Below are 72,089 nucleotides of genomic sequence, written 5' to 3'. Positions count from 1 at the left end.
AGAGAGAGAGAGAGAGAGAGAGAGAGAGAGAGTGAGCTTTCATTACTCTCTCGATCGTATGAATCAACCCAACATGATTGCTTGATTTTACCAATACACCATACCTATGTAAGGGCCCTATGTCTCTGGAAGTTATATTAGTTGTGTCAGACACTTCAAATGACCAATGCTCTACTATAGAGCTCCTCATAGTAGAGCTCCTCAGAAACCTATTACCACATTCTTAAACCTATGAATAGCATATAACATATATCTCCCCCCCCCCCCCTTTCCCCCAAAAGCAAACAAACAAAGTAGAGGCCAACATGACCTATGCGATGTGAGAGAGAGAGAGAGAGAGAGAGAGAGAGAGAGAGATGTGGGGGTGGGGTTGGGGAGGGATGACAACAACAAGGGAGGGGGAAGAGAAAGAGAGAAAATGTGGTGTGTGTCGTGAGGAGATGTATAAACATAAACACATACATACATATACATATACACTCACGCACACATATATACATATAACTACATATACACTTAGGTACATCTTACATGCGTGCATAGAGACATTCAAAAGGAAGAACAGAGAAATGTGCTCATGAGTGAGCTTGAGAATCTGTTTAGAATTGGCCATTCACAAGGGGGGTAATGGGGAAGCGCGTTGAGCACTGCAAGCGATGGCGAAGGGCTAGCTAGCACAGGGCAGACGGATATCTGTGGCGAGTGCAGTAGGGGTGGTTCTAGTCACTAGAAATTGAAGCCTTCTATTGGCCCTTGGTCTCGAAGCTGAGCCAGCTCTCCACCCTTCCTGCTTCCTTCGTTGAAGCCTACTGGGCTGCTGGTTGGGTGCTTGCCTTGCTGCGCATAAGGTCTTGCTCTCGAAAGACACGCATCAACGACTCCTCCTCTGTGTGAGCTTGGGCCTCCATCCTGCAGTAAGTGTGGGATGGGGTGGGGCGGGTGTAGACGATTATTGTCTCCTAGACAATAATCCCGATTATTAGCCTAGCCTTCGTGTGCCTTTCCTTTGTTAGTAATTTCAAACTATTGTGTATTACTTAGCCTCTCAAAGCCTTTGCCACAAAGCGATTATTATCTCCCTGCCAGCAAACGTTTTATTTTTGTGCTTTTTGTCTAAAAGGGCCTATTTGCCTTTAAGGTCTCGAGCTTAACCAGGTGTTGCAGTTTGCGACACTTGATTATGGAACTCGACGCTCTGGTCGCCAATGAGGATATTGTCAGATTTTCACAGATGTTAGCGACGGGAATTTTTTTTGGAATGGAGTTAGACGTGCCGATGGATGTAGGCGGTGGCTCGGTATTGAAACCGATGCATGATACGGAAATGTCGAGCCCCAACTCGCCAAAGGCTTCAACCATGAAAGAGGTCAAAACTGTCTCGGCTGAAAAAGGTCCCTCTGCGGAAACAAGAGAGGAAATGGGCTCAGCAGAAGGGTTCAAATTTGAGGTAAAAACCCTCAAAGACGGGTTTCCTCAGGGTCCCATTTGTATGAACGTAAATAAAGCGTCAAGTGCATCTGCTACTCGCAGGCCAAGTATTTCATTTGCAAGCATACTCAAGGGGCCCAACTCTAAGGATTATGGAAAAGGCCCAACACAAGGGATGTCAAGTGAAGGAGAGATCAAAAAACTGCAGAATACAAGAGCTAGACTTCAGCAAGAGCTCATGGAAGTCAACAAACTGATTGAGTCCAGCCCTAACAACAACAAAAGAACTTTCTCCTAAAGAGAATACAGTGGGCTGGTAGAAGAAGGGTTGGCAGATCGAGCCTTTTCTGCTTTAAAAAAGTCTTTGCCACAGCAGGTGGAGGTTGTCGAGTCTATTACTGTAGCGATTCCACCAACACTTATCAAAAAACAGTTAGCCGGGCAAGCTAAGATAACGCTTGTATTTAGGTTCAGTGGAAGAATCAAGAACAGGTTTGAGATGATTCAATGGCTTCATGGCCCTCAAATTCTTGGTCATGGAGGAGCAGTCGAAAGTACTCTCTACCTAGCTAAAGGTTTTTGTTCAGTGAGATTTAAAGAGGCCTCCGATGTGGAAAAGATCCTTGACAAAGGGCCCCTAGTATTTAATAGGACTACGGTTTGTGTGGTGCCTTGGGAGCCAGTGTTCGACTCGGCCAAATCTCTACAAGGGTTTCATCCGGTCTGGGTTGAGTTTATGGGACTGCCTAGCTGGCTGTGGGAAAATCTAAGGATGCTTGCTAGCCAACTGGGCACTCCCTTATTTATATTTAGCAAGAGAGGGTTTGGCAGAACCTCAAACAGGGTTTGTATAGGCTGGGATGTGTCTAAAATGCCACCTAAAAGCATGGTTATCAATGTCGGAGCTGGGCTAGTTACTATTTCGCTAAACTTTGGAACATACTTTGGGGCATGTTTTGAATGCAACAACTTTGGACACTTCGCCAAGGACTGCCCCTTGAGGTCTAATGATATTGCAGCTCCGGCAGCACATGCCCCCGGTAAAATGGAATCCCCGATGGAAGGACTGGACGAAGGGGCAAATGCAGAGAAGGATAAATGAGGTATGGTATGTGACAAAATGGATATTAAGATGCAGGATAAGATTGCGGAGGAATCGATCCCCATACAACGAACTTCCGAAGGTGCAGGCAATAATAATAGGATCGTTACTCCCGCTGCTACCCCCAAATTTATGACAGTGACATCCAAGTTCCTGGTCTAAAAAGAGCCAGAAGAGTGAAGGCAGTAGCAAGAGACTCCAAAGTGCTGCAAGTCGTGAGAACACTTGAGGTGAAAGGATCTAATACATCTTCCATCCCTTCAAAAGGAGGAGGGTTCACTGTCCCACTGCACAATCCATTTGCAGCGTTGCAAGAAAAGAAATCCCCTGACTTGGAACCCCCGGATTCTCTTGAGACCAAGGAGAAGGGGGGGGGGGGGGGGGAATGATTCAGATGCTGAAGAATTCGTTCCTCTATCCCAATGAACCCTTCATTTATGATGGAGTCTCTCACTATCCAATCTTGGAGCGTAAAGGGGTTGAAAACCTATAAAAAAAGTACCCTATTTTGGGAGGAAATAAAAAAGGAGAAGATAGTCAACTGTTCGGCCATCTAGGAACACCACTTAGATGCCCATAGCAAGAGAAAGCAGGTTCTAGGAAAGAAATTGGTATTCTATGAAGAAGGAAGTAACGGTTTTAGTGGTGTCCTCAGCATTGTGGATAGAGAATATGAGCCGAAGTTGGTTCTTAACCACCCATCCGACAGAATCTTGGGGATTAGAATTAGATGGGGAGGGCATCCCTTCACCATTGTGAATGTGTACGGCCCATGCAATGCAAAAGAAAGAGCTAAACTGTGGATGCATCTTAGAGATACTCCTATTGAAGGGGAGTGGCTGTTGGTTGGCGACTTCAATATGGTAGAAAAGACCAGGGATAGAACAGGATCCTCCAGTATGTTGGTTGGCTCGGAAAGGTCTAAATGGCAAAGTTTGTGCAAAAAGTGGGCGATGATCAACTTATGGGAAGTCGGCCCATGGAACAACACGCCTAGTTTCACCTACACAAGCCTCCAGTATGCCCGCACTGCCTCTAGGCTGGACAGATGCTATTGCTCACACCAAGCTGATTGGATACCGTCGTTGATGGAGATGAAGGTAGTCCCAACAAAAAGCCTTTCGGATCATATCCCTCTGCACATACATTTTAAGAAGAATAAAGGGGAGGAGCAGACCCCAAGAGGTGAGAAAAAACTATTAGTTAACACGGGCACACCTATTCAAAGACCCTTTTTCAGGAATTTGACCAAGAAAGCACTGGGTAACCTCAAAAAAGATGTCGACCTCAACAAAAACAATGCGTGGGACCTCTTTCCTCGGAGCATCCAGAAAGCAATCAAAACCTCGGGCCCCCGAATTAAGAAAGCTAGGGAGGTACACCTTCTGCATCTGACAGCGGAGGTGCACTTGCTTACCTCCATAAAAGCCAATGGGCATGCTACTGAGGAGGAACACAAACGATGGCTCAACGTGAAGCCTCCAATCAAGCTCAGTTTTTTAGGGCTTTAAAAGTCAAGAAGAGCCAGGGCCATGTCTGCTTGCTCTATGATGAGAAAGGGACATCAGTCCATAACCAGGATGAGATGGCTGGTTTGATGTTGAGCTATCTTAGTCAAATCATTGGACGGCCAGAGTTCCAGTCCCAAGAAGTGGAAGAAGCCAGAGGGACCTTACTGCAGAGTGTCAAGAAGGAAATTCCCCACTCAGAAGCTAACGGCTTGGAATGGGCATTCTCCAAAGACGAATGTTCACTAGCATTGCAAGCCCTTGGCAAGGGAAAGTCCCCCGGTTGGGATGGGATGACGGTGGAATTCTATAGAGAATTTTGGGATGATCTCAAGGCCCCAATCACAAGATTGGCCAATAAAGCCATGGTCGAAGGGTCGTTGGAGGTAAATGTAAAGAGAGGACTTATCAAACCCATCCCAAAACACATCTGCTGTTCTCAACTGAAACATTGGCTCCCTATAACGATGATGTCGGTGGCCTACAAAATTATAGCTAAAGCAGTAGCCCTCAAACTAGCCCCTTACTAACCAAGATCATCTCTCCCCATCAACATGGGTTCATCAAAGGAAGGTCCATATACGATAACATCTTGGCAGCAATGGTGGGCATTGAATACGCAACTGTCACAAAGCAGGAGTGCATTCTGCTGCAATTGGACCTGGACAAGGCTTATGACAGAATAACATGGACATATATAGAAGCCGTCATGGAAGCTCTGGGCTTTGGGCTTCGCCTATGCCGGTTGGTACGTGTACTGGGGGCTGGAAGCCAGTCAGAGCTCCTATTCAATGAAAGAATTGTTGGCTCTTTTGAGGTCAAAAGGTCTATTAAGCTGGGATGCCCTCTAGCCCACCTACTTTTCGCCATAGGGTCACATCCTTTAATCACTACGTGCTCGAAGCTAGTGCGGAACGAGGGGAGTTGAAAGGCCTTGCTTTGCCAGGAAATAGCCAACTCCTAGCTAAACTTTTTGCATACGATTCTCTCCTCTTCTTGAAGGCGTGCCCCCAGGTCATCAGAAAAGCTCTAGAGATTGTACAAATATTCTCAGTAGCTTCGGGGTCCTAGTGTAATATAGAGAAGTCAAGGCTGATCTCCCTATCAGAAAATGACTCATTTGACCCCTCTGTCTGGTCGGCGGAGATCGTCACAAAAGGGAATATCTTCAGACATCTGGGAGCCCCCTTGGGGGTGGACGTATCTCACAAGCAAAGATTTGGGTGGGTGCTTGATAAAATCAAAACAAAAATGAGTAGGTGGGAGTATGATCTTCTTCCATTCCCAAGTCATATAAAAGTGATGAATGCCTTTATGATTCCTTACATTGCCTTCACTAGCCCGCTTCTCAAGATGGCTAAGTGTCACTGGAAAGAGTTCTTAAAACCAGTAAAAAGGTTCTTATGGAAAAACAACACGAAATCCTCCAGGCCATGACAATGGGCCCATTGGGAATCAGTTGCTCGGTCGGTGAATCAAGGAGGCCTCAGAATTATCAACCCTAAGGCCCATGCAGAAGCTTGTTGCGCCAAGTTTGTTGTTTCCTTAGTTAGACAGGAGCAAGTTTGGGATGTCATGGTCAGAGATATGATAGAAGCAGCTAAACTTGGCTCGAATGGTGGAAAGTGGAGAGGGGTGGAGGTTTATGACAAACTGTTAGCCCCGGAGGGGTTTACCTTAAGACTGGGGGCCAGCTCAGGAGAATCGATAAGAAAATGCAATAGAGCAGTAGGAGTCTTAAAGTGGGGGGAAGAAGCCAGGTACTTCAAGAACTCCATTTTGCATTGGTCCCCTTGGCTTTCCAAAGTTGTAGATCCGCCACAAACTGCCTATTGGATTGAGGTAGCCAGGAAACTGACTAATAAGGGTCTGAAGCGACTTGGGCACTTTTGGGACAATGGCAACAAGAGTTGGAAAAACATTGACCTTCTGGTTACCCAGTACCAACTTAATAGCTTGGAGGTTTTGCTTGTCCACAAAGTGATGAAAGAGCTTGACAATTTAGTGATGCCAATCTGTGATTCAGAGTTTGACTGGAATGCCTGGAAATGGCCCGCAAGCAGTCTCTTTTGGAAATCGCATCCTAAAAGCATTTATCAGACAATGATGCATAAGAAGAATTGGTCTAGCCCCCTTAACAATCTATGGAAAAAACAATGGCCAGAGGAAAGGTGGGAGCAAGCAATGGAGAACATATGGAAGCCAAAGGTTCCTCAACACATGAAGGTTTTTTTATGGAAGGTTATTTGGGGTGCTCTTCCGACGGGGGTGAAGATTCAGGAGAGAGGGATTGGGTCAGATCGATGCTTGGGGTGCAGGATGGCTAGTGAAGATCTGGGCCACCTATTCATGGACTGCCCAACTACAAAGGCTTCGCAGGGAAAATATGCAAGTGGGTCCAAAGAACATGGAAAATTAGTTTTTTCAAGACTGACCTATTCCTTGGAGGTAAGAATTCAGGTAGTCCTGCCCTCCTCGTCAGCTCTCAAATCGTCAGATACTTCTTCTTACATAATGTATGGCAAACAAGGAACCACCGTGTGTTTGAAGGAGGTTTTGAGGTGGCAAGCTTCGTAGAAATTATTCAAGAAAGCAAAGTGCTAATTTGGACGCTCGGATGCAAGAAACACTCGGAGGATTGGTCTAGGACTACTTGTGCCTTGTTTTCAGCAGATGGAATGCCTAGGTCGGGGGAAAATCTTAGCCATCGATAAATAAAAGATTTCAGAAGGACAAGATTATGGACCTTGTGTGTCAAGGAGGAGGGGGTGGGTTGGTAGGGGTGGCTACCCTGATAGCCGATGTAATTATAGTCCCTGGATGATGTCATGACTCAACAAGAGCACTACAAGACCTTGTAATTTTTTGGGCCGTTCAATATAATTTACTCACAATTGTGAGTTTTGCTACTATAAAAGAAAAAGAAAAAAAAGAAAAGAATTGGCCATTCGAAGAGCGAGGGAGCTCTACCTATGGCGGATCGCGCGAGCTCGTAGATTAAAGAGGGAGAAAAACATAAAGAGGGAGAAAAACATACTTTGTGCTCAAAGGGAGTGCCGGTGAAAGATTTCTTTCACGCTGCTTCTCTCTCTCTCTCCCCCCCCCCACCTAAACAGCTAGCCTGTCGGCAAACAAAGCTGACGGCTTCGCATGTGTATCGAGTAAAGCAAGTTTCCTGTACTTTCCTTCTTGTCTTACCAGATGCTTAATGGCTATTCAACTGGAGTTCTGCATTAGTGCCCATGGGAAACGCACATTTTTCTTCTTTTTCGAGTTGTGCAGGCGTGCCTCTAGCCATTATGAGGGACAAACATTGAATTTGGGTATTTTAGTTTCGTTGATAGAACGTGCAGGACGTTTGAACCTGCTTTTCCAACATCCCTCTGTTGATTGAGCACCTTAAAGTTTTGTGAAATGGAAACAGAATACATGTGTGGCTCTTCCTTTCCTTATGGCTGAGAACAAGGCTAAACTTTTGAGCAGCAGAAGGTAGTAAGCACTACAAAGTGAACAAACTGTATGAGAGTCGATAGTGCTAAGTGGAAGAAATCATATGGAGCTCTAATTCTTGACATAGTGTCCCTCCTTCGAGTGCTCACCACAACTGGGGAGCTGTTCACCGTGATTTCCATGGTGCTCACCTCCAAACAAAGCTCTATAAAAGTTAGCTGGACAAAAACAAGAAGAGATCATGAGCCAAGTGAATGACCTATTGGCCAAGGGTTTGATCCAACCAAGTTTATCTACCTCTCCCTTTTTGTTCATCCGTGCTACTTGTACAAAAGAAATGTGGGACTTGGTGAAGACTACTAAGCTCTTATTAAAATCACCATCAAGAATAGGTTTTTGACACCCAAGATTTATGATACACTCGATAGATTTTGCTTTATTAGGATCAATGTAAAGGGTGGGTACCATAAGATCAAGATCTCTCCTCAAGATGCCGCATTTAGGATGTTTCTTGGATGAAGTAAGTTTTTGGTGACGGTGTTTGGGCTTACCAATGGGGCTACAACGTTCAATAGGATGATGGACCAGATTTTTATAGAGCACAGGAAGTATGTGGCACATTCTTTGATCATATCATTGTTTTCTTTAAATTCAAAGTGGAGCATTGAGAGCATGTTGCATAGGTGTGTAGAGAATTGCAGGATCTGCGGAGCAAAGTTCGGCATGTCAGGGAAAGGAAGGTGTCACAGTCCACGGATAATGCAGTTGCAGCAGGTTATCAGCCTTGGTCCACCAAGGAGGGCGCGGAGGAAGATGAAGGCCAAGAGATGTTGTGCAATGGTCAAGAAAGCAGTCTTAAAGAAGAGGTTCTTGAATCGCTTCATTTGATTCATAGGAAGAGGTGGAGGTGGCGGTGGTAATAGAGGCATTGGCGGCTCGAAAAATGGGCACAAGGCTGCCTTCCACGCTGCCTCGCCGCCAAATGCTGCTCTAAGGTCATGGAATTAACCATCTCTTCAAGATCATCCAAATTTAAATTTGCACCGCCCTTTGCAACAACAATAGTGCATTCAAGGTGTAGGGCCGGATTAGCTCTGTGCCGCAACAAGATGTAACACACTTGGACACCCCAAGTCTAGAATCTGTCGGGACACGAGAGAGAATCACTTAAAATACTTCACAACTTTAAAATCATAGTTCAATTTGGTTGACACGGCGCGGCGTAGTTTCGTGCCCAGAGGTATTGGCCCCAAAGACTGGTGCCCCTTTTGGTATTTCTTTTATATTAATCTTTGAGCAAAGTACAATTCCTGAAGGGTCCTCTGCTCTAAGACTCTGCGTCCAAATGCTTTGCAGAGTGAGGCCCTTGGGTTTCTTTTATTCTTACGAAGGGTTGCCAAAAGCAGAGCCCCAAAAGCAATTAAACTCAAAAGCAAACTGTCCCAAAAGCAAGTAATTCCAAAAAATTGGCAAAAAAGTAGCCAACGTAAATTGCGGAAATGCGTATAATCTGCCACGTCAGCATGTCAACGCAAAACTCGAAAATCCGTACTGTCTGCCACGTCATCAATCCGTCGTAAGTGTGTCCGGGCAGTACTGCCACGTCATCATTTTGTGACATACTCCCCTCTTGAAAGAATTGTAATCGCCCTCGATTACGCCTGCAAAATCAGACATAAGCCATAAACTAGTTTAGTAGACATTGACTCTAAGTACCGACGCACTAGTCATGACACATCTAGCACTTGTACAAAGACGACAATCACATCACATAGAAATTCATTCCAAATATCAGACCATGGTTGTCAGCAACGTATTTAGTAACTGCATCTAGATCCATCCCGGATCTTACTGATGGCGGATTAACTAATCCCATATTGCGATTATGACTATAGAATCTAGAGATTTTCAACTCAAGCACTGTTGTGTGCAAGTAGTCATTCGTCTCAAGCACTATCGTGTGGAAGAATCTGTCGCCTCAAGCACTGTCGTGCGAGAGAATTATTCGCCTCAAGCACTGTCGTGTGCGAGAATCATTTCCGAGGATCCCAATCCATCACTAAGTTCATACTGAACAGAGTGGTGCAATCATTCAGTTCCAGCTGTGCGGCCAACTCATCTCGCAGGAACTCTTGATGCGCGCACTACAGTTCCATTGAATCGGTCGTGATTCAATTATCATGTTCATTCGAGAGTTGTCACTGCTCCAAAATCATCATCATCTCATTCTTGTTCCTGTTATCTGTTCACGAATAGTAGGACCTTCCATAAAACATTAGTTTCATTCAAAATTCATGATACTTATCGGGTTCATTTCTAGAGCGGTCACCCAATTTTGTCATCCATTATCATCGATTTCACCTGTTATCTGCACACAACTAGCAAGTTCTTCAAGACAACATTAATCTCATTAAAACAAAATCATCTTTGGAAATTTCTATTTCAAAGTTCTTCATTCATAGACTCAGTTCATACTGAACAGAGTGTTTCAATCATCTAGTCATCTCATCCGTCAAGAAGTCTTGATGCACCTAGATCCCTGTGTAGCCATCTCACCCTGCAGGAACTCTTGATGCGCTCACCACAGTATCCAGTCATTTCATTCATATGGGAATCTTGATGCACTAGAATCATTCAACATGTGTCATCATTCATTCATTCAAATTCATCATTCTTATCTTGAATTGAAAGGATATGTGATTTATTCCTGAGATACAGTCGCTCTTGATCTCACTATCTCATCCTTGATTTTATCCGCAAAACAGGCAAGGAGATGGCTCACCTCGTTGCAAAAGAGTGGGTATTCAGCTCTATGATTCCCAATCCATACAAAAGTGAGTTCCTCCTCCTATTTCCGGTTATCTGCCTCAAACAACCATATTGTCAGTACATCAATACCTCTTTCAGTGTCCTTTTCAGTATCTTGTTCATCTTCTAAGTCAACAATTCCGTTCCAGCTCTTCCTGCGAGTAAAGCTTCCGCTTTTCTGTACTCATCTGTCCTTTCAGCTTTCCACCCCATCGTGAGAGGAGACTCAATGGTCTCATGCCATCTCGAGTGTATCTCATCAAACGGGTAATTCTTCAGGTGCTTCGCAAATCTCGGGTCTCTGGAGTACTTCATCAATCTTTTCATACCCATGTCAACCTGCAATGGACGCTCAGATTCTGCTCTGGCAAACTTCTCCACCAATTTTTTTTTGGCCCAAATCTTCATTCTTTTCTTTAGTTCCCGCGCTTGATTTCAACTGGGAGGTGTTATCTCTGTCAAATTCTTCACGAGAACCTATGTGTAATCTGGGATTCTTAATGGCTTTATGGCCTGTAAGATGGAGCGATGAAGACGGGAGCGCGCTCAATGCGCGATGTAATGTCCAGGGTCGGGGGTCGGAGATTCTTCAATATCGATTTCCAAAGTTGTGCCCAAGTGCCTTGTCTGCTCTTTGATAGGACCGGTATGCTTTGAGAAAAGCACACGCATGATGTGTTACCATATACATGTGGTAGTGATGTGTGTGAACACACTAGGACCGCCGGGGCATTTTTTCCCTCTTTAGGAGGTTTTTTCCCCCGTGCATTGTATATACGCCCATCACTCTAGGGCTATCTATCTTTCCATTGCACACTAAGTAATACACTCTCTATTGTGTGCCTTGAGCTTCCTTCGTCTTCTCCAAGCTGTGTGTGTTTCTCTGCAACCCTAATTCCAACAATTGGTATCAGAGCAGGTCACGTCCTCCCGGGGTTAGTCGCCAGCTGCTCCAGCACACGCTTGCTCACTTTCTCCGATTTCAGTGAGCTTTGGTGAGCGTTCGCAGGTCGACAAATATTTGGGCTCAAAATTTTGATTTGGGCTCATTTCGGTCTCCGTTTCCACTACAAGCAGTACTGCACAGGCTATTTCGTCATTTTGTGCAGAATTTCTGTTAGTGCTGTTTTCTGCATAAGAGGTGCCTTATAGTCTTCTACGGTTTGTGCTATATAGCACAGGTTGTTCCCGCTCCATGTTTCCTATTTTCGGGTAGTTTTCACATCATGTGCAGCATTTACCATGGCTGACAACAACAACACAGATGTGTTCAAGATGTTTGCTGCTGAGGACAGGTTGGATGGGGACAACTACCCTATGTGGGCTTATATGATGCAACATGTTCTTGTGTCAAAAGGTGTCTGGAACATTGTGCAGGGCATTGATGTACGTCCTGGTTCTGAGGATGTAGGCGATGTTGAGGATGTTGCAGGTCTTGTTGCAAGGATTGCAGCTGTTAGAGTTGTTTTGCCTACGGCAGAACAAGCTCGTTGGGATGTTAAGGATGCGCAGGCTCATGCATTGATTGCGTTGTCTGTGAAGCGCACCATTGTTCCTCACATCCGTTCAGCAAAATCTGCAAAACAGGCTTGGGATATTCTAGCAGGTCTTTATGCAAGCCTCAATGATGCTAAAATTGCTTTGCTGCGTAAAGAGCTGGAGTCGAAGATTATGCATGAGGAGGATGATATGGACACTTTCCTTGCTAGTGTCAAGGATATCAATGAGCAGCTTATTTCTGCAGGTGAAGTCATTTCAAACAGTTCCCTTGTGCAGATTGTTCTTGATGCCTTACCAGATTCCTACCAGACTTTTGCTAGTACTTGGAGACTGATGACCCAAGGAAATCCAGAAGTTGTCAAGTTTGATGCATTATGCACATTGCTGTTGCAAGAGTCATTGTCCAGAAAAAACAGGACTAGACAGCGTGCAGTTGAACATGCATTTATTGCTTCTCAAAGAAAGGGTGGTAACAGCAATGCAGCCACTTCTTATGGTTCTGTTGCGAGTGGCAAAAATTATGTTCCTAATGCTTCTGCTGGCAGCAATTCGTCTGGAAATTCTGGTGATAAGGGCAAAAAGAAGATGCGTTGCCATTATTGTAAAGCCAATGATCACTTGATCAAGTCATGTCCTAAGTTGAAGGCCAAAGAGGCTAAGAAGAAAGAGGGTGGTTCCACTGCAAATGCTGGTTCCACTATAAATGCAGCCATTGTTGAGTCTTGTGTGAAAGGAGACTGTGTTGCTGATGTTGATGCAGAATGGGCTTTTAGCGCAGAGTGCACTTACAATCCTGCTGTCCATGATGCATGCTTGTCAGTTGCTGCAGATTCACATGTGTGGTATTTCGACAGTGGTGCTACAAAGCACATTACCTCACATCGTGAATTGTTTACCTCTCTCGAGTCTGTCCGTCATGGGAATTCAGTCACTTGTGCCAACAACGCCTCTTATCCAGTTGAGGGAGTTGGAAAGATTGTGCTCACTGCTGCTAATGGCAGTTCCTTCACACTTGTTGATGCACTCTATGTACTTGGGATCAAGAAGAATCTCTTGTCTGTATCCGCACTTGCTAGACTTGGACTTGTAGTCAAATTTGTGGATGACAGATGTACAATTCATGATCTCAGTTTTGGTGATGAAATTGTTGCATCTGGGCTTTTGTGCCGTGGGCTGTATAAGCTCACTTTGTATGACAAGTGTGGACAAAATTTTGCAAATGCTGTTGCAGATTCAAGGGCTATTTCAGATGCAAAACTTTGGCATGCACGTTTTGGTCATCTGAATTTTGCCAGTTTGCTGCGTTTGCAGAAATCTGATATGGTTGCTTCTTTGCCACCTCTTGAAGCACCTGTCAAACATGTTTGTGAAGGCTGTATTTTGGGTAAGATGCAGCGTTCTAAATTTCCAAAGGATGGTTCAGTTCGGGCCACATGCAGGTTGTAGCTTGTGCATAGTGATGTTTGTGGGCCCATGCAAACTCCGTCCTTGGGCAATTACCTGTACTTCGTGACTTTCATTGATGATTACTCCAGGCATGCATGGGTATTTCCGCTTAAAGCGAAGTCCGAAGTTTTTATGTGCTTCAAACAATTTCTGGCTATGGTTGAAAATGTCTCGAAATGTACTATGGGCACCCTCCGTTCCGATCGAGGGGGGGAGTATATGTCTCATGAATTTAATGCATTTCTGGCTAGTCGTGGGATAAAACACCAATGTACAGTGCCTTATACTCCTCAGCAAAATGGTGTTGCTGAGAGGGAAAACAGGTCACTGACAGAAGCACGATGTATGGTCAAAAGTCAAGCTTTACCGCATTCTTTTTGGCTTGAGGCCATCATGTGTGCCACTTATGTACTTAACAGGTGTCCTACGAAAGCTTTGCAGTCTATTACTCCATATGAAGCATGGCATGATAGAAAGCCTTCTATTGAGCACATGCGTGTTTTTGGCTGTTTGGCATATGCTTTGGTGCCACAAGTGTAGCGCAGAAAATTGGATGATAAGGCTGTCAAATGTATTTTTGTTGGTTATAGTGCTGAAAACAAAGGTTATAGGTTGTATCATCCGCAAACAAAACGTATTCTGGTTTCTCGGGATGTAGTGTTTGTGGAAGATTCTGTTCAGCCCTTGCTGTCATGTACTAGAGACAGTAATGTAAGCTCACAGGACATTTATGACACTTTGTTGCCTCTTTTCAGTGGTGGAAATACGAATGTAAGTTCCAATGAGGCAAATGTATAGCCTATGGGGGTTTCTGAAAACGTTTTAGATCAGCCTATTACTGATGCAGATGTGCATGATGTACTTGATGAGGAAAGGGCTGAAAATGAGCAGGCTAGAGGTATGCCAAAATGGCTGGTGCACACTTTGCGTGACAGTAAATTGGATGCACCTTTGTCTAGTCGTACTCGTTCAGACTCTCGCCATGCATCTTATGCATCAGATTGTTATGCTTTGGCTGTGTCTAGTTTACATGATGTTGAGGAGCCTCTGTCTTTTGATGAAGCACAGAATTCAGAAAATTGGATGGCTGCCATGCAATCAGAATATGATGCACTTATAGAAAATGACACATGGACTTTATGTGATTTGCCTCCTGGCAAAAAGGCCATTGGTACGAAGTGGGTTTACAAGTTGAAACGCAAGCCGGATGGTGAGATCGATCGCCATAAGGCTCGACTTGTTGCAAAGGGTTATGCACAACAAAAAGGCATAGATTATGAAGAGACTTTTGCTCCCACTTGTCGTATGACTACTGTGCATTTTCTATGTGCATTGGCAGCTCATTTTGGTTGGGATGTACATCAATCAGACATTGTTACTGCTTTCTTGAATGGTGACATATTTGAGGAAGTTTATGTAACGCAGCCTCGCGGTTTTGTCATAAAAGGACAAGAGGACAAAGTGTGCAAATGTAACAAGGCTTTGTATGGGTTGAAGCAATCTCCTCGTGCTTGGTATGAGAAAGCTGACACTCATTTGGTCAAACAAGGCTTTCGTAACAGTCCAACAGAAAGCACATTGTATGTAAAGCGTGAGGGTGATGTACTTCTCATTGTGGTTCTTTATGTCGATGATTTGCTGATCACTGGACCAAATGAGAGACATATTGCTGAATTTAAGGCTGATTTGAATGCTACTTTCAAGATGAAAGATTTGGGGCTGTTGCATCATTACTTGGGTATACAGTTTAAGCAGTGTGATGGTGGTATTGCCTCGTGTCAGAAAAGTTACATAGAGACATTGCTATGTAAGTTTGGACTTGAGGATTGCAAACCTATTGCCACTCCCATGGAAACAGGTTTGAAGTTGAGTCTACATGATGCTGGTGATCCTGCTGATGTCACTCTTTACCAAACTGCTGTTGGCTGCCTCATTTATGTATGCAACACGAGGCCGAATATTCAGTTTGCAGTCTCACAGGTCAGCAGATTTATGCATAGCCCAGGGTCTAAGCATTGGCAGGCTCTCAAGAGGATTTTCCGCTACCTTAGTGGCACTTTACATCTTGGCTTGTTTTATCCCAAGGGGGGATCATTGCCGCCAGACTTACATGCTTTTTCGGACTTAGATTGGGCTGGTTGTTTTGACACGAGAGTGTCCACAAGTGGTTTTTGTTTCATGCTTGGCAGTTCATGTATATCATGGTTGAGCAAGAAGCAACCTATTGTGGCCACTTCGAGTTGTGAGGCTGAGTACAGGGCAGTCTTCACAGCTACGGTTGAGTGTGTATGGCTCAGACGCCTTATGGCTGATTTGGGTGTTGGATAGGACACTGCCAACACTATCTACACTGACAGTCAGAGCGCATTGGCAGTTGCGAGGAACCTAGTTTTTCATGCTTGCACAAAGCACATTGAGGTGCATTACCACTATGTCAGGGAGAGGCTCTCAGCAGGAGAGATCAGCTTGGCTTATGTGCCAACACAGGACAACCTTGCAGATCTTTTCACAAAGGCATTGTCTCGTGAGAAGCTTGAAGCTTTCCGCAAAGCTTTGGGCTTACTCCCCTTTGTGGACTGATCCTGTCCTCAGGGCATGGCACTTCCCTTTACTCATGTGCCAACTCTCGTTCACCACATCACTCCAGGGGGGATTTGTTACCATATACATGTGGTAGTGATGTGTGTGAACACACTAGGACCGCCGGGGCATTTTTTCCCTCTTTAGGAGGTTTTTTCCCCCGTGCATTGTATATACGCCCATCACTCTAGGGCTATCTATCTTTCCATTGCACACTAAGTAATACACTCTCTATTGTGTGCCTTGAGCTTCCTTCGTCTTCTCCAAGCTGTGTGTGTTTCTCTGCAACCCTAATTCCAACATGATGCTCTGATATCATTGTAACAGGCTTGGACACCCCAAGTCTAGAATGTGTCGCGACACGAGAGAGAATCACTTAAAATACTTCACAACTTTAAAATCGCAGTTCAATTTGGTCGACAAGGCATGGCGTAGTTCTGTGCCCAGAGGTATTGGCCCCAAAGACTTGCGCCCCTTTCGGTATTTCCTTTATATTAATATTTGAGCAAAGTACAATTCCTGAAGGGTCCTTTGCTCTCCGACTTTGCGTCGAGATGCTCTGCAGAGTGAGGCCCTTGGGTTTCTTTTATTCTTACAAAGGGTTGCCAAAAGCAGAGCCCCAAAAGCAAATTAACTCAAAAGCAAACTATCCCAAAAGCAACTAGTTCTCAAAAACTGGCAAAAAGAAGCCATCGCAAACTGCGGAAATTCGTACAATCTGCCACGTCAGCATGTTAGCGCAAAACTCGGAAATCCGTAATGTCTGCCACGTCATTAGTCCATCATAAGTGTGTTCGGGCAGTATTGCTATGTCATCATTTTGTGACACAAGACCTCATGAGAGATTGTGCAATAGCAACCTCGGTGGTGGCAATGGTGCCGACCGCATCCATAGCGGCATGGATTTCGATCCATCTGAATTTACACCGCCCTCCGCAGCACCAACAATGTATACATGGTGTAGGGCTGAAGTAGCTTGGTGCTGGGTGGCTACGGTATTGATTGCATCTTGGGCCGCATGGACTTCCTTCCGTGCCTGTGCAGCGGCCTCTTTTGCAAGCACTGCACACAATTGTTTCTTGCAAATCTGCCACTTGATTTGTCAGCTCTGTCTTTTGCATTTCAAGGCGAGCAATTGTGGATTGAATTTCACATTCCCGTTGGCACTACACAATGTGCCGTGTCTACATGAGCCCATCAAGCATTCACTTAAAAGAGAAATGAAGGCAATCTATAGCATGGGCAGGAGGAAATTTGTAAGCGGTTGGACAATGGATAAAGAGTATTAGTGTCCCGAGGCAACCCATCAGGCTGTTAAGGGTGAGAGATAGGTTATGATTGCCACTGAGAATTGGGACATAGGGTTATGAACTTGGGATGGCGCTGTTGAGTGCGTTGGGGGTTGTTGCTGCTCCTGCTGCTGTGGTGGCTGCAACTGTACCGGTTGTGCCTCCTACGACTCCTGTTGTTCCTATGAGATTGCTGTTGCTGTGGCTGCTGCTTCTTTGCCAAGGCCATGTGTTTCCACTTCTTCAATGTGCGCATGTTTTATGGGACTGCCACGTCAGCAGGGTGCATGTCCGGGACATCATCAATTTGTGACATACCCCCCTCTTGAAAGAATTGTAATCACCCCCGATTACGCGTGCAAAACAGAAAGAGGCCATAAACTGTCTTAGTAGACACTGACTGCTAGTACCGACGCACTAGACACGACACATCTAGCACTTGTACAAGACGACAGTCACATCACCGTACATCACAGGACATCACATGACAAATCACAGACAAATTCATTCCAAATCTCAGACCATGACCAATCGGCAACGCATTTAGTAATCGCATCTAGATCCATTTCGGACCTCACGGATGCCCGATTAACTAATCCTTATTGCAATCATGTCTATAGAGATTTATGAGCCCGAAATGCTGTAGTCATTTCGTCTTTTAGTTCCTTCACTCAAACAAGTTAAGTTGTTAGGTGCAGCGGAATGATTGTTTGCGCTTCGCTCAAGATGAGTGCTCCGAACTGTGCTCAAGGTTCCTTTTAGTTCTTATGGAAGGTAGAGCCTTCCATTCTTAATGAGAGAATGCTATGACCACAAACAAAGTGAATGGACATTGTGCGTGCAAGTGTATGAGACTGAGAGATAGAGAGAGAAGAGAGATACGACACCAGAGACGTTGTAAAACCCTCCTCCGAAGGCCCCACTCTCGTCGGCAAGAGTGGTCTACTTATGATTGCACAAGTGGTACAATGCGGATGCAATGGACTGATGCAACTTGGGACTATGCTGATGACGACGACGGTGATGACGACCACGACTTTAGGGCTGAAATCTGTGGTCTTCTAACTGCTGAATTTCGGGGCTGTTTCAGTGGCTGAAAATGACCATTTTGGCTGCGCTTTTGAAGGCTGAAAATGGGGGTCTTCTGCAACCAACTAGGGCTGAATCTGCTGCTGTCCAATAGGGCTGAAAACGCTGTTCTTTTGCAGCGATAAGGGCTGAAAACCAAAACGCTGGCTGCTCTTTCTAGCGTTAGTGAAAACGCTATGCAATCTGATGTGCTGAATTTCTGGACTATTTCGGTGGCTGAAAAGCACTGTTTTGGCTGCGTTTTCGAGGGCTGAAAATGGGGGACTTCTGCAACCAACCAGGGCTGAATTTGCTGCTTCTAATGCTTGCTGAAAACGCTGAACCAAATGGGCTGAAAACCAAAAACGCTGGGCTGCCTGCTATCGTTAGCAAAAATGCTAGGCTGTCTGGAACTGCTGATGGCGATCTGCAAATGGAAACGCCAGGGATCTGGGGGGTGCTGGCGCTATGCAAAACGCTAGGGATCTGGTATTGAAGGCGAGGACGGCAATGCTGAAAACGCGAGAAATGGGGAGGTACTGCTGGAGACCAAAAACGCTAGGGTTGATGGGTTCTTGCTGAGAAGGTGCCTGTTGAGCGGGGAGCTCCTGCTGCCTCTTCTGCCATTTAGTGCTAACTTGGGTTTGCTTATATATTAACTTAGCAAAATTGCCCTACCTACTTTTGTTGGAAAGTCACTTAAATTAATAAGTGAAAAATGTCAAAAATAGGCTAAAATCACTGGAAAATTCCCCTGACTGATTCTGATGGATTCTGATGGGAATGCTTATGATCATGCTGTGTGCAACTAGAGGATATGCATCTATACTAAGTGACTGGGCATGCACGGTCTACGAATAGACTCACAAAAGTGCTAGATCACTTCTAATCTAGACTTGACTGGATTGACTGAACCCTGATCATGCTGTAGCTTGTCCACGGACACATAGGGTTGGATGTGTCACGTGACATCCCCTCCTTTTCAAAGTGAGGTACTGGTACCGAACTGTATGGCGTCGAGGGAGATCGCCAATAGCATCCGAAATCCTGGAAGGGACTCTTCGCCGGCCACTCTGATGTGTGGGTCATGCGGTACTTGAACTTCATAAAGGTCTGCAACGCTTGCTTCTATGGGCCGCTTCGAAAGCGACACAGTCTTCTTCAATGCTTGAACTTCGTCTAGAGACCTGCTTCGTTCGTCTTCAAGAATCTCCATGGCTAAAAATTCCTGAAACCATTTCCAACACAAAAACATGAACATACCTATTCCATGTAAAGTGAGTGGAAAAAATCTTGTCTTCCTCAAAGACTCTGTAGATGAACAAATAGACAGAGTGACAACCCGTTCATCAAACACATGCAAACAATGAGATTGAATCGTTCTCTTTTGATCTAAAGCAATCAACTGTGGCAATTCACAACGGAAATGCCCATGCTTGGTGCTCATACTTTCATGTGCTCATTCTACGAATGTGTCATGCCAAGGAAGAGACATGGAATGTGACTTCCTTACATACATACGTTTCAGCTTTTCACGAGAAATCCACATACATTCGTGCTCATCCATGAGAGAAACGTGCTCAACATACAATATGTCATGCCTAGGAAAAGGGATCACATAACGATGCTGACTAAAATACAGGAAACGATCACGAATGAAACATTCGAACAATGCGTGCGTATCAATCATGCGAACACATAATACTTCCTGTGAGGGTTCTTTGGACCTAGGCTCGAGAGCCAAGATCGGTTCTTTCTGAATGATCGAATCGTCCTGTTGGGCTTCTTTGGACCTCGACTCGAAAGCCAAGATCGGTTCTTCGAGATTGATTAAATCTACAACGAGGTTAGATTTGCTAAAAAAAGCATTCACTAACGCATCATCCTTGTGAACAATCACATCATCTTCATGCAACTCATCATGCTTGTGAGACATCACATCTTGATCATGCAAAACATCATGCTTGTCATTGTCATCCAAATCATTATGCTTATCATTGTCATTCAAATCATCATGCAAGTCATTGTCAATCAAATCATCATGCTTATCATCATGCAATTCCTGTGTGTCATGCTTGGGAGAAGAAGAGACAGAGAGTCTCCTTTTCCTGATTCTCTTGCATCTGTGCCTGAACTTGAGAAAAGAGTCGCAAGAACTCTTGCATTCTTGCTTTGTTCTCGCGATCAAATTTTGCTTCTCTTGCTTTGGTTTCCAAGCGTGCTTGCTCGCTCTCACGCACTATGGCTGCCATTCTTTCTTGGTATTTGCGCTCTATGGCTGCTATTCTTTCTTCGCTTTCTAACTTCTTGTCCATCATCCTCTTGTCGAAAGCCTCCATAGGAGTTAATGCAATCCTTGTCGTAGATGGGGAAGGGTCAGAAAAACCTCTTGGTGGGGAAAATTCTTCTTCGCCTCTCTCATGCTCATCACCTCCAAGCGAAGTATCCATTCCGCTTCGAGTGATGACCATTCTAAGGTTGTGGGTTCTTGTGGTCTTGGGTTCTTAAGTTCACGAGGAACTTCGGTTCTTGGGGGTCTTGGGTTCTTAAGTTGACGAGGAACTTGGGTTTTTGAGGGTCTTGAGGTTCTTGAGGTTTTCTTTCGCTTGCAAACCGCGTTTGAGAAGGATCTTCTCTTCACCTGAGTTCTACTCTTTTCCGCGGGCGCACCCCTTGGCGGCCTTGCGCTCACACCAAGGTTGCTTTTTCCCACCCACGTCGATTGGCCGGCGGCTAAGTGCACGGTCCGCTCTCAATGAGTGAAAAGAGACACAAGGGGAGGCTGGACAAGCCCTTCTTTCCTGGGATTCCTGTCACTCTTCAAAAACACGATTAGGAATCGACACGCCCAAGCGAACTTGGGTTCGTGCGACCTCAACAAGCAAAAAAAATTCTTGTGATTCTTGTGGTTCTTTCCTTGAGTGATACAGAACACTGCCAAAGCTCTGATACCAATGTTAGGTGCAGCGGAATGATTGTTTGCGCTTTGCTCAAGATGAGTGCTCCGAACTGTGCTCAAGGTTCCTTTTAGTTCTTATGGAAGGTAGAGCCTTCCGTTCTTAATGAGAGAATGCTATGATCACAAACAAAGTGAATGGACATTGTGCGTGCAAGTGTATGAGACTGAGAGATAGAGAGAGAAGAGAGATACGACACCAGAGACGTTGTAAACCCTCCTCCAAACGCCCCACTCTCGTCGGCAAGAGTGGTCTACTTATGATTGCACAAGTGGTACAATGCGGATGCAATGGACTGATGCAACTGGGGACTATACCGATGACGACGACGACGATGACGACGACTTTAGGGCTGAAATCTGTGGTCTTCTAATTGCTGAATTTCGGGACTGTTTCGGTGGCTGAAAATGACTGTTTTGGCTGCGTTTTCGAGGGCTGAAAATGGGGGACTTCTGCAACCAACTAGGGCTGAATCTGTTGCTTCTAATGCTTGCTGAAAACGCTGAACCAAATGGGCTGAAAACCAAAAACGTTGGGCTGCCTGCTATCGTTAGCAAAAATGCTAGGCTGTCTGGAACTGCTGATGGCGATCTGCAAATGGAAACGCCAGGGATCTGGGGGGTGCTGGCACTATGCAAAACGCTAGGGATCTGGTATTGAAGGCGAGGACGACAATGCTGAAAACGCGAGAAATGGGGAGGTACTGCTAGAGGCCAAAAACGCTAGGGTTGATGGGTTCTTGCTGAGAAGGTGCCTGTTGAGCGGGGAGCTCCTGCTGCCTCTTCTGCCATTTAGTGCTAACTTGGGTTTGCTTATATATTAACTTAGCAAAATTGCCCTACCTACTTTTGTTGGAAAGTCTCTTAAATTAATAAGTGAAAAATGTCAAAAATAGGCTAAAATCACTGGAAAATTCCCCTGACTGATTCTGATGGATTCTGATGGGAATGCTTATGATCATGCTGTGTGCAACTAGAGGATATGCATCTATACTAAGTGACTGGGCATGCCGGTCTACGAATAGACTCACAAAAGTGCCAGATCACTTCTAATCTAGACTTGACTGGACTGACTGAACCCTGATCATGCTGTAGCTTGTCCACGGACACATAGGGTTGGATGCGTCACGTGACACAAGTACAAATCAGTCATTTTCATTTTTGGGAATTCCAATTATAAAGTCATACAACAGAATACTAATCAGCCCTATAGTATCCCTGAAACCCAAAGGGGACATCAGTGACTCTATTCAAAATTGGGGTAATCCGTTGACAAAGGAGCGGAGTGACTCCCCTCTTGTGCAAACCCGCTGCACTAGATTCACCCTCGCTGAAGTCGGGGTTCTATCGAAGTAGACTATGCTAAACCGAATGCTTCAAAGTAAAGTTCCAAAATTTGAGGAGTATTTGCTAGGTCCTCCTCCTCCATCCACTTCGCATCCAATGCAGGATAGTTCAAGAACTTAACCAAGAACCGGCTAATCACTTTACCTTTTATCTTTCTATCCTTGTGTGCCAAAATCTGTTTTGGAACGAGTATCTCTTCGCTTACCTTCACTTCGGGTTTCTCCTTTGGCTCCCCGTCATCGGACACATCGCCTTTAAAAGGCTTTAATAGAATCCAAAACAACTGAATTTGCAATCTCAGATTGCCCATCTGTCTGCGGATGGAAAGATGACGAGAACGAGAACTGCAACCGTGTGCCAACGTTCTTCTAAATAGCCCTCCAAAACAAACTCGTGAATCAGGGATCTCTATCGGAGACTATTGTCTCATGCATGCCATGTAGTCGAAAAATCTGTGCAATGAACAGTCTCGTTAAATGATCTCGCTTGATTTTTTTCTTCACTGGAAAAGCATCTGCCACCAAGTCTTCTGTCCCTGAACATGGACAATCTGAAAGTGAAACTGTGATAAGATGTTAGCCCATCGCATCTGCTTATCCGAAAGCTGCTTCTGTGACAAGAAGTAGCGTAAACTTTGGTGATCAGTGACGACCGTGAAATCGACTCCGAGTAGGTAATGTCGCCACTGAGTAAGAGCATGGATCACTGCCAAAAGCTCTTTCTCATAAATCTGTGCTGTGCAATAACATGGCCTTCTTGCATTAAGACCGCTACCAGACTACGACCACAAGCATCATATTATACTTCAAATGACTTTTGCAAATCCGGCAAGTCGTTATGCCTTTTGGCCTTACCAATGCTCGAGTGACTTTTAACCGATGATGGACATGATTTTTCGAGAGTACAGGCTATTTGTTGGCACTTTCTTTGACGATATCATTGTTTTCTCCAAGGATGAGGCAGAACATAAAGATCATTTGCTTCAAGTCTTTCAGGCATTACAAGATGACAAGTTAGTGATTAATGCGAAGAAAAGTGAATTTTTCCTACCAGAGATATACTTTTTGGGACACATTGTCTCAGCCAGCAGGAGTTCAGATGGATGCGGCGAAAATAGAGACTATCCGTGATTGGCCCGATTTGAAGAATGTCCATGAAGCTAGAAGCTTCTTGGGATTGTGTTCGTACTACAGGCGGTTCATTTGAAAGTTTGCAAAGGTTGCTTCCCCTTTGCATATCTTGATACAGAAAGGAGTCCCTTTCTCATGGGGACCCACAGAGGTGAGTGCCTTTCTGACATTGAAAGAGAAATTGACTACAGGACCAGTTTTGACTTTGCCGGATTTGCAGAAGTCATTCGAAGTATATTGTGATGCTTGTGGTCATAGTCTGGGTGCGGTCTTAAGGCAAGAAGGCCATGTCATTGCCTATGAGAGCCGATAGTTTTCAAGGCCGGAATTGATAGCACAAATATAGAAGAAAGAGCTTTTGTCGGTTATCCATGCTCTTACTCGGTCTTCACAGATCACTAGAGTTTACGCTACCTCTTATCACAGAAGCAGCTATCGGAAAAGCAGATGCGTTGGGGCGAACATCTTGTCATAGTTTCACTTCCAGCTTGTCTATGTACAGGGACAGAAGAACTTGGTGGCAGATGCTTTGTCGAGGAAGCCGTTAGTCTTGGCTATTCCCGCGATACATCGTAGAAGCTTCGAAGATATGGTAGATCAGTACGCCACAGAGCCAAATTTTGCAGATGTATTCGGTTGAATACAGAATGGGGAGGTAGTAGCTGGATATTCCATTTGGGATGGCTACTTGATGAAGAGAACGATATTGTGCGTTACACAGCCGTTGAGGGAAAAGGTTCTAACCGAATGCCACTGTCTACCATTTACGGGTCACCGCGGCATTGACACCACCTTGAAAGGTGTGGAGAGATACTTCTATTGGCCGAGACTGAAGAAGGACGTGGACGATTTTGTACGCAGTTGCTTTGTATGCCAGAAGGTCAAGTTTGATAGGCATAAAGCTAAGGGATTATTACAGCCTTTACCCATTCGCACCGCCCTTGGGAAAGTATTGCTATGGATTTCATTTTTGATCTCTCGAAGAGAGAGAGAGTGGGCACGATGGTATCTGGACTGTTATTGACAGATTTAGCAAGCAAGCTCATTTCATTCAGTGAAGAAAACAGTCAAGCCGGATCACTTAGCGAGACTGTTTATTGCCCAGATATTCAGATTATATGGCATGCTTGAGACAATTGTCTCTGACAGAGATCCCCGATTCACGAGATTGTTTTGGAAGGCTATTTGGGAGAACATTGGCACGCGGTTGCAGCTCTTGTCATCTTTTCACCCACAGACAGATGGGCAATCTGAGATTGCAAATTCAGTCGTACTGGATTTATTGGAGTCTTACATTTCGGATCAGAAGACTCAATGGGAAAAGTATTTGCCCTTGGTGGAATTTGCCTACAATAACACGATTCACTCTTCGACGGGGAAGGTGCCATTTGAGATTATTGAAGGTGCTACGAAGGTTCCACCCTTCCTAAGCACGAATGATAAGATTTTTGGAGCCGACCAGTACACAAGGAACTTGGACACTGCTTTTGCTAAGGTCCGGGAGGCTTTAGCGAAATCTCAGGAAAGACACAAAAAGGTAGGAGATCAACATCGTCGCGATTTGAAATTAAAGGAGAACGATTGGATGCTCTTATGTTTTGAGAAGGCACGCCTGAGAAAGAAAAAGAGAAAGGAGCGGCTTTTCCCAAAGCTTAGCATGAGATACTATGGACCTTTCCAGATAACTGAAAAGATAAATGACGTCTCCTTTAGACTGAAGCTGCCTGATACTTGGAGAATTCACAATGCTTTTCATGTGAGTCTCTTGAAGCCTTTTAAAGGCGATGTGTCCGATGATGGGGAGCCAGATGAGCAATCCGAAGTGGAGGAAAGCGAGGAGATACTCGTTCGAGAACAAATATTGGCACATAAAGATAGAAAGATAAAAGGTAAAGCGATAAGGCGGTTCTTGGTTAAATCCAAGAACTATCCTGCATTGGATGCGAAGTGGATGGAGGAGGAGGACTTGGCAGATATTCCTCAGATTGTGAAACTTTACCTTGAAGCATTCGATTTAGCATAGTCTACTCCGATAGAACCCCGATTTCAGCATGGGTGGAATTTGGTGCAGCAGGCTTGCACAAGAGGGGAGTCACTCCGCTCCTTTGTCAACAAATTGCCCCGATTTTTGATAATAGAGTCACTGATGTCCCTATTGGGTTTCAGGGATATTGTGGGTTGACAGTATTATGCTGTAATGACTTTAAGATTTGGAATTCCCGATAATATGATATTGATTTGTACTTGACTTGTTTAAGTGCAAGAACTGATAGACGAAATGACTGCAGCATTTCGGTCTGATAAATCTCTATAGACATGATTGCAATAAGGATTAGTTAATCGGGCATCTGAGAGGTCTTGATTGGATCTAGATGCGATTGCTAAATACGTTGCCGATTAATCATGGTCTGAGATTCGAATGAATTTTGAATGTGATTCGTCATGTGATGTCAAGTGACGTCCTGTGATGTGACTGTCGATTGGTACATGTGCTAGATGTGTTGTTCCTAGTGCGTCGGTACTAACATTTAGTGTCTGCTAAGACAATTTATGGCCTCTGTGTGTTTTGCAGGTGTAATCGAGGGCGATTACAGTGCTTTCAAGAGGGGGATATGTCACAAACTGGTGATGCGGCATACCCAGAAGCATTCCCAGCAGGGTATCGGCCCGGAAAACGTGGCAGCAGGTTGACGTGGTAGTACCGTATTGATTTACGCTTTTCATGCTGACTGCTATACGGAAATCTCGCTTTTTGCGCTTAGCTGCTGACGTAGCAGAGTGTACGGAAAAAAGCAGCTGGCTGATTCTACGTAGGCTGATTTTGGCAGCTTTTGAACCAATTGCTTTATTTTAAGTAGCCTAAGGGATTTTGATTTTGGGGCTCTGCTTTTGGGCATCCCTTATAACTTATAAATAAGTGGGCAGGGCCCTCACTTCTCAAAGCATCTGGACGCAGAGTCCGAGAGTGAGAACCCTCCCACTGGCTTTACTTTGAACATAGATTAATACAAAAAGAAATACCGAAAGGGGCGCCAATCTTTGGGGCCAATATCTCTAGGCACGGAACTCCGCCGGGCCGTGTTGAATCAATTGTGAATTGTGAACTATTTTGAAGTGAATCTCTGCTGTGTCGCAGTAGAATCTTGACTTGGAGTGTCCAAGCTTGTTACATTCCCCGCAACCAAAACACTTCCCCTCTCTGATATAATTGGTCCTCTCTCAAAGAGTGAGCCGGGTTCGTGTATCCTTATCCTTCTTTTCTTGGAAACTCTTTTCTTCTTTTCTTGGGAACTCTTTTTCTTTCTACTTTCATTGTTGGAGGTCTGTCGGGTCTCTGAGTTAGAATCTCATCAGTGGGGTAAGTCAAATTTCGCGAATGTATCAGATCTACTTCTGAGTAGTATTCTACTCAATCTAAAGTAGCTTGTGTGAGTTCTACTATGACTGAAGTGTTTCTTGATGTTGTTTCTCTATCACATGACCCATTAATTCTTCAATGGAATTTGACTTTTGTTCCAAGTAGTAGTCTCAGATCTTTGTAGGGAGTCCGCAACAAAACTGCTCGATCTGTTCCTTAAAAGAAACCTTCTTAAATGAAGAGGTTGGTAGACAAGAGTCCCAAAACCTCTCGCAATAAGCGTCCAAAGAATCTCCCTTGGTCATACGAAGATAGTTCCAAGACGTTCGTATATCCCGTTCGTACTCCCGAGTCAGCCAAGAAATAAAGAGCCTTTTGAATTTCAACCACTTGACTAGAGCTTCCTTCCTTAGAAGAAGAGTCGACCACTATGTTCGAGCATTTCCTTTAAGAAAAGATGCAGCCCTCCTAATCTTGGAGTGCTCTGAGTAGTGCCCTCCAGAGAAGGCTATGTCAAACTGTTGGATGAAGGCCAAAGACCTCGGAGCATCTTGGAAACCAGAAAAGGATTCAAATTTAATCGACCGTCCACCTTCTTTGAATTTTTTTGCTTTTTTGCTTTCGTCTTCGAGGAAGTCATATTGGTTGGCTCTGTAAAAATGCTTCTTCTTTGCATAAAACATATGGTCATCGAAGTCCGAACTGTCCGAGGATGACTGCCTTTTTCTTTCCCTTTCCGAAGCTTTGCTTTTTGCTTCGCTTTTTGCCGTTTTTGTCCTCCTTGCTGGAGTCAAAAGAGGTAGAAGAACTATCAGAAGAAGAGGAAGAAGAAGAACTAGGTAGTCCTTCAAATCGTACATGGTTCTTTTGCTTTCTTGCAGATGCAAAAGAAGATCGACGGCCCAAATAACCAGGGTAGTCAGTCCCCGTCTTGCGCTTTTTCACTTGCCTTTTGGATTCGCGTCCAAAAGCTAATTGATTTGGGTCTGAACCACCTGCTGTAGTTCTTGTTTAGTAAACATCCTCGGAGAAGGAGGTTTCTTGATTGTCGATTTGATGGGTCGTTCGGTGGCTTTCTGCCACTGAGTGTGCACTTCAGTGATGGATTGCTGAGGCAAAAATTTTGCAAACTAAGGGTCCTTCACAAATTTAATCATCTGCTTTGTTCACTCGTCAACTTGTTGTTACGTTCCATCTCTTGAAGTTTGTATTGAGTAGGTTGAGGTGGCCCGTACTCTTCCTTTGTTAATTCGGTTGAATCTTCTTCGTGATCTCCTCCCACATCAGCAGATGCAGAAGAAGTCGATTGATTCTTGTTGGAATCCATAAGTGTCGCGAAAAAAGGATTGGATTTCCTGGTAGAAGAGAAATCGGCCGCGCTCCGATACCACTGCAACAAACGTGGACACCCCAAGTCTAAATTCTATCGTGACACTGTAGAGATTCACTTCAAAACAGTTCACAAAAGACGACACGGCCCGGCGTAGTTCCATGCCAAGAGGTATTGGCCCGAAAGACTGGCGCCCCTTTCGTTATTTTGTTTTTATTGTGTGCAAAGTACAAGAGAGTCCACGGGTACTCACTCTCAGACTCTGTGTCCAGCTGCTCTGAGTAGTGAGTCCCTAAGGACTTATTTATTCTTACAAGGGATGCCCAAAAGCAGAGCCCCAAAATGATTTTAAACTCAAAAGCAAAGTTCCCAAAAGCTGCTAAAAACAGCCAGCGTAATTTACGAAAAATCCGTACAACTGTCAATGCTTTTTACAGAGCGTCCGTACACTGCTGCCACGTCAACCTGTGGGCGCATTTTGCAGCGGGACTCTGCCACGTCAGTAGGGTGTGTGTGTTCAGGGGACCTGCCACGTCATCGGTTTGTGACAACTCTTTTTATTCTTACAAAGGGATGCTAAAAGCAGAGCCCCCAAAAGCAGTGAAACTTAAAAACAACTGCCCCCAAAAGCAATTGGCTCAAAATCTGCCAGTAAAACAGCCTGCGTAAAAAGCGGAATTCAGTACAATCTGTCATGTCAGCAGCACAAATTACGGGCGTCCGTATAGTCTGCCACGTCATCATTGTACTGTCTGCCACATCAGCACCATACAACCACGTCAGCATGCCACATCATCAATTCCATACGGTCTATCCACGTCAGTAGCCACGTCATCATTTTCCTCTGTATGTACCTCGTAGGCTCAGTCTGTGCATGGTGCATCAATTGCCACTTAGTGTCCACAACTGTCTGCAACAATGGATCCCTCAACCAGTAAAGCCTCTAAAGTACTAGGTACGTGTATGAAAACCTAGTCTTCCAAGGGACGCACCATGTCGAGTGTATTGTGACTCCTGAATATGGCAAGTGCCTGATTGTTTCTTGCGGAAGAAAGTAGTCATCTTTGTTGCATCAGAAACAACAGGCTGTACCCAAGACAACTTGCTAATATCCTCCATGAGCAAGTCGATACAATGTGTAGCACATGGAGTCCAAACTATATGAGGGAACTCCGCCTCAACCATCTCCCCCATGGCCTTGCAATTGGACGCATTGTCTGTGACAACCTGCAAAACCATACGACCATTAACCTATTAGTTACAGCTACAAAAAAGCGCAATAGATTGGAGAATGTCAAATGATCATTGTCATTAGAAGTGAAAGGGACTCTAAGGGAGCCAAGGAATGTGGAATACTTGCAATTACATTCTCCTTGCCGACCTCATTGATAGCCTGCTTGATGTGCCCAAAAATAAACTTCGTCAAAATTCGCTCACTGACCTTGCCCGCGTCCACGACACGTAGGAAGTATGTACCAAGGCAAGAGGACACAAGGATGTTGATAATGTGGCATCTGCGAATATGCGAGATGATAGTACAACTAAACTGCTGCTACCCAGCTTTCATCGGGACCAATGCTCTGTCAATGATCTCTCACTACTCATCTAACATGGACGTGCGCATCTTCTGATAGTCCAAGCCACTCCAAGGATCCGTGGCGCCAACTTGTGCAATGGCTTGGACCACTCGCTTCCATTGCTTTGTCCGCAAGACATTAAATGGAATGTTGCACTTTATGAGAGTGTGAGCAATCTCTGTCTCTGCAATCTTTTGTTGTAACAGACTTGGACACTCCAAGTCAAGAATTCACCACAACACACGCAAAAGAACTGAACAAAATTGAGAGATAGACGACAAGGACAACGAAGTTGCGTGCCCAGAGAGATTGGCCCCAAAGACTGGTGCATGTCACAAACTGATGACGTGGCATGCCTAACGGACAAAGACTGAACTTACAAGTTGTCCAGCATCATTCTTGAAAGGAAATGCACGAACATGGTGGTCCACTCTTCTCTCAAGGAAAGAAGCCCCGACAAAGTGGTTAAAGTTCCAGCGACTCTTTATTTCCTCTTGGTTGACTCAAGAGTACGAACGAGATGTGATTACCAATTGGAACCATCTTCGGATGTCCAAGGCCGACACTTTGGATACTTATTGTGAGAGATTTTGGGATGCTTTTCTACCTGCCTCTTCTTTTAAGAAGGTCACTTTTAAGCAACAAATCAAGAGATTTTGTGATGGACTTCCTAAAGAAATCTGAAATTACTGCCTTCAGCAGAAGTCCAAGTCCATACAACAACTGATGTGACATGCTAAGCAAGGATTTGCTATGCATTTGGGTAACGTGACTTACCCCATTGATCAAGTTTTGACACCAAGGACTGGACAGAATTCGACAAATGATAAGAGAAGAAGAAGGAAGATTCAAAAAAAGGACGCACGACCCCGACTGAACGAGGAACAAAAATCCGAATACCTCAAGGAAGGGAAGTGCTTTGATTGTGGAGAACAAGGACACATCTCTCTAAGGTGCCCCAAAAAGGCACAGAGAGGACAATCAGAAGATAGGCCAGAGAGTTCCAGAGTAGCCGAAGAACGTGACAGAAACGGAAAGATGAAAGCAAAATTGGTATTAGATTGTGTGGGGACCGATCCAGATTAGATGGGTGAAAGCACAAAACTTTGCCGTGCATGGGGCAAAGTACGAGATCAAGAAGCCCTCATCTTCTTTGACGGAGGAGCCAAGGCCAACTTTATTTCACCCGAATTGGCGGCTAGACTTGGAATTACGCCCGACAGATTTGGGCCACATGCGAAGGCAATTCTAGCGGCACCCGGACGGGATGTTGCCTTTACACCTGTCTCTTGTAAACTCTGTTTGCATTGTCAGGGATACTTAGGGCACGAGGACTTTTACATCATGCCTTTGGAAGGGTGTGACGTCCTCCTAGGAATCCCTTGGTTCTACAAGAACAACGCTATGGTTGATTATCGGGCCACGAAAGCTACTTTGAAGAATGAGAAGGGCAGGAAAATTGTACTTGATGTAAAATTGAAGGGCGAGTCTGTCCCACTTGTATCGGCTTCGTCCATTTCCAAATTAATGAAATCCAAACTCTTTGTTTACTCTATCTTCTTGAAAGAATGGAATGATGAACAACGAACCAATATGTCTGAATTGAAAAAGAAACGACAAGAATTTTTGCATACACAGGCTGATCGTTTCTCTGAAGGCCTACCAGGCGAGTTACCTCCACCTCGTCCCGAGGACCATACGATTGATTTGATTCCGGGAAGCTCACCACCGAACTGGCCACCTTATCGAGTTAGCCGAGAAATAATGAACGAAGTAAAAGAACTAGAAAAGGGTCTCATCCAACCTAGCAAGCACTTCACCTTTTTGCTCTCCGGTATTGCTAGTACTAAAGAAAGTAGGATCTTGGAGAATGTGCATTGACTATAGAGCTCTCAATAAAATCACCATCAAGAACAAATTCCCTATCCCAAGGATTGACGATATTCTTGACAGACTACAAGGATCCTCTTGTTTTAGCAGAATTGATCTGAAGAGTGGATATCATCATATCCGAATTGCTCCGGGGGATGTCCACAAGACAACTCTCCGGACATCCTTTGGTTTATATGAGTATTTGGTTATGCCTTTTGGACTTACGAATGCTCCAACAACATTTAATGGAATGATAGATAGGATTTTCAGAGAGTATTGATCTTTTGTGGGCACTTTCTTTGACGACATTATAGTTTCTCCAAGAATGAAGCAGAGCACAGACATCATCTGCTACAGGTCTTTCCAGCATTGCGGAAGCATAGATTAGTTATCAACACGATAAAGAGTGAATTTTTCTTGCCCGAGATACATTTTTTGGGGCACATTGTCTCAACAGAAGAAGTACAGATGGACCTGACCAAAATTGATGTGGGGGAGCAGGAGAGAGAGCCCACTTGCTATCCTATGCAATGAGAGTGAAGGAGAAGAGAAGAGTGGCGCAGAAGAAGCTCACGCAGAGATAAAACGTGAGAGGGAGAGAGAGCTCGTTGTACTCTGGGAGAAGTCACGCTTTTTTTTCTTTTGGGCTTCACCTTTGAGTATATGAGTAAGTGACTAGGGGGCCATTCACACTTGGGCCCCCTCACTTATAAGTCTTTTAACTTATAAGTTAATAAGTACAAGGCACTTAGGCCTTTATTCCCTAACAACCTCCCACCTAAAGGCAATGTACCTTGGGAGATCAAAGAATCAACTAACTATGATACATCAGCTGATCATGCACTTACTCATCCAACACCCATCATCTGTCGGCAATATGCAAACCGCTCTGCTGGAAGACTCTTGGTCAAAAGATCTGCAGGATTGGCATCTGTGTGCACCTTGACAAGTGTAATGCTCTTGTCATCAAGCACACTCCTGATAAAATGATACTTCACCTCTATGTGCTTTGTCTTGGCATGAAAAACAGGATTCCTTGCAAGCATAATAGCACTCTGACTATCACAGTGTAGCACAAGAACCGGTGACTTAATGCCAAGCTCTTCTACCAAACGCATGAGCCACAAAGCTTCTTTGCATGCCTTAGTGGCAGCCACATACTCAGCCTCAGTGGTAGACAAAGCAACACATTTTTGCAGTCTAGAAATCCAAGAAACTGCACCTCCTGTGAATGTAAACACATATCCAGAGGTAGACTTCCTGCAATCTGGATGTCCAGCAAAATCTGCATCTGTAAAGCCATGCACAGATGTCTCACTCTTCCCAAAACAAATGCACAAGTCTTTAGTGCCTTTCAAGTATCTCAAGATACACTTCACTGCTTCCCAATGCTTTTTGCCAGGATTGCTCATGTACCTGCTTACTACTCCCACCGCAAATGCAATGTCCGGACGTGTAGCAACCATAGCATACATCAAACTGCCAACGGCTGATGCATAAGGAATCTTGGCCATTTCAGCCCGCATATCATCTGTGTTTGGGCAGTCATGTGTAGTCAGTTTTACATATGGAGGCAGCGGAGTACCAAGTGCCTTTCCCCCATCCATATGAAAACGATGTAGCACCTTATTAACATAATCTTGTTGAGATAGATACAGACGCCTGTTAGGTCTATCTCGAGAGATACGCATGCCCAAAATATGATTAGCATCACCAAGATCCTTCATGTCAAAGCGATTCTTTAAGCTTTGTTGTAATGCATCCAACTCCGTGACATTTTTACCCGCAATAAGCATGTCATCAACATACAAAATCAGCAATAGAAGAGATCCATCACTTGCCGTTTTGATATACAAACAGTGATCAGAATTACTTCTTTTGTATCCTTGAGACCTCATGAATGTATCAAACTTGTGATACCATGCACGGGGAGACTGTTTCAAACCATACAAGCTCTTCAAGAGTCTACATACTTTCTTCTCTTGCCCCTTTGACACAAAACCTTCTGGCTGCATCATATAGATCATCTCAAGCAAATCGCCATGCAAAAACGCTGTTTTGACATCCATTTGCTTTAACTCCATATCTTCAGAAGCAACCAGGCCTAAAACAAGACGTAATGTGGCAAGCTTTACAACAGGAGAAAAAATCTCATCAAAATCAACACCATGCTTTTGCTTGTACCCTTTAGCAACCAAACGTGCCTTGTACTTAGAAGAAGCATCAGATGTGACCTTGGTCTTGTAAACCCATTTACATGGCAGAGCCTTATGCCCGTTAGGCAAATCAACCAAGTCCCATGTATGGTTTTTCTCCGAAGACTGCATTTCCGAAACCATTGCTTTGAACCATTTCTTAGTTAATGGCTGATTTTCAGCACCATTTTTAGCATGTAAAGGCTGCTGAACATTGGGCCTTCTTGGCTGTCCATATGTAACATCTTCACGAAAAACAACCCGGCGCACTTCCTCGACCTTTGTGGGCTGTTTGTGCATGCAATTCTCATTGAAGATGACATCATTGCTGCGTATGATTTTCCGTAATGCGGGATCCCATAATCTATACCCCATTTCACCATCCTCACCATATCCTAGGAAAATGCATTTATGAGACTTTGGTTCTAGTTTGGTGCACAGTTCACTCCGGATGTGAACATAGGCCCCACAACCAAACACTCTTAAATGTGCATATGAGGGTGGCTTGCCAGACCACGCCTCCTCAGGCACCTTTCCACCCAAAGCCTTGCTAGGTGAGCGATTAATCAAGTGAATAGCTGTTTGTACAGCTTCTGCCCAAAAACCATGAGGTAATGCAGCATGTGACAGCATACTCCGAACTTTCTCTTGGATAGTCCGGTTCAACCTCTCTGCAACTCCATTCTGAGAGGGATTAAAAGGAGCCGTGAGCTCTCTTTTAATACCTTTAGTAGCACAAAAGTCAATAAATGCTTTTGATACATACTCCCCCCCATTGTCTGAGCGCAAAGACCTAAGCTTCTTGTCAGTTTGATTCTCAACAAACGCAAGAAACTTCTTGAAAGTATCCAAAACATCGCTTTTAGCACGTATTGGATACACCCACACCTTACGTGTAGCATCATCGATAAACGAGACAAAATATTTCTTTCCCCCTAAGGACAACTGTGGCATTTTACATACATCGGAATGCACTAAGTCTAACTTGTCAGACTTCAAAGAAAGAGACCTTTTGTGCGGTGTTTGATTGTGCTTACCATAAATACAGTGCTCACAATGAGAAAAATCAGCATACCTCAAACACGGCAAATAACCACAACGAGACAGAGTTTCCATTCCTCTTTTACTCATGTGTCCCAACCGGCCATGCCACAAAGAAACACTTGGCTGCTCGGTTACGGCGACAACATGGTCACGCACACTAGATACATGCAAAGGATACAAAGTGTCCGATTTACAACCCTTGGCTACAATCCGGGCCCCTTTACAAATTTTCCACTTGCTATCACCAAAAGTGGTGTGATAGCCTGCATCATCTAACTGCCCTGTACTAATCAAACTCTTCTTGAGTTGTGGCACATGGCGCACTTTGTGCAAAACAAAAGTCATACCATCAGCAAAGGAAAACTGGACACTGCCAATACCTGCAATGTCACATGCATAGTTGTCTCCCAAATAAACAGTGCCCTGCACCTCACCTGAGTACTGTGTAAACCAATCCCTATGAGGTGTTACATGAAAGGAGGCACCTGAATCAAGAATCCAAGTATGCATGTCCACATCAGAACCCATGCTTCCAGTGTGTTGCTTGATCGTGCTTCGGCGAGATCTTTCTTGAGCGACGCAATCTCTTCATCCTGAGTCGTCACTCGGTCTTCCAGTGAGTTTATCTTGCTTTCTTGGATTAGGACGTGTCCTTCGAGCATTTTTATTGTGCCCAATAGATTGCGGTTCATCTTGGTAATAGTCTCCGTCATTTCCTCTTTGCACTTTTGAATGGCATCCTCTAGGGGGTCGGCTTTATCATTCAATTTCCTCATGCTTAATCACCGTCCGGAAAAGAGCCACTAAGCGCACATGTGCATCCACACTATGCATACATTGTCTCCCGCATCAAGCATACATCTGCATCAAGCATACCTTTGCCAAAAAAAATATGCTATCTAGATTTCTAAATTCCCTTGGGTTTTTTAGTTTCTTGAAAAATTCCTTTAAAAATCCCTGAAAATCTCTACTGTCTGTCTGCAGATTTTGAAAAATTCTGTCTGTCTGCAGATTTTTTAACTTTGTCTGCAGTTTCTTGAAAAAATCCTAAAGGTCCTGAAAACCCCTGCTGATTCTGTTTTTAGCTTGTTGTGTTGCGCTACTGCTTGTGCCCGGTTGCGTTTAATTTCTGATTTTTCACCAAGGCCTTCCGTTGGTCTATGTTTATTCATCAAGGTGTCCCCCTTGCTTGCAAAATACCTGCGCTGCCTCAAGAATGTTCAAGCTGCTTGCAAATTACGTGCTGGACCTGCTCGCAATCTGCTGGATATGCTGCTCGCAACCTGCTGGATAGGCTGCTCATGACTTGCTGGATGGCAACCCCCAACGCCATCAGCAACAGTCTAAAAGCTTTGGACCCAAAATCTAGCACCCTTTGGGGCTTTCTGTATGCTGCTGCCATGTGGTAGGATTTTCGCAAATTGTAGGCCATCCGTACAGTTGCCACGTCTGCTTTTGGCTACACAAGTTCTAGTGTGTGTATGTGTGTATGCTTTATTAATTTAGGCCTCATCTACCGTGGTATTGTTAGTTGTTGGGGGTTAGGATTAAAAATAATTTGTGGGCCACTCGGCTGAGATCTGTAAGCTGGTAAACCCTTTGTTTTCTTCCTTTTTTGCTAGGTTTAGGCTCCCTTTTTTTGCTAGTGTTAGGCCCCCTGAGTCGGAATTTGTAAAACTCAATCAAGTTAGTTCACCCGAGGGTCATTGCTAGAGCCATTCAGTGTTTCTCGTTTCATAGATGATCACAGTCGCAAGTACATGTTGTAAAAGAGAAGAGAGAGTTAGTGCACGACATAGAGGATTCTGGCTCTGACAAAGAGATTGGCATGGACCACCTTTTTAGGGGGAGAGAGTCTGTGGCTGGCCAAACGAATGCAATGATCATCATATGCGTGCATGACCGTGCTCCATAAATCCTAACCCTAAAACCCATCACATGAGAGATTGAGAACCAAGAAACAGACTTGGTCTTGATTCATGGACAAAGCTTAGGACTAAAAGCCAAGGTTGAAATTACGAATGGCACTCTCTATGTGAGTGTGATCTTGAGTTTCTAATGCCCCTAGCCGGTATTTATATATTTTATGGTTTTTAGGATTTTATGGTTTTTAGGATCACACCTCTCTGGCGATGAGTCTGCAAAGACTTTTCAAACTATTCAATTATACCGTTTAAGAATCCACACAGAAGAAAACTTAAAAAGTAATTCAGAGGGACAACTAAAATTTGGATTTACTCATCGTAAGTACTTAGTGAAGTTGAAGAATTACTCTCCTCTAGATGCTCAATGGATGACAGAATCATAATTGAAAAATTATTTAGACATCGTGCATAATTATCATGAAGCTGTACAATTGAGCACAATGGTTTGGAAGCGTGAGGGATGTCATATTTTTAGCTAAGACTATAAATGAATAGAAATGATTTTTGTGCACATAGAACTAATTTATGAATTTCTTGGTAAAACAATTAATAATTTAATAGACGACTAAGTTTTCTGGGAAAATGTGCCATTTGGGAAATTTATCGGTATTCGGATAGCATGATAAGTAGAACAATAGCTGGATTCAGTGCAGTATGTGTCGGGACAAACACATGAATAAGATGGTGTCCTCAGTTTGTTCAGAAAGTCACGATTTAATATTTGTGACTATGGCCGGCCAAGAAAGTGGCTGACCAGACAATATATAAATACGCCTCGGCAAAAGCAGGCAGACTTAGTTTGGAGGGGCATGGAAATAGCAAAGTCAAACATGCTTCAGATTAGCCACAAACCCACACTTTAACACTCGTTTTTAAGCCTAAGGCTTAAAACTCTAAAAAACAGATTGGCCAAGTCAGTTTGAAAGGGGCCACATTTTGTAACATTAAAATAAGACTCAAAAAATCAGAAAGCAACGTAAGATTTTGAAACAAGCTAGCGTAGAGATTTTACGAGCCCTCTCTCTCTCTCATGCAATGCCATTTAGCCAAAAATTCCCACACGCTTGGGATAAGAGTTATAGCGCTACCTATTTCGGTCGAATATACATACACTGTCACGTGCACATGGCTCTGTGTGCCGCATGGACATGCTTCATCGACTTTTAGAGCTAGTTTTCCCCTTTTTCCTAGAAAGGAATGCCTAGAATCCTAGGAGGATTAATACTGACAATTTTGTTAGCATGTTTGTAGGGCGTGCAGATCCGGACAAGTCCATTAGATTAGGTTTTCCAATTTTGGAACCCTTTTGCATAAATGGTTTGTACATGCATTTTGACAGATATTATTACATTTACGGTGGGCATCTAGCATGACGTGCATATAGAACGAGCCATTCCCCACATCGATCGGATTCTCGTGTAGCAGCTGTGCGACAATTTCACTTAGAAACCGACCCTTTGGCCAAACTTATAAATAAATCATTGCTATGATTTATTTTGTTGGTTTGGTGGACAATTTGTCCTACCTAAGCCTTAGGGAGTTTATAACGCAAAATTCAGCCTTATAAAGGGAACCGGGCAGCCAAGCATTTAAACAAGTTGTAGTTTACCTAGCACTAGCAGAAGAGCAGCCTAGCGTTCCGAGTTTTCAGATCAGTCTCAGTGTTTTACTGGAAATCGCCAGATCAACACCAGCGTTTTGAGATCAGTGCCAACATTTTTAAATCAGCAGCCAACGTCTTCAGATAAGTACCAACATTTTCAGAGATCAGCGCTAACATTTTCAGATTTCAGCCCCTTTCCGTCGTTGGAAACGGCTTGGATCTACCTTCGCGATCTCCCCATTGTGGTCCGGTGCTTCGGCAGCCCATCGAGCCTCCCATCAACCATTCCCTCGCTGGCATCGAGTGCTCCATTACTGTCTATCATCGGCATCATCAAGATCTGCGTAAAAAGGTGCATCAAATCAGCCCCGGAGGTGCCTTGTCTTGAGGAGTTACCGTGGCGATAGTCATCATTCCAGTCAGTAGAGTCTGCACTTGATGTATTGTGCAGTGTGTACATTCCATTTACGCAATCAAAAGCAAATTCCACATCGGCAACGGTGTGGGGGGCCCTTGAGAGGGTTGCTTGGGACCCCATCGAGTGCCTTTCTCCTCTTCTCTCTCTTTCTCTCTCCCTCTACACATCTCTACCGCACTCTCATTCCCTCTCTGTTGGATAAAGTAAAAGGAACCATCATTTAAACTAAAAGGAATCATTGACGCAAGGAAAGGAAGTAAGGGATCGTGGAAGTGTAGAATCTAGATCTTCACCATATGCAATTCCGCTGCACCTGACCATCTCTTCCATGTGCTTGGAGAATTCCATCATTCTAGAAGAAATGTTGCATCATCATCGATCTGTACACATCTTTGGCAGCATGTCAGGTTCACATTATCTGCATCTTCTTAGCAATCCGTGGCCATCAATCCGGAGCCAAAGGGCTCCAATCCAAGGCAACCACCTCGGGAGTTCGCAAGCATTGTGAGCCTACATTCGCAGCCACATCCGTTGTAGAGACAAGGATTCATCTAGAGCTTCCATCATACGGCAATCTAGTCGACGCCCCAAGAGGAGCCCCTATCTTTGAGGAGTTACTTAGCGGTTTCATGAGACATTGTACAAAGGACTTGCCATGGTTCAAGGGCATTATAAAAGACATATCCATCTTCATCTCCCATTCGGCGTTGCTCTCACCAATCTTCTCGCGTAGGGACAACATAGGCTGGTTGGTAACCTTCATGGACATCGGCGTTTGCATATCCCGCCATTCGCTCGATGGGCATCCATCCGGTTTCAATTTGGTGCACACCATCCAAGTTGGGGCAACAAAGGTTATTGTTTGCCGGTAACCAACAAGGGTGTCATTGATCTAAGAGGCAGTCCACCTCAAAGGTGGAGGGCGGCCAGGAGAAGCTTGTGTGCGTCCCTCTGTGGATAGCCGCACTTAGACAAGCCCTCTGCTGGAGGTCCGGCAGGTTTTCAGCTCTTTAATGAGTTTCTAAAGCCAAAACTCAGCAAAGGCGACCTCGCTTCGGCACTCCGTAAGCAGGCAAATAACAAAAATAATCACTCTAGTATAGAGGAATACGGAATGAGACAGATAGAGCCATTTCCGGCTACAGGTACATTAAGTTTCAGCCATTGTGCTGTATTGATTAGCATGCATTTCTTGCATCTGAATCATCCCGAGATGGAGAACAATGCAAGCTGCTCAAGTTCATGTGTTTGTAAGAATGAGTTCATAAAAAAATAGAAAAATCTCCCATGTCGTGTCGCTCTTAATTACTTTATAAGTTTTATTTTGTGTGGATTTCGAAACGGTACGATTGAATAGTTTGGACGTGTCTAAGCGCTCGCTTCTGTTTCTATGACAATATATGTTGTACAATTTATCTTTGGGAATGTTCCTTTGAGATGTTTAATTTAATGAAGGTTGTTTTCTTGTTGTGTGTGTCTGAGAGAGAGAGAGAGAGAGAGAGAGGGCATCCTGCTACGAAGTGATGTCGCCTGCACGTCCTGCGACCTCGTCTTCCCCACCCTTTTTGCTGTGCAAACTTGCCTGTTGGCTGGGGCACCCACTCTAGATCCAGCCAGCCCATAGCCCCTGCCCTCTGCCGTGAGCGTGTTTACCTTGTGTGTTACCCTCTGTAGAACCCAGCCTCGCAATGTCATTTACTTTGTAGTGCTTCACGTTGACCTCTACAGGGCCCAGGTCTGCACCTGCCTCCCTCCTCGCCTGTGATGAGCTCTGTCTCACCCTCGGCTCATATTCATAAAGATTCTCATCCTTCCTGCCTGACTCGTGTGGTGCCGCCTTACCTCCATCAACATGGAGCCCGTCGAGACTGCTGTTTCCGCCTGGAGAAGATTGCTTGCTCAACCTGGCCTCCCACACCAGTTCTCCTCCTCTTGGTGCTACAGACACCCTGGCAATTGTTCAGGCGTTTCTCCCTTTGTTGATCTTGCTGGTTTGTTGGTGCCCTCCATGTCTTGGCCTTGGTTTCTTTCTGCCTCTTTTCTTCTTTTCCCTTTCCATGTTTTGCTTGTTTCTGATCTGTCCTCGCTTTTGTGTATGTGTGGGTGTGGGTGTGTGTGCACGGTTTTCTGTGTGGTGTGTTTATTTTGTCATCCTCATGGCTTGCTTTTTGGTGCGTGTGTGCATGCGAGTGTATGTGCGCGAAAGCTTGTCCTTACAGTCTGTTTTACCTGCTTTTTCGTTTGTGTTGCTTTTGTTTTTGTTTATTTTCCTTCTCTTTTAGATGGGGTTTTTGTTGTTTTGGTTTAGGTTGTTTGTCGTGGCTCGTTGGTTGCTAGTTTGTTAAGTGGTTGGCTCGCTGCTGTGCTCTCTACTTGCTCTACCAAGCTTCTTTAGCAGGTTTCTGCCTGGTCGCGGTCTTCAAAGCCTCCTACACTGTCTTCTTGGCCCTCCCCAGCTTTGGTCTTCAGGAGCCACCTTCAGCAAGTGGGCTGCTCTCTATTCTGGATGACAGCTCCTTGCTTGTTTTGGTACAACGCTTCCTTCGGTGGCTTTTGGCAGTTCAGGTTCTTGATCTTCAATTGCTGATTGGGCTTTTGGTGGAAGTGCCTATCTTTCAGAGACTGTTGTCATCCTCTCTTCAATTAGCTTGCTGTGACACTTTTTATTCTTTTAAGAGAGGTTTTCAACCTTGGCATTCTGTTTTTACTGTTTGGCCATGTGCCCAGTTGTATCTAGTTTTCCAGTTTTTTGTTTGATGCCTGCCTGCTATGTAAACAATGATGTACTTGCCCTGGGAATAGGCACCATTTGGGCGTTTTGGGGGACTTTCAAGTATTAGAATCAGCCTCTTTTCTTGTGAGAGAGAGAGAGAGAGAGAGAGAGAGAGAGAGAGATTGAGATTTTGTGATTTTTTTTGTCATGTTTTGAGTAATTACAAGTTAGTGAATGTTTCTTCATTTTTCCCTCGTTTTTTAAGCCAAGGTTCAAGCCCTTTGGAGACAGGATTGTATTGAGGGGTTTAAGGTTTCTTGGTGTACATGGGGTCAATGATGATGAAAAGAAAGCTGTGCAACCTTTCATCGTAGATGTGGATGCGTGGTTGAATACGGAGAAGGCTGGTGAAACAGACAATTTAAATGATACAGTTAGTTACACAGATTTGCACAGGTAACTCCTACCAGCAACACTCTCTCTCTCTCTCTCTCTCTCTCTCTCTCTCTCTCTCTCTTTTGTAGAACATAGCTGACATTCTATTACTTGAACCCCCTTGGAGTGTCCAAAAAATGGTGCCGACCCTAAGGGGAAGTAAAAACTGTTACAAGATTGACCATATGCAAGTACAAGGGTCAAAGGCCAAAACTATAAAAACTGACAGTACTATAGCCACACTGAAAACCCCTCCTAATGAGGGTAGAAAGTGCCCTAGCAACTACTTGTGGGAGGAGGAAAGAAGGAGAGGGTACCCCCCAAAACCCTATGAAAAACAGGCACTTCCAAGCTACTATGAAGAGGAGAATCACCCATGGAAAGTATGGGGCGTAAGTGAAGAAGCCCAAGACAACCGCAAAGATGCGTTGAGAAGCAACCATTGCATCAGAGGGTGAAGGATGGGTGGGAAGAGGTTGAAGAGGATAACCAAAACTGTTGCACTAAAGGTGCCCATCCAAGCACCAGTGTCAAAATACCACACGTGTGAATCTGCAGCAACTGACATGCATGCATCATGGAAAGAAGGATCATAAGTGCACTGTGCACTAAAAGCCCATTCTACATCAACATCAACAGCACTATCTCCTTTCACAGAAGACTCAACAATAGCTGCATTTGTAGTGGAACCAGCATTTGTAATGGAACCAACCTCTCTCTTCTTAGCCTCTTTTGCCTTCAACTTAGGACACTGCTTGATCAAGTGATTATTAGTTTTGCAATAATGGCGACGCATCTTCTTTTTGCCCGTTTCACCAGAATTTCCAGACGAATTGTTGCCAGCAGAAGCATTAGGAACATGTGATTTACCACTTGTAGAAGAACCATGAGAAGTGACTACATTACTGTTACCACCTTTTCTTTGAGCAGCAATAAAGGCGTGTTCAACTGCACGCTGTCTAGTCCTGTTTTTTTCTAGAAAGTGACTCTGCAACAACAATGTGCATAATGCATCAAACTTGACAACTTCAGGATTTCCTTGGGTCATAAGTCTCGAAGTACTATCAAAAGTCTGGTAGGAATTTGTGTACATCATAAAATCTGCTCCTAGGTAGCGCTCTAGCGGCGGCATGAAAGAGCAGCAACTGACAAGGAGGCATCAGCGGGAGATATAGGTCGCTGTGCACAACGAGCAAGGTGGCAACGGGCAGGTGCACATGCGTGGCAGCATCCCCAAGGCTTGGTGAGCTGTGATACGGCAACGGGCTGCGAGGACCGATCAGAGAGCCAACATTGCGCTCTCTCTCTCTCTCTCTCTCTCTCTCTCTCTCTCTCTCTCTTTGCGCGCGAACTGAAGGCTGAGGGCCATCAAAGAGGGAGAAGAGCAACACAAAGAGATGACGACTTCTTGGGTGGATGTTCTTACAAAAACTCAGCAGAAGGCGGATGAAGCCGAGAAATGGATCGAGGTGGCCAAGAAAGGAAAAGGCAAGAAGATAACGTCCACGTCCACACCCACTATCATTAATCAGACACTAGAGGAGGAGCAAAGAAGACGTGTGTGCGCTTTACATGTGAGAATTTGCGGTCTTAAAGACAAAGGCAATGTGGACGAAGAGGTAAAAGAACTCATGGCCTTGATGGGGATTCATGAGCCGACGCACACAAGAGCTTGGAGAGTGGGCAACATAAAGAAAAATGGAAGTAGTGGGGAAACCTCAAAAGAAAGGGCACTCATCCTCCGTTTTCCCTCCATGGAAGTGAAGAAGTCCTTCTTGAAGAAAAGGCCAACTCTTAAAGAGACGGGCATTTTTCTTGGGGATGATCTTACCCTCTCGCAGATCGCTCATATGCAGGAAGTAATGCCGGAGATTAGAGCGGCAAGGAGAAAAGGCAAAATTGCCTTTTACCGAGATGGAAGAGTGGTAATACTGGAGCGACGCTCCACATGACGGTGTGAGACTTATGGGACCACACTCAAAGTGGCGGCCTGGAACTGTAATGGATCCATGCGTCTTGATGTGGGTGTTTTTGAGGATAGCTTTACTGGAAGAGACATCATCTTTTACTCTGAGACACACTAGGCCCCTGGGCAATCCATGCCTCACATCAATGGATACAGATGGGAGACAACTTACAGACAGGAGACACGCTCAGAACACAGAGGACGGGGCTTGGGGGGAGTTGCAATGTTATTTAGAGAGGATTTGCAGCCATTGATACATATAGCCCACAAGGATGAGCAGGCTAGGTACATGTGGGTGAGATTGAAAGCAGAGACAGGCAGATATCTATGTGCTACTTTCCCCCGAGTACATCGGTCTATGCATCACCCAGAGGACAGTCCCCCTTTTCTATTTTGGGTGATGACATACGGGAGTTCTCTAGAGATGGTGACATTATCATTCTAGGGGACTTCAATGCTAGGACTGCCCATCACCAGACAGTGTTTTATGATACTTCAGAGGAGATGCTGAGAGAGCTAGATGTTGTAGAGACGGGCCTGTCCAGACTATCACATGATGCGGAATATACTGAGTATGGGCGACACCTGATAGACATGGGCACTGCACATGGACTGGCAATCTTGAATGACCTACGAAGGTTTCCTGCTTCGGGAGGCTTCACATGCTTCCCACACAGACATGGAGCTAGCACAGTGGACTATGTCATGGCACAACCGAGTCTCATCTCTAGTATCCAGGACCTCACGGTTGGACCCAGACCGGTTGGTGTGGCAGTGGATCATGCTCTTGTGTCGCTGACCATCTCTTTTCAGTTTAGTGTAGCACACAGGCTACGGGCAGCAGCCCCTACTCGCTAACCCTTCACGCGGGAGACGAACTCTGTTTACATAGATGGGATCTACAGACGCCTGTGCACAGAGGAGCCAGGGCGACCTCTGGAGGAGCTTACCACTATACTGACACAGACACTACATGATGCAGCAACAGAGGCATACCCACATACCCAGCCTGAGCAGAGACGTCGTTCGTGGAGCATGCCCCATAACAGTTGGTATGATGAGGAATGTTGGGACACTACAGCTAGACTTCAGAAGGAGGTGCTTTTGGGGGACATCACTCATAGGCAGTCACAGATTGACTTCCGATGCCTAGTGCGGCGGAAGAAGAGGGCATTTTTGGCTTGCCTAGAGCAGGATCTATACCAGCTATTCTTGAGTCAGGACTCGCGTGAGGCGTTGAGGCTCTTTCATGAGCACTCCCCCTCCCCCCCCTGCCATCACTTCTACAGAGGCTTGGGGCCAGTATGCATCATCTTTGTACACAGTTCCTGAGCAGCCCCCCCCTTCCCGACCCCCCCCATCCATGTCCACACACATGTGTTTTTTTCACCGTTGAGATGGTGAGGAAGGCCATTGACAGGATGAGGACTGGGAGAGCATATGATCATGATGGCTTAGTGGCTGAGCATTTCATGCATGCCAGAGATTTACTAGCAGAGCTTCTAGCAGTTATGTTTAACCGTGCCATGTGTGAGGGCTTGTCTGATACTTGGAGCCTATCTACTGTTGTACCTATCTTCAAGTCTCGAGACCCTATGGAGCCTGGGAACTATCGCACTATCATGATTGGACACACATTGGCACGGTTGTACGCATCTATTCTTGGGCAGCAGCTGAGTAGATGGGCAGAGAGGGAGGGGATACGCGCAGCCGCGGGCAGGCAGGTTTCAGGAGGGGTTTTTCTACTCTTGACCATATCTTGACACTCAGAGCCATCATTGAGGAGGGCAGATTGCGTGGGAGACGGATCTATTGCAGCTTTGTGGATTTCCGCAAAGCATTTGACACAGTGCCCAGAGCTAGATTGATGCGCAGATTACAGTAGATGGGAGTACCCACAGAGCTCATTTGGGGGTTAAGGCATTATACAGGTCAGTAGTGGGGCATGTACGCACCCCAGAGGGTCTATCCACACCGGTTTACTCCACTATTGGGGTGAAGCAGGGCTGCCCGCTCTCTCCTACTCTATTTGGTATGTATGTAGATGAGGTTTCTGACTACATTGAGAGAGATGGTCATAGAGGTGCACAGCTGGCAGGGACATTGATTCCACTATTATTATATGCTGATGATATTGTTTTGATCTCTGACTCTCCGGAGGGGATGCAACGTCACCTGGATGCTTCGCATAGGTTTGCCCAAGAAAGTGGTTTGTCCGTCAACCTTGGTAAAACCAAGGTCATGGTATTTAATACCACCCCACAGTGGATCAGGAGGTCAGCGCCCGCATTCACATACGGCCAGGAGAAGGTGGAGTATACAGATGCTTACACTTACCTTGGAGTGGTTTTTAGTGGGCTAGCATTTTCATTGAGGAGGGCAGCAGAGACTAGATTGACCAGAGCCCATGTAGCATTGGGTAGATTGGAAAGGATGTGTTCACAGGTCCAGTTTCAGGAGCCTCGGACGAAGCTCTTGCTCTTTGACACTTTGGTGGCTTTTGCATTGCTTTATGGAGCTGAGGTTTGGGGACCTTCACTGGACCATCATGGGAGGACAGGCCGCAGTGATGGATGGGGATACATGGAGAAGCCTCTGGTCTCTATGATCTCGCGGCTCATTAGGGCCAAGGCTTCAGTACCACGTGCTGTTATACGAGCAGAGCTAGCTGCCCCCCCACTGGTGGTTGAGGCGCTCAACAGATTTGTCTCCTTCATGCTCCGCATATGGGAACTTCCCAGAGACAGATATGCACGCCTTGCACTTGAGTCCTCTCGACAGTTAGCCATGCAGGGAGATACAGCATGCTGGTATGGGGAGATGACATCATGGTTTCAGGCGCATGGGTTCAGCATAGACAGATTGCCTCCTTTCCAGTACTCACTGGATGCGCCCTCTCTGACTCTTACAAAGTCCGAGATCACCAGGCTCATTCGCCAGGACTTGACTCAGCTAGACACCAAGAGGACATGGATACAACCAATACATGAGCTGGGCACGAAGATGGCTTTCTACAGAGAGCATCTCCCCCAGCTTACGGAGGATGGTTTTGTGACGAGGCCCAGATACATGGACACTCACCTATCTCATGGGATACGATGTGCTATTGGCCACATACACACATCTTCACACCAGTTGTGGATCGAGACTGGGAGATACAGCGGAGTACCAGCAGGGGCCAGGACATGCCCCCTGTGTGACATCAAGGCTGAGACAGAGTTGCACTACACATGCCACTGCCCCGTCTACTACGAGATACGAGGCCGCTTCCATTGCTTGTTCAGAGAGGGCTTTGGACCATTCTCTAGAGTCATGCTGTACGAGGATTAGAGATGCCTGGGTTTGTTTTTGCTCGAGCTGTGCAGACACAGAGAGAGCATGATGAGAGGAGAGGCTAGCCAGTCTCAGAGACAGATCACATACTTTTTTAGAGCTGCCACTGGACACCCGGAGGAGTTACTACCACAGCAGCGCTTGTTGCTTTACACCAGAGGCATACTGATCGACCGAGCGACTGAGCTGGGGAGATCCAGACGCCCACGAGTGCGGAGGACTACACAGCATTGACAGAGGCTGCATCAGAGGATTCGGGTCACTTTGGCTCAACATGCACGACGCCTGGTCAGACTATTGACCATGGAGGAGATTGATGAGATTCGCCAGCGCCCGATGCTGGATCTCCTGTGATCTAGCTATCCCAGCTAGCTGTTTTAGCTGCTTAGTCCACACCCAGCAGTCTAGGATTCCATAGTATTTTATTTTGTCTTTTTGTCATTCTATCATTTGTCATCTTGTTACTCTGACTTTGTATCAGATCCACCACATTGTAACTTTCTGGTCTCATAGGTCACTTTGGCCTTTTGAAGACGTTAATATAACATTTCATTTCATTTCATTTCTCTCTCTCTCTCTCTCTCTCTCTCTCTCTCTCTCTCTCTCTCTCTCAGTAAAACATTTAATAAATAACTGGCACAATCCCCAAGATAAGGCATACAATTGCTGGCTACATTAGGGGGGGGTGAAACAAAATATAACTAAACATATACAATCTGATCAGATACAAGAGGCCAAAAATTCTCTTCAAAGTTCATACTGTGTCGGGAGAATAGCAAGAGGAATCTTATCTATTAGAGCTATCCATGGGGTAACAAACAGGGGGTAGGTATGCCATCATGCCTTGTATGACATAGAGAAGGTATTGTTGCTGAAGAAGAGGGGACATGTGAAGAAGATTCCAGCTGTGGCTGAGGCACCTCTGATTACCTTTCTGGTCTCTCTCTTCTTTTTTTTACCCCCTCTTCTTCTAGCTCTTTCCACATCTGTTATGATCCTTCCAAAAGTACTGGGATAGAGATCAAACGAGGGCGAGAGGAAAGATAACTCTGATGGTGAGGGTTGACCTCCATTGTGATCTCAATCAAATTGGGCCTTATGGTCAACTAAAAGAACACGAAGTCTCCTCCCACTCTGTAGAAGATGCGGCCAGAACTATATGAAGAGACCAGGCAACTTCACTGGAATTGCAAGACCCTCGCCCAGCCCAGATAGATCCAGGCCGTTCTCAGCAGCTCTGCTCCAATCCAAAGGCTTTGTGCTAGGAAATGAATTGCTTGGTCCAATGTCTCTAACTCTCGCCTCTCCCAGGGGAGAGATTCACAATCCTGATATAAGGCTAGGCAACCAAAGAAGCCTTAAGATAGTCTCTGAGGTGCCCCATCGACAGTGGTGTAACCAACCACCTTACAGATGAAACAGCAAGCCTCCATGAAGTGAGTAAATCATGGATTGCTCGAAGACTGTCTGAAGAAAGTTTATACCGAGAGCTGAATTGCCCCCGGCCGGACTCCATAAAGCTCTCTATGCCCCACTACTGTCTCGAGCTGAACATTTGTCTTCTCAACAGTAGATCATCAAAACTGAACCTATGAAAATGCATTTCTTTGAAACTTAAAAAAAAAGGGATGCTCTATTAAGAAAATGTGCAGCTACATGCAAAATCACTAAGGTGATTAGGCAGAAAAGTCCCTTGCTCACAATCAAAAGAAGTCAAAGCACATCTCTGCATATCACCTCACATTGCATACACATCATCTCAGTGGAACTGGGATCAAACAGTGGTTGAATGGGTCAGCATGAGGGGCAGCGCGAAGGATGGACTCAGGAGAGGAGCAGCACGAGGGCTCGTGAGGGATGGGTGAGGGGCAGCAGAAGGGAAGGGGAAAGGCAGCACGAGGGTTTCACACAATTCAGGTTTCAGGCTCGGCTTGTAGGTCTCTCTCTCTCTCTCTCTCTCTCTCTCTCTCTCTCTCTCTCTCTCTCAGCTGCCCCCGCTCCCTGCTGCTCTCGCGCCCCCCTGCTGCCCCTGCCCCTGCCCCCGCTCCCTGCTGCTGTAGCTCAGGTCAGTGATCTCTCTCTCTCTCTCTCTCTCTCTCTCTCTCGTGCTCCCCTGCCCCTGGCCCCGCTCCTTGCTGCTCTCTCTCTCTCTCTCTCTCTCTCTCTCTCTCTCTCTCCCCTGCTGCTCCCGCTCGCCCCGCACGCACTGCTGCGCCCGCTGCTGCCCGCACGCGCTTCCCCACTCCCTGCTGCTCCCTCCTCTCGCGCACTGCTGCGCTCCTTGTTGCTCTCTCTCTCTCTCTCTCTCTCTCTCTCTCTCTCTCTCTCTCTCTCTCCTCTGCTGCTCCCGCTCGCCCTGTGCGCAGCCTGCTGCGCCCGCTGCTGCCCGCATGCGCTTCCCCACTCCCTGCTGCTCCCTCCTCTCGCGCTGCTGTGCCCTTGCCCACGCTCCCTTGTGCTCTCCCCACAACTCAACCTAGCGAAAGTTTGCGTAGAGAGAAAGAGGGGGGGGGGGGGAATTGCAAAGAGAGAGAAAGAGGGAAAAAAAACTGCATAGACAGAGAAAGGGGAAAAAAGTAGCGTAGAGAGAGAAAGAGGAAAAAAAAACTGCGCAGAGAGAGAGAGAGATGTATAGCATAGAGAGAGAAAGGGTAGAGAGAGAGCCTTTGCCCACGTAGAGAGAGAGAGAGAGAGAGAGAGAGAGAGAGAGAGAGAGAAGAAAAAGAAAAAAGAAAAAAGAAAAAAAAAGCCAGCCTCCTCTTCTTCATTTCTCTACTCCTCTCCCTCTCTTGTTGCGGCCTTTCAATCATGAGAAAGTAGAATGGCAAGGATGACCTGGGAGAGGATGCCATCCAACACCGCAAAGAAGAATTGAGCGAATCCATTAGCAAGATCAACGGCCACCTCCTAGGTACTATTAATGTACTCGATGCACGCGTGGCAGCACAGGAAAGCACGATACATACACTCGAGGATCGCATGAAGGCCCAAGATGAGGAAATCGCACTACTCAAGAAAGAGCTTGCAGAGGTGCGATCGCAGAATGTCCTCAAAGAGGGAGAGCTTCAATCCTCGGTAATTGAAGAGCTTAACCCGATTAAGGAACAAGTGCAGGCCATCAAAGAAGGGGGGGAGCAACAAAAAGAAATGTCGACCTCGTGGGTAGATGTCATCACAAAGACCCAACAAAAAGCAGAAAAGGCTGAAAAATGGATCGAGATTGTCAAGAAAGGAGAAGGCAAGGAAATAACCCCCACTCCCACACCAACCATCATCAACTTGACACTAGAAGAGGAGCAAAGGAGACGTGTGCGAGCCTTACACGTAAGGATTTGTGTCCTCAAAGACCAAGATAATGTGGATGAAGAGGTGAAAGAACTCATGACTCTGGTGGGGGTCAACGAACAGACGCATACGAGGGCTCGGAGAGTGGGCACTAAGAAAAGTGGGAGCAACGAAGAAACCTCGAAGGAAAGGGCACTCATTCTCCGCTTCCCCTCCATGGAAGCGAAGAAGGACACCGACTCTAAAGAAGACTGGAATCTTTCTTGGAGATGACCTCACCCTCTCGCAGATTGCTCATATGCAAGAAGTAATGCCGGAAATTAGAGCATCAAGGGAAAAGGGGAAGATTGCGTTTTACAGGGATGGAAAGGTGGTGATATTGGAGCGACGCCCCGCATGACGGTGCGAGACCTATGGGACCACACTAAAGATGGCAACCTGGAATTGTAATGGGTCACTCCGTCTTGATGTAGGGGCCTTCGAGGATAGCTTCACAGGAAGAGACACATTTTCTACTCTGAAAGGCATCAAGCCCCTGGGCAATCCATGCCACAGGTGAGCCGATACAGATGGGAGACAGCCTGCAGACAGGAGACTAGATCGGAACATCGAGGACGGGGCTCAGGGGGAGTGGCAGTTCTATTCAGGGAGGAGCTGCAGCCATTGATACATATAGCGCGCAAAGATGAACATGCTAGGTACATGTGGGTGAGGCTTAGGGCAGAAAGGGGTAGATACCTCTAAATTGCTATCTGTTACTTTCCTCCGAGTACGTCAGTATATGCATCACCTAGAGGACAATCCCCCTTCGCTATTCTCGATAATGACATATGGGAGTTTTCCAAGGATGGTGACATTATCATACTAGGGGATTTCAATGCTAGGATTGCCCACCACCAGACAATATTTTATGATACTGCCGAGGAGATGCTTAGGAAGCTGGACGTTACAGAGATGGTTCTATCGAGACTATCACAAGATGAGGAATACACTGAGTATGGTAGATACCTAATGGATATGGGAACCGCACATAGATTGGTCATTTTGAATGCCTACAATGATTTTTGACAGCTGGAGGTTTTACTTGCTTTCCACACCGACATGGTGCCAGCACAGTGGACTATGTTATGGCCCAGCCAGGTTCCATTCCATTCTTTCAGGACTTCACGGTGGGCACTAGGCCAGTTGGAGTAGCAAGATGATCATGCTATCTTGTCTTTCACCCTGACGTTTCAGTTCAGCACAACTCCATTAGAATAGGTCCCCACACACACTCGGTATACCTTCATGAGGGAGACGGATTCTGTGTATATGGATGAGATATACAGGCAGCTATGCACCCAGGAGCCGGGATGAACTCACTCAGATACTAACAGATACGCTCCATGATGCAGCATCAGAGGCATACCCCCACAGCCAGCCTACACGGAGACGATATGGGAGCATGCCCCAGAACAACTGGTATGATGAGGAGTGTAGAGAGATGAGGATCAAATTACAGAGGGAAGTGCTCATGGGAATTACCACACATAGACATTCACGGATTATCTTTCGCTGCCTAGTGCGACGAAAGAAAAGGGCTTATCTATCTTAGCTAGAGCGGGATTTGTCTCAGCTATTTATAAGTCAAGACTCTGGCGAAGCATGGAGGCTATTTCACGAGCATTCACCAGCACCAGCGGTCACCTCCACTAAGACATGGGGGGAATATGCCACATCTCTACACAACATTAGGGCAACCACCTTTGCCGGACCCACTAGAGACATGCCCGAAGACATGTTCTTTCTTTATGCCGAGAGGGTAAGGAAAGTCATTGAAAGGATGAAGACAAGGAGAGCACATGATCATGATGGTCTGGTAGCAGAGCACTTCATCCATGCCAAAGATATGCTTGCAGAGCTCCTGGCTATGATGTTTAATCGAGCCATGTATGAAGGCTTCCCTGATGTCACGTGACACATCCCAACCCTATGTGTTCGTGGACAAGCTACACCACAGCAGGGTTCAATCAGTTCAGTCAAGTCTAGATTAGCAGTGATCTGGCACTTTTGTGAGTCTATTCGTAGACCGTGCATGCCCAGTCACTTAGCATAGATGCATATCCTCCGGTTGCACACAGCATGATCATCGGAATTCCCATCAGAATCCATTACCATTAGTTAGGGGAATTTTCCAGTGCATTTAGCCTATTTTCCTATTTTTGGTCATTTTCACTTATTATTTTTAAGTGACTTTCCAACAAAAGTAGGTAGGGCAATTTTGCTAAGTTAATATATAAGCAAACCCAAGTTAGCACTTACTTGCAGAAGAGGCAGCAGGAGCTTCCCGCTCAACAGGCAACTTCTCAGCAGTATCCCCAAGCACCCCCAGCGTTTTGGATCCCCATCCTCGCCGGGCAAGTTCCCATCCTCAGCGTTTTCTCAGCATCAACCATCGCCATCAAGTCCAACCCGTTCTAGCGTTTGTTCCCCCTTCAAGCAGCCCCCAAAGCCCAGCGTTTTTGGGATTGCAAAGCATCAGCAGAATCGGCGTTTTGACATCAGCAATTTCAGCCAAGCTAGCGTTTTTTGCTGGCGTTTTTGCATTTCTACAGCGTTTTGACTTTCAGCCCCAACCTGCCCCGTAGATACACAGCATTTTCAGCCTTTAGCAAGGTAGCAGATACATCCTAGATTGTAGCCCAAGAAAAACGCAGCCAAAACAGTCATTTTCAGCCACCGAAACAGTCCCGAAATTGAGCGATTAGAAGATCCCAGATTTCAGCCATCAAGTCGTCGTCGTCACCACCGTCGTCGTCATCGGCATAGTCCAAGTTGCATCAGTCCATTGCATTCGCATTGTACACCTTTGTGCAATCAAAGTAGACCACTCTCGTCGACGAGAGTGGGGCCTTCGGAGGAGGGTTTTACAACCTCTCGGGTGTCGTATCTCTTTTCTCTCCTCCTCTTAGTCTCATTCACTTGCACGCACAATATCCACTCACTTTGTTCATGACCATAGTACTCTACAGACGTAAAGCTCTCTCTTTCCCTAAGAAATAAAAGGAACCTTGAGCATTAAAGATCACTAATCTTGAGAAAATACAACATTCATTCCGTTGCACCTAACATTGGTATCAGAGCTTTGGAAGTGTTCTGCATTACTCAAGGAAAGAACCACAAGAATTTTTTTTGCTTGTTGCGATCGCACGAACCCAAGTTTACTTGGGTGTGGCGATTCCTAATAGTGTTTTGTTGAAGAGTGACAGGAATCCCAAGAAAGAAGGGCTTGTCCAGCCTCCCCTTGTGTCTCTTTTCACTCATTGAGAGCGGACCGTGCACTTAGCGGCCGGCCAATCGACGTGAGGTGGGAAAAAGCAACCTTGGTGTGAGCGCAAGGCCGCCAAGGGGTGCGCCCGCAAAAAGGAGTAGAACTCGGGTGAAGAGAAGATCCTTCTCCAACGCGATTTGCAAGCGAAAGAACACCTCAAGAACTTCAAGATCCTCAAGATCCTCAAGAACCCAAGATTCTCACGAATCAAGGATCTCAAGACCCCCAAGAACCCAAGTTCCTCGTGAACTTAAGAACCCACAAGAAACCCATGACTTCAGAATGATCATCACTCGAAGCGGAATGGATACTTCGCTTGGAGGTGATGAGCATGAGAGAGGCGAAGAAGAATTTTCCCCACTAGGAGGTTTTTCCGACCCTCCCCCTTCCCCATCTACAACAAAGCTTGCACTAACTCCTATGGAGGAGTTGGACCAAGAAAGAGAAGCAAAAAGAAAAGCCTACGAAGAAGATATGGCAGCCATCGAGCGTAAGTACCAAGACAGAATGGCAGCTATAGCACGTGAGACCATAGCACTACAAGAACAGAGTGACCGACAAAACAGAGAGTTCTTGCGACTTTTTTCTCAAGTACATGCGTACTTTGCACAGAATCACGAAAAGGAGACTCTCTCAGTCTCTTCTTCTCCAAAGCATCACCCACAGGATTTGCATGATTGTGTAAAGCATGATGATGATTTGATTGACAATGACTTGCATGATGATTTGAAGCACAATGATAAGCATGATGATTTGAATGATAATGATTTGCATGATGATTTGGATGAAAAAGACAAGCATGATGAATTGCATGAAGATGATGTGATTGTTCACAAGGATGATGTGTTAGTTGATGCTTTTCCTAGCAAAGCTAACCTCGTTGTAGAATCGATCAATCACCAAGAATCGATCTTGGCTTTCGAGTCGAGGTCCACAGATGCTCCACAAGACGATTCGATAGATCCCGAAGAAGCGATCTTGGCTCTTGAGCCTTGGTCCAAAGAACCCTCACAGGAAGTATTGTGTGTTCGCATGATTGATACGCACGCATTGTTCGAGTGTTTCATTCGTGAAGGTTTCCTGTATTTTAGTGAGCATCGTTATGTGATCCCTTTTTCTAGGCATGACGTTGCATGTTGAGCACGTTTCTCTCATGGATGAGCACGAATGTATGCGGATTGTTCATGAAAAGATGCAAAGTTTGTATGTCAGGAAGTCTCATTCCATGTCTCTTCCGTGGCATGACACAGTTTCCGAAAGAGCACATGATAGTATGAGCACCAAGTATGGGCATTTCCATTGTGAATTGCCACAGTTGATTGATTTCGATCAAATAGAAAAGATTCGATCGCATTGTTTGCATGTGTTTGATGAACAGGTTGTCACTCCGTCTCTATGTTCATCTACATTGCATACACAGTCTTTAGAGAAGACAAGATTTTTTTCCTTCACTTTACATGGAATGGGTATGTTCATGGTTTTGTGTTGGAGATTGTTTCAGGAATTTTCAGCCATGGAGATTCTTGAAGACGAAAGAAGCAGGACTCTAGACGAAGTTGAAGCAAGAAAGGAGATTCAGAAGACTTTGTGTCGCTTTCGGCGCGGCCCAAAGAAGCAAGCGTTGCAGACCTTTATGAAGTTCAAGTACCTCACGACCCTCACATCAGAGTGGGCCGGCGAAGAGTCCCTTCCAGGATTCCGGATGCTGTTGGCGATCTCCCTCGATGCCATACAGTTCGGTACCAGTACCTCACTTTGAAAAGGAGGGGATGTCACGTGACACATCCCAACCCTATGTGTTCGTGGACAAGCTACACCACAGCAGGGTTCAGTCAGTTCAGTCAAGTCTAGATTAGCAGTGATCTGGCACTTTTGTGAGCCTATTCGTAGACCGTGCATGCCCAGTCACTTAGCATAGATGCATATCCTCCGGTTGCACACAGCATGATCATAGGAATTCCCATTAGAATCCATTACTATCAGTTAGGGGAATTTTCCAGTGCATTTAGCCTATTTTCCTATTTTTGGTTATTTTCACTTATTATTTTTAAGTGACTTTCCAACAAAAGTAGGTAGGGCAATTTTGCTAAGTTAATATACAAGCAAACCCAAGTTAGCACTTACTGGCAGAAGAGGCAGCAGGAGCTTCCCGCTCAACGGGCAACTTCTCAGCAGTACCCCCCAGCACCCCCAGCGTTTTGGATCCCCATCCTTGTCGTGCAAGTTCCCATCCTCAGCGTTTTCTCAGCATCAGCCATCGCCATCAAGTCCAACCCGTTCTAGCGTTTGTTCCCCCTTCAGGCAGCCCCCAAAGCCCAGCGTTTTTGGGATTGCAAAGCATCAGCAGAATCGGCGTTTTGACATCAGCAATTTCAGCCAAGCTAGCGTTTTTTGCTGGCGTTTTTGCATTTCTACAGCGTTTTGACTTTCAGCCCCAACCTGCCCCGTAGATACACAGCATTTTCAGCCTTTAGCAAGGTAGCAGATACATCCTAGATTGTAGCCCAAGAAAAACGCAGCCAAAACAGTCATTTTCAGCCACCGAAACAGTCCCGAAATTGAGCGATTAGAAGATCCCAGATTTCAGCCATCAAGTCGTCGTCGTCACCACCGTCGTCGTCATCGGCATAGTCCAAGTTGCATCAGTCCATTGCATTCGCATTGTACACCTTTGTGCAATCAAAGTAGACCACTCTCGTCAACGAGAGTGGGGCCTTCGGAGGAGGGTTTTACAACCTCTCGGGTGTCGTATCTCTTTTCTCTCCTTCTCTCAGTCTCATTCACTTGCACGCACAAAATCCACTCACTTTGTTCGTGACCATAGTACTCTACAGACAGAAAGCTCTCTCTTTCCCTAAGAAATAAAAGGAACCTTGAGCAGTAAAGATCACTAATCTTGAGAAAATACAACATTCATTCCGTAACACCTAACACCTGAGACTTCGAGTATGTCTACGATTGTGCCTATCTTCAAGTCAAGAGATCCATGATTTCCAGGAATTATTGCACCATCATGGTTGGTCACACATTAGCTAGGCTGTATGCATCTCCTCTTGAGCAGGAGCTGAGTAGATGGGCAGAGTGAGAGGGCATAAGAGCACCAGGGCAAGCAGGTTTCAGTAGAGGTTTCTCCACTCTTGACCAGATTCTGACACTCAAAGCTATTATTGAGGAAGGTAGACACCTTGGCAAGAGGATCTATTGTAGCTTTGTGGATTTCCATAAAGCTTTTGACACAGTACCGAGAGCCAGACTTATACGCAGACTATAAGACATGGGTGTGCCTACAGAGCTGATATGGGGTATTCTGGCTCTATACAGAACAGTGATGGGGTGGGTACGCACTAATGAGGGAATGTCTGACATGGTCCTCTCCACTATTGGAGTAAAGCAGGATGCCCCCTATCCCCGACTCTTTTTGGGATGTATGTGGATGAGTTTTCGGACAATGTAGAGCATTAGGGAGACAGGGGGCTCAGCTAGCCGGACAATGGATTCCGTTGTTACTATATGCTGATGATATTGTGCTGATTTTAGACCCTCCAGAGGGGATGCTGCGTCATTTGGATGCTTTGCATACATTTTCTCGTGATAGTGGATTGTCTGTCAACCTGGGAAAAACCAAGGTTATGGTGTTCAACACCACACCACAGTGGGTCAGCAGATCGGCACCCACATTTACGTATGGCCAGGAGACTATGGAATACACAGATGCATTTTATCTTGAGTTAGTTTTCGGTGGACGGGTGTTTTCACTAAGGAGAGCATTAGAGACTAGACTGACGAGAGCATATGCAGCTTTGGGAGAACCGGAGAGGATGTGTTCGCAAGTGCAGTTTCAGGAACCGCGAACAAAGCTCTGGCTTTTTGACACTCTAGTGACTCCATCTATGCTCTATGGAGTTCAGGTATGGGGACCCTCAGTAGACCACCATGGGAGATCTGGCAACACAGATGGATGGAGATGTATGGAGAGGCCTTTGGTCTCTATGATCGCTCTAATGATTCGGGCTAAGGCCTCAGTGCCGCATGAGATTATCCGAGCCGAGCTAGCCCCCCCCTTCCCCCCCTCATGGTGGAGGCATTGACTAGATCAATATCCTTTCTGCACGGTCTATGGGATCTCCCCAGGGACGGATATGCTCGGCTTGCCCTTGAGTCATCTCGACAACTAGCTCTACAAGGCAATACAGCATGTTGGTATGGACAGATGACAACATGGTTTCAGTCGCATGGTTTCAACATGGATAGATTGCCTTCGTTTCAATAGTGTACCAGATGTCATCAAGACGCAGTGCGCGAGTTCCCTCGCGAAGAAGTGCCTACGGAGCGTGTTTCTATCGCGACAAGCTGCTGTTTTTCTCTGTTTTCAGCCCATAAACGTTGTAGACGGGGCTGATTTACGAGAAGGAACCCGAGAACACACCTCTTTTGTGTGTAGGATTGGAAGAGAGGATTTTCTATGCAGAGATCTCTTCCGGGGAATTGCTTTTTCGAGAACTGAGTTGCGTTTCGAGCGTCGAGACTTTGAAGGTAACGATTTTCATGTTATGATCTCTGAGTATTTGATTGAAGGTGTACTTCCTCTTCGTGAGGGAGTAGGAGCAGAGGAAGGCATGAGCCTCTGCAGGAGAAAGCGCTCTGAGGAACTAGAGCTAGATCAGCCCAAGGGTTTCGTACCCAAGTTTGGGAAGCAGGTCCATGGATTGAAGAGAGGTAGACTCTCGAGATGTGATCCGGAAGTTGAAATTCCCAAGGAAAGGACTTCGTGTCCAAGAAAGCGGAGTTATTCTGCAGGAACAAGACTCTGGAAACAGAGTCGGAAAAGAGTTGCAGGGATGCCATGCCCTGAGTCTGAAAGGTGTGATCCAGAGGCGAGAACCTTGGTTCTCAAGGATTTGGAATAAGGAATGGAAGTTCATTGGAATAGGGTTTTGCCCTAGGAATCGGAAGTCGAGGCTTCCGGGAACCATCAAGTCTTATTCTAGAACGAACGTGGTAATACGTTCGGTTCAAGTGCTTGTATAGACTTCTCCTCAGTAATAAAGATACTATTACGGGGGGGGACCATCCCATCTTCTGGTCCCCAGTACTATGTCGATCTTCTCACTCTCTATCTCTCTCTCTCTCTCTCTCTCTATCTATTTCTCTCTATATCCTCTGGCTTCAGTACTAAGTGATAAAGTCTATTTATCCGAGTATATTTTATATTGTTATGTGCTCCTGTTTGTGACAATGGTATCAGAGCATGGTCTCCTCTCTTTCTCTGTAAAGGAGGACGATTGTGGGAAGATACGGGAAGAAGCCATGACAAGCCAAGAGAGAAGTAAGCAGGCGGAACCCTAAGTCCTACAAGAAAAAGCTTGTAGAGTTGGAAATTTTTTTTTTTTCTCTCTCTGCAAGAAGTCGACACAAGGCTTGGGATTCTCTGAGAAGGCGACAATAGCATGATGCTCAAGAACCTAGAGAATCCAAGGAATGGAATGCTCGAGATTCTTCAGAATCCAGAAAATATCCATGAACGTCAATCCAGAACTATAGCCATGAAATCCCGTCATTCCGGGAAGGATATGAAGAAGGTCTCTAGACCTAGGAACACTTCCAGTCAAGTTTGATACTTTTGACGGAAGGGAAGATGCCCCGAAAGCTACCGCTTTGATTCGACAAGTTTGAAGTTGCCTTTGCAAACGGCAATTTCTGAAAAAGCGTCGAAGATGAGGCATGTGATTAAACACCTCAAGGGGATTGCAAGTACTTGGTGGTATACCAAAGCTCTACAAGGAACTTACAACAAGACTTGGATTCAATTCAAGGCTGGATTTTTCGACAAATTTTTTTCCTCTACACTTTGAGGAAGGCATCCAAGAAGATTGGGATCGGTTTGCCCAATAGGAACACGAGTGAGTCAAAGCAAGTAGTGGTTCACTCTTGCCAAGGTAGCTCCACTCTCGATTCTCTCTGAGGAAGGAAAGATGAAGAAATTCAACAAAGGACTTTTGCCCGAATTTTGTAGATGCATTTGCAAATTACTTTGCAACAGATGGTAGAGTCAGCAATAAAAGTTGAAAGTGTACACCTTAGTGTACATAGAATCCAATCCCCGTAGTGGGACGGGAATCATTGAACACAGAAAGTTTGGAGCAAGGGAATTCAATCTAACTCTTGAGTTTTTGAATAGAAGACCCTCAAACTCTAAGTGAGAGGACAGTTCTTTGATCAAAGTTAAATCTTTGAGAAACTCATCAACTGCGTATTGCTTTTATGCACGAGATATGCACGTGTCTAACCAAGACAATCACTCTCAAGTGTTTATGAGAGTAAGGTTGAGTCAGAACATTGTTTTATACGATGAACTGCTTTGCTTATCCATCCGGAAGGTCCATGATTGATATGGTATCCGGTAGTTCTCCAACAAAGTACTTGCTATTGTGGGTAGGAAATTATGAATGAACCATTCTGAGTTTTCCAGCAAAGAAAAGCTTTCATTAAGCTTGAATACTCTTTAAGCCCACACCCCCTATCCGGTAAGGGAAGATATGGTAGTGCTTTCCGCACAAGTGAATGAACACTCTCATTACGAGGGAAGGAACAAGCGACGAGTACGGCCTGTGCTCGAGGAATCCAAGGATTGAAATCCTAGATTATTTGATGAGCGGGTTTTGCTCTAAGAATCGAGCCAAGGGATCGTCAAGTTGAGCGTCTTCGCTCTAAGGATCTTACGAAGGGAAGGTAATTTCCCAGGTTCATCGAAACACTAACACAGCTTAAGAATTATGTACACCTTTGAGTACATGGATAACACACGAAGATGCAGACCTATGCCAAGGAAATGGATGAGAGTTTGTTATACTCTCTTGAGCGCCTTTTTGTGCGCAAGGATACTCCGACACGAGAATCTCTATTTGAGATGTGTTCGGTAGAAGGAATTTGAGTTTCTCTACGGAGAAGAGGTTTTCTGATGGTCGTTGATCATTGAGTACGCTATGTGCTTTTACCATTACAAAGCAACTTTTGGTTGCGGTATATGTTTCTCCATGAGCGGGTCAAGTAGCATTTACACGCTGCTGGAATAAATTCGAACTATTCTGTTCGTAAGAATATAATTCGCCAACCGTTTCAAATGGTAAGAATTACGTACGGGAGAACATCCCTGAGAATCAAAGAGGGTTTGCTCTATTGTGAACTAGGTTTGAACGTACGTTCAGAAAATGCTATGGCTAGAATCCTATCTGCCTGAGATTTTGCAAATCCTCATTGATGCTCGCAAGGTGAATCATTTTTGACGATTTTGTAAGGAAGAGACGCTAATGGGCATCGGGAAAACACTGGTGGTGGTAATAACTCGTAGGAGGAAAAAGATTGGAAGGAAGTGCCGCCGTGCACAAAGAATCTTCAGATTGGCACCGTCCGCCTACGTTGAGCGACGGCCCGGAACAAAGAACCTTCTTTAAGGTGATCTCAAACTTTGTTTGTGAAAGAAAGATGTCGAGCTTAATGCTCTATGACTTGGGCATTCCCTATGTGGGAGGACACAAGAGGTTTAATACCCTCTGGAATAACAGCGCGGGATTATGCGCAAGGACAGATACCTAGATTGATCTCTAGGAAGATTATTTTTCTCGAATTTGAGAAGACGGAATCAAGTTAACAGAGTCTCGGATAAGGAAACTTTGGATCAGAACAATTGGCCTACCCAAAGCAAAGGCTCCGGAATAAGAACTTACTTTGGTAAGATGGCACACTTTGTCTGCCTCAGGAAGATTCACATGAGCTTAATGCTCTCGACATGCCCTATGTGAGAGGACACAAGAGGTTTAATATCCTCAAGACTAATAGCGCAAGGTTATGCGCAAGGGCAAAGACCTAGATTGATTTCTAGGAGGATTATTCTTCTCGGAATTGAGAAGGTGGAATTGAGTTAACAGATTCTCGAATGAGGAAACGTTCGATCTATTGGAAAGACGCGAATGACGAGTTCTTCCACGGCTCGTAAGTTTGATGATTGGTGAAGGATATCCTCGAGGTACTAGAGGAAGGACACGAACCGGTAAGGTAAGTATTGAATTATTGAATTTTTGTTTAATTTAATTTTTAAGTTCTCTTTTGAGAAAGGACTAGCTCAACTCACCATTGAGCAAGATTTGGAATCTTTCCGGTTTCTCCCCGGTAGTTCAGTTGAACCTCTATAGTTGAGGACAATTGTTTATAAGTGAGAGGGATGTTGCTAAATTGGCTTTATCTTACAGAAAAATAATTCTAAATGAATTATTGGATTTATAAGTGAGAGGGTTTTCTCGCTTGGAACACCAAGGAAAAATAATTCTAAATGAATTATTGGAATTTTAAGTGAGAGGGTTTTTCTCACTGGAGACATTCGAGTACAGAGTATTCCTAGTGCGTCATTCAAAGTAATGACGGGAGCACTGAGAACGGGAATATCTGTAAGGCCACCAGGAACGGGTAACGGGTACTTCTGATGCGTCACATCAGATGGGTGACAATGAGCATCGGAAAGAAGTATCCGACATACGGGAACGGACATCTCTGATGTGTCATAGGATGGGTGACATAGAGCATCGCGAAGGAGATTGTACCGTAAGTTCAGTAGGAAAGGACTAGGTGATGGGTATTCCTGATGCGTCACAAGGTGGGTGACGGGTGCATCGGAAAGGGAATATCCATAGTCGGGAGGAAATTCCGAACTGTGTTGGAATTGTGCACAAGGAAAAAGAAAGCACTTGAATGAAGATGGGTTCAGAGGAAACTTTGAGGAAAAACAGATGCTTTCTGAGAAAGCGGGATTGCTTTTCGGGAAAGCAGATGCTTTCCCGCGAGGAAGTCTATGTCTGCATTGCAACTGTGCATGTGATTGCATCCAGGGACGCTTGGGAAGTGTTGTGAAAGAATTGTTTTTAACTTATAAGGTTTTATTGAGTTTTTGGGTAGGTTCAGACTATTTTTTAAAATACGCCGGCTGCCCACTTAATAAGTGGGTAGCCATCTGATAAATAAGGCAACAGATCAGCCAGCGTTTTCTCTCTCTCTTTTTCTGGCAGAACAAAACAAAAAAAAAACCCGGCCGCGATCTCTACGCGAGCAGCTATTCGTGCCCGTGGCTAGGAGCTATAAAAGCATCACATGCCCTCACTCAGAGGGGAGGACCAATCTTGCAAGGAGGAGATGCTGCTGCAGATTTCAGCCATAAAGAAGACGTTGCCAGTGATGCCCATGGCTGCCCCAAGTGTACCAGATGTCATCAAGACGCAGTGCGTGAGTTCCCTCACGAAGAAGTGCCTACGGAGCGTGTTTCCATCGCAACAAGCTGCTGTTTTTCTCTGTTTTCAGCCCATAAACGTCGTAGACGGGGCTGATTTACGAGAAGGAACCCGAGAACACACCTCTTTTGTGTGTAGGATTGGAAGAAAGGATTTTCTATGCAGAGATCTCTTCCGGGGAATTGCTTTTTCGAGAACTGAGTTGCGTTTCGAGCGTCGAGACTTTGAAGGTGACGATTTTCATGTTATGATCTCTGAGTATTTGATTGCAGGTGTACTTCCTCTTCGTGAGGGAGTAGGAGCAGAGGAAGGCATGAGCCTCTGCAAGAGAAAGGGCTCTGAGGAACTAGAGCTAGATCAGCCCAAGGGTTTCGTACCCAAGTTTGGGAAGCAGATCCACGGATTGAAGAAAGGTAAACTCTCGAGATGTGATCCGGAAGTTGAAATTCCAAGGAAAGGACTTCGTGTCCAAGAAAGCGGAGTTATTCTACAGGAACAAGATTCTGGAAACAGAGTCGGAAAAGAGTTGCAGGGATGCCATGCCGTGAGTCTGGAAGGTGTGATCCAGAGGCGAGAACCTTGGTTCTCAAGGATTTGGAATAAGGAATGGAAGTTCCTTGGAATAGGGTTTTGCCCTAACGGAAGCCGAGGCTTCCGGGAAATATCAAGTCTTATTCTAGAACGAACGTGGTAATACGTTCGGTTCAAGTGCTTGTATAGACTTCTCCTCAGTAATAAAGATACTATTAGGGGGGGGACCATCCCATCTTCTGGTCCCCAGTACTGTGTCGATCTTCTCACTCTCTATCTCTCTCTCTCTATCTATTTCTCTCTACATCCTTTGGCTTCAGTACTAAGTGATAAAGTCTATTTATCCGAGTATATTTTATATTGTTATGCGCTCCCGTTTGTGACAGATCACTCTAGCTCCACATGCAAGACGCCCAACCAGAGTACTGACCATGGAGGAGGTTGATGAGATCCTACAGTGATCGATGAGAGATTTCGTCTGAACCCACCAATCCCCCTCCCCCTCCCCCTTGTATCTCGTCTCCATCCTGAATCAACTTCAGATTTATTTCCTTTCTCCTTAGTGTTTTCATGTTAGTTTTTTGTAACTTTGTATTTTCCGTACTCAGACATGATATCAGATTAACCAATTGTAACTTTTTGTTTTCATAGGTCATTTTGGGCTTTCGAAGACGTTAATATAACATTTCATTTCATTTCTCTCTCTCTCTCTCTCTCTCTCTCTCTCTCTCTCTCTCTCTCTCTCTCTCTCTGAATAGGTACGGATGATCAAAGAGGAAGAGAAACAGAATGGGGCGAAGACCTCTTCGTGGGTGGATGTAATCACGAAGACACAGAAGAAGGCGGATGAGGCCGAGAAATGGATAGAAGTCACTAAGAAAGGGAAAGGAAAAGAAACCACGTCTACCCCCACTCCTACAATCATCAACATGACTTTAGAAGAAGAGCAGCGAAGGAAGACTAGAGCTTTGCACATACGAATAACCGGTCTAAAAGACCGAGATGATGTGGAAGTGGAAGTCAAAGAACTTCTCCGCATGATGGGTAGTGAGGCTACTCATACAAAGGCATGGAGGGTAGGGAAGAAGACATAAGGAAATGGGGAGACTTCAAAAGAAAGAGCTCTAATCATGCGCTTCCGATCCATGGAGGCAAAAAAGGACTTCTTGAAGAAGTGTCCTACACTAAAGAAAACGGGCATATTCCTTGGAGATGACCTCACACTCACACAGCTTGCTCATATGAAAGAAGTTATACCCGAGATAATGACAGCTCGAGAGAAGAAGAAAGTGGCCTTCTACAGGGATAGACGAGTGGTTATTCTGGAGAAGCTCCACGCATGACGGTGCGAGACCTGTGGGACCACACTCAGAGTGGCTACATGGAATTGTAATGGATCTTTGTGCCTTGATGTAGGGGCCTTTGAGGATAGTTTCACAGGGAGGGACATCATTTTCTACTCTGAGACGCATCAAGCCCCGGGGCAGTCCATGCCCATGTGAGGGGATACAGATGGGAGACAACTTGCAGACAGGAGACTCGATCAGAGCGCAGAGGACGAGGTTCAGGAGGAGTGGCAGTCTTATTCAAGGAGGAGCTATAGTCTCTGATACATATAGCTTGGAGGGATGAGCATGCGAGGTATATGTGGGTGAGACTGAAGGCAGAGACAGGCAGATATCTCTACATCGCTATTTGCTATTTTCCTCCTAGTATGTCAGTATATGCATCACCTAGAGGACAATCCCCCTTCTCTATTTTAGATGATGATATATGGGAGTTTTCTAGAGACGGCGACATTATTATCTTGGGGGATTTCAATGCTAAGACTGCCCACGACCAGTGTAACCGCAAAACGTTTCAGACCCGAAACGTTTCACCCGGAAACGTGGCGTTTCACCCCGAAACGTTTCACTCTAGGCTAAGGTCTCAGTGAAACGTTTGACCGAAATGCCAATTTTGTGTATATATAGAGTTATGTATCGACAAAATAGGTGTTCATAGTGCAGTGAGTAGAAACACATACTATGTTAACATGGAAATAGCATATACATAATAAATAAATAAATAAATATTTAATGGCCAAATTCTCTAAAGAAATTTTTTTATTTCAAGCGTTTCACTCCAGGCGTTTCACCTTGCAGGTGAAACGTTTCGGCCGTTTCACCCGTTTCGCGTTTCAGGCCTGCTGAAACGCGTTTCGCGGTTACGCTGCCCACCACCAGACAACATTCTATGATACCTCAGAGGAGTTGATGCGGGAGCTTGATGTTACAGAAATGGGCCTGTCTAGATTATCACAGGATGAGGAGCACACTGAGTATGGCAGATACTTGATTGATATGGGGATGCACATGGATTGGCCATTTTGGATGGCCTACAGCGATTCCCTGCAGCTGGTGGTTTTACATGCTTTCCATATCGGCATGGCGCTAGTATAGTGGATTATGTTATGGCTCCGCCAGGACTCATTCCTTTCTTTTAGGATTTCGAGGTGGGAACTAGACCGGTTGGGTTAGCAATCGATCATGCTATCTTGTCTTTCAATTTATCATTCTAGTTCAACATAGCTCCATTGGGAGAGGCCTCCACACATACTCGGTATACCTTCACGAGGGAGACAAATCACGTGTACACTTATGAGATATACAAGCAGCTATGCACTCAGGAGCTAGGACGACCACTAGATGAGCTCACCCAGATTCTGACAGAGACGTTGCATGATGCAGCATTAGAGGCATATCCCCACAGCCAGCCTACGCGCAAACGATCTGGGAGCATGCCTTAGAACAGTTGGTATGATGAGGAGTGTAGAGAGACGAGGATCGGATTATAGAGAGAGGTGCTCATGGGTACTACTACACATAGACAACCACATATTATCTTCCGCCGCCTAGTGCGATGAAAGAAGAGGGCTTACCTATCTCAATTAGAGCGTGATCTGTATTAGTTGTTTATGAGTCAGGACTCTAATGAGGCATGGAGGCTTTTCAATGAGCACTCTCCACCGCCAGCCATCACTTCCACAGAGACATGGGGGGAATATGCTACATCTCTCTATACAGCATTGGGGCAGCCACCTTTGCCTGACCCTCCAGAGGCATGCCCAGAAACATGTACTTTCTTTACTGTTGAGAGGGTAAGGAAAGCCATTGACAAGATGAAGACAGGAAGAACACAAGATCATGATGGTCCGGTAGCAGAGCACTTTATCCATGCCAGAGATATGCTTGCAGAGCCTCTTGCTATGTCTTTAATAGAGCCATGTATGAGGGTTTCCCTGAGACTTGGAGTATGTCCACTATTGTGCCTATCTTCAAGTCGGGAGATCCTATGCTTCCCGGGAATTACCGAACCATCATGGTTGGTCACACTTTGGCTAGGCTATATGCATCAATTCTTGAGCATGAGTTAAGTGGATGGGCAGAGAGAGAGGGCATACGGGCAGTAGGACAGGTTGGGTTCAAGAGAGGTTTCTCCACTGTTGACCAGATTTTGACACTCAGAGCCATTATTGAGGAGGGTAGATACCATGGCAGGAGGATATATTGTAGCTTTGTGGATTCCCGCAAAGCCTTTGATACAGTGCCACGATCCAGACTCATACGCAGATTGCAAGACATGGGGGTGCCCACAGAGCTGATCTGGGGGATCTTAGCTTTATACAGGACAATGGTAGTACAAGTACGCACTACTCAGGGCATGTTCGACATGGTTCATTCCACCATTGGGGTGAAGCAGGGTTGTCCCCTATCTCCGACTCTCTTTGGGATATATGTAGATGAGTTTTCAGATTATGTACATACAGAGGGTGATAGAGGTGCTTAGCTTGGAGGGACATGGATTCCTTTGCTATTATATGCTGCTGATATTGCTTTGATCTCCGATTCTCCAAAAGGGATGCAACATCATTTGGATGCACTGCATGTATTTGCGCAGGACAGTGGATTGTCTGTGAACCTTGGTAAGACCAAGGTAATGGTGTTTAACACCACGGCGCAGTGGGTAAGGAGGTCCACCCCCACTTTTACATATGGCTGAGAGATTGTGGAGTATGCAGATACATACACTTATCTTGGGGCGGTTTTTAGTGGTCCAGTATTTTCCCTGAGGCGTGCAGCAGATACGCGATTGACCAGAGCCTATGCAGCATTGGGGAGACTTGAGAGGATATGTTCACATGTTCAGCTCCAGGAACCTCAGACAAAGCTTTGGCTCTTTGACACTTTGGTCACTTCGGCCATGCTGTACGGAGTGGAGATATGTGGCCCCTCAGTTGATCATCATAGCACAGCTAGCAGTACTGACGGATGCAGATGTATGGAGAAGCCATTGGTGTCTATGATTTCTCGGATGATTAGGGCCAAGGCCTCACTACCACATGACATTGTTAGGGCGGAGCTTGCTGCTCCCCCATTGGTAGTGGAGGCACGCACTCGATCAGTTTCATTTATGCATAGCACTTGGGCTCTCCCTAGGGACATATATGCTCGATTAGCACTAGAGTCTTCTCGACAGCTGGCATTGCAGGGAGATAGATCATGTTGGTATGCAGAGATGGCATCTTGGTTTCAGTTACATGGCTTTAGTATGGACCGGCTACCCCCATTTCAATACTCTCTGGATGCACCCTTCATCCCCCTCACAAGAGTAGAGATTATCAGGCTCATCAGATAGGACTTGATTCAGTTGGATACGAAGAGGACATGGATACAACCCACACATGAGCTAGGTACGAAGATGACTTTCTATAGAGAGCATCTTCTCCAACTCACGGAGGATGGTTTTGTGATCAGATCAGGATACATGGATACTCGTCTATCCCACGGGATACGATGTGCTATTGTTCAGATACACACATCCTCACATCAGCTAGAGATCTAGACAGGCAGATTCAGAGGAGTACCCGCTGAGTCCAAGATTTGTCAGATGTGCCAAATAGAGCCAGAGACAGAGCTACATTACATCTGTCATTGCCCAGTATACTATGAGATACGAGGACGCTTTCACTGTCTATTCAGAGAGGGTTTTGGGCCACTTTCTATGGTCATGAGATACCAGGATCAGAGATGCCTCGGATTATACTTACTGGAGATTCGCAAACACAGAGAGGACCTCTTGAAGAGGGGCACAATGAGAAAGATCCAGCGACAACGGAAGATCACAATTTTCTTTCAGTCACAGACAGAGGAGTTGGAGCAGTCCCCACAGCATAACAACACCAGAGGTACCAGAGGCATACTCCTAGATTGGGCGATAGAGTTGGGGCGGTCCCGTCGCCCACGGATGAGAGGGCCCTCTCGATATCGACGCAGACTGCGACAGAGGATCCATACCATACTGGCACGACATAGGAGCCGTCCCGGATACTGATGTATATGTATATGATGCCTCGACTGTCAAAAAGCTCCATTGTATTAGCTCACCCTTTGTCTTCCCTTTGTATCAGCTTTCACCCCACCCCTACTCACTATTTTATTTTTAGTTCTTTGTACTTTTTGTACCCAGACCTGGTATTAGATTCACCACATGTAACCTTTTGGTCTCATAGGTCATTTTGGCCTTTTGAAGAGATTAATATTACATTTCATTTCATTTTCATCTCTCTCTCTCTCTCTCTCTCTCTCTCTCTCTCTCTCTCTCTCTCTCTCTCTCTCTCTCTCCGGAGGCTACGACAAAAAATTACGTTAATATTACATTACATTACATTTTCATCGACGGAGGCTACGACAGAGATTAATATTACATTTCATTTCATTTTCATCGACGGAGGCTACGACAGAAAATTCGGAGCACGTTGGCCATGCATGCACGACGCCCGGTCAGACTACTAACCATGGAGGAAATTGATGAGATTCGCCAACGACCGATGCTAGATCTCTTATGATTCAGCTATCCCAACAAGCCGCCCATTTTTTGCTTAGTCTTTTGCTTGGTTCACATCGATCAACTTAGGACCCCATAGTATATATCTTTGTTTTGTACTATTGTTAGGTTCTTTTGTTACTCTGACTTTGTATCAGATCCACCACTTTATGGCCTTTTGAAGACGTTAATATAACATTTCATTTCATTTCATTTCTCTCTCTCTCTCTCTCTCTCTCTCTCTCTCTCTCTCTCTCACATATAGTTTCTACCCAAGATTTAGAGCTCCATTTCAACATCATCTCTACCCTCACACATGGATGTACTTCCGGTTTTCTTATTTTGGTTTCATATTATTTCGTATCTTTTGTCCTTTTTGGCCTGCCAATGGCAAAGGCTTTAGTGTTTGGTTGGGTTTTTTTTAGCTTTGGAGATAAGGAAATGACGGTTTTAAGTGGATACCTTCAAATGATTGTTTATTCTTTAACATAAAATCTTGAGTTTGAAAAACCAAGTCCATTCTCTTCGCTTTTGCAATTATTTCTTGAGCTCTCTCGCCAGCACGCACGCCTCACACTCACATTCATACACCCTTAGAAAACTTTTCTTTATATATATAAAACATGGCGTTTCTTTCTTTTTGCAGACTATCTTAAATTCTTTAACATTTCTTATGCTTCTTTCTAGTCACGAGGACACTCGTGTATATTGTCTCATAGGCAGACTTTGGCCTCTAGAATATGGATATAAAGCTCTCTCTCTCTCTCTCTCTCTCTCTCTCTCTCTCTCTCATGTTTCCTCTTGATTTTCAAGGGCAATAAAAGTTGTTGTGGAGGGACCACATTTTGATCTTTTGGAGGCTTTGGCCAACTCTATAGCAACCACCATATTCCAAAGATTTCGAACCATCACGGATGTGCGGGTGCGTATTGATATGCCGAAAGTTGCAGCCAAGAAAGATGCAGATTATGTTGGTCTAGAAATTTTTCGTAGTGCACCTTCTTAAGCATGTGCAACATCACACATTTCTTTGTTTACCATGCGGCTCTTTTCTCACAATGAGCTATGCCAAGGATGGAGAGAAGGAAGCTTACTGAAAGCTCTAGGGCTTTGTGGCTCTTTTATAAGTACAAAGTGTTTTAGAAAGTTGATGCTGAGAGAGCTTTTATAGGTGCTCGTCTCATATGGCAGAATGTAATATGCTGAGCGAAAGATTCCTGAATTTTGTAGAGGGTTGGGTTTGTAATATTTGCAATTGTTGGCCTTACATGGTAGGGCTTGTGTGTTATATTTTTACCATGTCAAGAAATGAGACAACAAGTTTGGATTTGGTTGCATTGTCCTGCTGCAATTTGCAAGGTTTGCTCTCAATGAGTAAAATTTACCTTCTTTTATATATAACCTCCGTGCGTAGTAGGAAGAGATGAATCGTGGAGGATTCTTCCGTGTGCAATTATTTATATTGTGAAGTGCACCTCTGGGAAGCTAAGTAATGGCAACGGATGAGGTTTTCCTATTTTTCTGACTGATGATTTATGATTGGAACCTTGTTATTGCTACATATTGCATAATTTCTAGTAGTATGCCTAAGCTTTATCGAGACTTCAAATTATTGCATGTAATTAGAGATTGGATTTCTAGATTCTTCTCCACAATTGTGTCGTGGATTTGGAAGCACACTTACATGATAGGTTGTATTCCTATAGTCCTCTCAATACTTGTCCGAAGTATGAAAGTAAACCGAGCATATTTATTTTTTCCACTTTTAGAACTTATGCAGAAGGGTGGTAGCAATCTACCAATTTAAAGGAAGCTTCTGAGCAAAATTTCCTAATTCTGACATACTCTTTCAGATGTCCTTTAAGTCAAAAGCAATTAGTACAGCATATTGGGTCTTTTAAGGCGGTGGCTTGTGTCCCCTGAGAATTTGAAATTGTACTAACGACTTTTCAATCGCTAGCTTCAGAGGGATGCAATATTGGATTTGTACAGATTAAACGAGGGAGCCGTATAGATAAGAGACAAAATAGTACTAATGATGAAGTCATCCATATTGCTGAGGGGTGCGGATGATGCTCACAATGACTAGAAGAGACCGTGGCTTTCTACACCGTCGATGAAGGATCATTATGTTCCTTCTTGGATTGTGTGCTTGTGGATATAATAGAAATGAAGTGCCTAAGATAAGTTCGAAACAATAGTGTCAAGTTCAGTTGTGTATGATGGTGAACAAAGAGTGGAGATGGAGATCACGACAAGGAGAGAGGGACTCAACAGAGACCATAGATTTGAATGTATAAAACAAACTCTCTCTATCAAAACTAAAGATGTACAAAGACTTCTATAAAGCCAGCTGTAAAGGCTTATGCAAGCATTGACCTACACCATCCAATCCCTAACCATTCAACCTCTGGTGCCTATTTTGAGAAGACCCAATACATG

At 45.1% G+C, this 72,089-nt stretch overlaps 1 protein-coding gene across 1 annotated transcript; it reads left to right on the top strand.

Moving 5' to 3' along the window:
- The first annotated feature begins 40,370 nt into the window (after positions 1-40,370).
- On the top strand, positions 40,371-70,913 carry LOC147465272 (dihydroneopterin aldolase 2-like). Its single transcript, XM_086519218.1, has 3 exons — positions 40,371-40,514; positions 41,913-42,103; positions 70,461-70,913. Exons 1-3 carry the CDS (start codon positions 40,458-40,460, stop codon positions 70,651-70,653), a joined length of 441 nt encoding a protein of 146 aa, XP_086375344.1. The 5' UTR covers positions 40,371-40,457; the 3' UTR covers positions 70,654-70,913.
- The last annotated feature ends 1,176 nt before the right edge of the window (positions 70,914-72,089 follow it).

This window comes from Adiantum capillus-veneris, chromosome 1 (genome assembly GCF_014529385.1).
Source record: "Adiantum capillus-veneris isolate H3 chromosome 1, ASM1452938v2, whole genome shotgun sequence".
Taxonomy (NCBI): Eukaryota; Viridiplantae; Streptophyta; class Polypodiopsida; order Polypodiales; family Pteridaceae; genus Adiantum; species Adiantum capillus-veneris.
This window is presented reverse-complemented; position numbering and strand designations above follow the sequence as displayed.

Bases quoted from the DNA above. Each gene is read 5' to 3' on its own strand.
- LOC147465272 (XM_086519218.1), top strand. From the start codon at position 40,458: ATGTCGCCTGCACGTCCTGCGACCTCGTCTTCCCCACCCTTTTTGCTG. The intron at 40,515-41,912 runs GCCTGTTGGCTG...TCGTTTTTTAAG, and splicing joins CCTTTTTGCTGTGCAAACTT to CCAAGGTTCAAGCCCTTTGG. The intron at 42,104-70,460 runs GTAACTCCTACC...TTGATTTTCAAG, and splicing joins AGTTACACAGATTTGCACAG to GGCAATAAAAGTTGTTGTGG.